Genomic DNA, 72089 nt, shown 5'->3' on the forward strand with positions numbered 1-72089 from the left:
CTATAAAGTGGTGGGGAAATCTACTCGAAATATTTTCCAAATTATCCTTCAGGTGCTCAGCCACAACAGCTGCTGAGCCAGGGGGCCTATAGAGACATCCAATTGCCATGTCTGAGCCTGCTTTAACCGTGACCTTCACCCAAATTATTTCACATTTAGGATCTCCGTCAATTTCCTTCGATACTATTGCACTTCTTATCGCTATAAACACGCCTCCCCCTTCACTGTCCAGCCTGTCTCTGCGGTATACATTCCAATCTGAGTTTAGGATTTCATTACTGTTTACGTCTGGTTTCAGCCAACTTTCTGTCTCTAGTACTATATGGGCGTTGTGACCGTTTATTAATGAGAGCAGTTCTGGGACCTTGCTATAGACGCTCCTGCAGTTTACTATTAGCACATTAATATTGTTATTCCCTGTTGCATTTTGCCTACTCCTACCTTGCCGCGTCTCAGGAGGCGTCTTGTCGGGCCTAGGGAGGGAATTCTCTAACCTAAAAAACCCCCATGTGCACTCCACACGTACTCCGCTACCCTTGTAGCCGCTTCCGGCGTGTAGTGCACGCCTGACCTATTCAGGGGGACCCTACATTTCTCCACCCGATAGCGGAAGTCGAGAAATTTGCACCCCAGATCTCCGCAGAATCGTCTGAGCCTCTGGTTTAAGCCTTCCACTTGGCTCCAAACCAGAGGATCGCGATCGGTTCTGGGAACGATACTACAAATAGTTAGCTCTGATTCCACCCCGCGAGCGAGGCTTTCCGCCTTCACCAATTCCGCCAACCGCCTGTACGAACTGAGGATGACCTCTGAACCCAGACGGTAGGAGTCATTGGTGCCGACATGAGCAACAATTTGCAGTCGGGTGCACCCAGTGCTCTCTATCGCCGCCGGTAGGGCCTCCTCCACATCTCGGATGAGACCCCCCAGCAAGCAGACAGAGTGAACACTGGCCTTCTTCCCCGACCTTTCCGCTATTTCCCTAAGGGGCTCCATCACCCGCCTAACGTTGGAGCTCCCAATAACTAATAAACGCCTCACCCCGTGTGCCTGCTCGGACCTTGCTGAAGGAGCGGCCAAATGTCCACTCACAGGCACAGCGGGCGATGCCACACGGCCAGCCTCCACATTTACCTCGTGCACCGCGAACGCCGCTGAACCCGCCACTCCCCTTGGGGAGAGGGTGGTCCAACCGCGCCCGGTACCCGCGAAGATGTCTCGACAGCAGGGACATTGGGTGAAGCATGTAACACCTGGGGTGTACCATGCGACGCACCAGACTCCCCAATGCCGCTACACTCCGAGGCAGCAGCCTGAAGTCGGCTGACCGCGGCCATCAGCACGTTCAGATGTTCGCGAACAGTGGCCAACTCCTCCTGCGTCCGTGCACAGCAGTCACACTTCCTATCCATCCTAACAATTCAGTTTACTGTAGAGAGTTAATCAACTTTTAACTAGACTGCTAATTCACTGAAAGCGGCTGATTGTTGACTAAACTGTGGTTGCTAGCCACTTCTTGTAGAAAACAATGACAATAGCACTACCTGTCTCTGGACTGTATTCAAAACAAACACTAGCACTACTGGCACTATGGTTGACTACAGGGACTCTCTCTGACTGTATTCAAAACAAACACGAAATCTATGGAACACTATTGCTAGCACTCGACAATTAAAGCTTCCTAAAAGCAAAAACACACGGAAGAAGAAGTGACAAGTAAGAAAAATACAGTTAAAACTTAAATTAACGTAGCTCGCTGCACAGCAGACGTGAAGCAGACGGCAGTTACGATTCATGGTGTCTATTCACTCCAGCGCTACTTCAGGCATTAGTCGAGTCCATGCCACGTCGTGTTACTTCTGCGTCCTGGCGGGGGCCCTACACCCTATTAGGCAGGTGTGCCACTTTCTTTGGTTCTTCAGTGTCGTATTTTCGTGCGCTTTTTATCACATTTCTTGCAGTAACCAATGAATAAATTAAGCAGATGGAAAGGAATGCGGGTACGCTAATTAAATATCATCCTGAAATTTCGCTGAATTACTTCTCGGACATGTACGCAAGGATTAAAATTTTAAAAATGTAGCCTATTACTCCTTGCTGTCGGGTCCCAGGAGTACTTCAGCCAAATTTCAGAAAGATATCTCAATAAGTGTACCCGCAGTCCATTCCGTCGGCTTAATTTATTCACCGGTTATCGCATAAAATGCGATGGAAAACACACGGTAGAACTACATCTTTATTTCAAGCGTCTGCCTTTTTATTACTTTCGCAAATTTGAAAAAACTGTGCTTATACTCCGTGAGCAGTGCGCTTTAGACTAAGAAAATTGTTTGTTTCTTGATTTCAGATAAGATTTGCAAACTGCAGGATTTCCGTCACGTGCTCACCTCATTTTAGACAGAGCAGGTTTAACTCCTCGGATAGGAGGCTTGATGATGAATGGATTTCTTTTTAAAAAAAATCAGAAACTGTTATCCAAGGATCAATAAATAGTGTAGAAAAAGCTTTCTTTTCATTTCTTTATTAATTTTTCCAAAAAAAATCGTAAAAACCGTTTACTTTATAGGTTGACTCCGGATAAAGGAGCCTCATGTCAGTCTGTAGCGCACATTCCTTCACGTGATTTTAAAATCAGTCAGTAGACTGAAGTACCAACCAGAAAACGTGTCCCTAGTTACACTATCCTTTAATGCTCTTCCCACAGCGAAAGACATCATTCTACAATAGAAGACGTAAGATAGTATCAAATCTAGGCACACATTTGCATCAAAGTGTTTTTTGATTTGAGATAAGTTTTCCAAGCTGCAGCACTTCCGTCATAGAAAAGCGGAAAAGCGTAAAGGAGTGAATCGAAACATTTGGTATGTGACGCTACAGAAGAATGCTGAACATTAAGCGGACTGACGGAATAAGAATTGAGGAAGCTCTCCGTAGAATCGGCGAGGTAAGCAGTATGTGGCAAGCATTAACTGAAAGGAGGTACGAGATCAAAGAATAGCTTCCATGGTGTCTGAGAGAGACGTGGACAGCAAGAACAGTAGGTGAAGACAGCGACTGGGATGTATAGTATAACAGCAGACGTTGTTGGAGGTGCCATCGGTTTGTCCTACGGAAAATATTACATGGACGCTGACGACTTGTAGTTCTACCTAAGTGCAAAATCAGTAAACCTGAAGACAGCTATCGAGAGCGTCAATACTATGTGCACCGTCAACATTTGCGCAGGATGTGGCGTCAAAGCTCAGCCTATCCAAAACGCAAGCGCTCCTGGTTGGTCATTCTAGATTCATTAACCAGAAATATCTGGAATCCTTGCTATCTTTAACTGTCAGTGGCACAAATGTTAGCTTCCCTTTTTCGGCAAATATTCTAGGTGTAATATTAGATGAAAAACTAAATTGGACAGAGCACGTAACGGCAATATGCAAGAAGGCACCAGCATCTCTCCAACCCCTTCAAAAATATAAAAAGCTCGTCCCTCTCGACCTTAAGAAGAAAGTTGTACCAACACTTACACTTCCAGTTACTGATTACAGTGAAGTTATCTTGCAAAGCCTTTCTCAGGGAAGCTCACAGTGCCTAAAATCGGTAATGCATGCCTGTGTTCGTTGTATCTGTAATGTTCGACTCTCTGATTACACTTCACCTTCATATGCGCAGCTACCCTGGCTGCGTGCAGACAAGCTCAGAAATTTCCGTACCCTCTGCCTTCTCTACTGTCTTAATCAGCGAACACTGTCCCGCATATCTCTCCTCCACCTTAACTATCTTGTATAAACAACATAGCAGGAAGACTCGTTCCGATCAGAGCAAAATCCTTTCTGCCCCACGCCACCGTTCAGTCGCTTGCTCGAAGCCCTTCTCAACGGAAGGAACGCGCTACTGGAATAACATCCCGGATTACGATACAGAACTGAATAGTATCTCCTGCTTCAGAAGACCGTTAATGACATATCAACTATAACAACAACACGGATTACCATTCTCCCTGCACGCACTCGTTACACTTGCACATCATTCTTTCCAACAAGATCTTTCTCATTTCCCAGTATGCTTAGCTGATGCAGTGTCCTTAAATTTCCTTTCCCCACAACTCCCTGTATCAGACTTGTCTATTTTGTACTCCTATAAACTTATTTTCTATCTGCCATTCTGATTACTGTTATTATCGTCATTATTATTGTCATTACTGTTATCGTCATTATTATTATTACCATTATCCTATTAGACCAGCTTTAGCAGTAGTACAAGTACAAACAGTATTAAATTCATTAGATCACTGTCACTATTATTTACTCAGATTGAAAAATGGACGTCTATGATTCTGCTGTGTGCGTACACAAATCCTGAGTCTGAGATATTATTATCGCTAGTAGTAACGAGCGAGCAGTTGTCGAGAGGGGTCGGAAGTGGTCGGACGCACGGCGCGGTGGAGAGAAGTCGTGCAACATGAGAGGTCGCAGCCCGCCGCGATCGTGTTTGTATCGCCGGAGGAGACTTTGGTATTAATTAAGAATTTTTGATAGTTTGCCTTTCCGCTGCACGTTGGTTAATTCCGCACTGGAGGGATTTAGTCAGATTTACGTACGCATACACTCAGAGTCATATTCATATCTTTATTGTGGCCAGAACGTATTTATTGAGTTCAGACATTGTGGAATAATTAAAAGTCTGTATAAAGTTTGTCAGCAGTTAAATCGTAAATATTCTAAATATAGTAAATTAAAGATTTTTTTTCGATTTCTTTCATTTTTCTTTACACTGTTTAAGGTTAATTGATCAAACGCCTCCTTACCTTTCAATTTCTATGTATAAAAGTATAGCAGTAATTGTTGCAATTAGTCCATGCATTGTACTCAGCATGGATCGCAGGATTGCGTTTTGAAATATTTTAGCATGTTACTGATCACGCAGCTGCAGCGGCAAGACGAGGTAAGCATTGCACAACAGATGTTAGGAGACGTAAGAGGATATTTTAAAACTCGCTGTCAGGTAGTTGAGAAATCATTTCTTTATAAATCGTGTGAGGAGTAGTTATTTTTTACTCAATCAGAATTCCATTATTGTCAGAGACGGACGCACACATCTCGCTACATGACTAAATATTTACCAACCCGTTTCAACATTGCCACATCAGGCACTCAAATCATTTTAATATTACTTGTTTTTGTGGTCTTCAGTCCTAAGACTGGTTTGATGCAGCTCTCCATGCTACTCTATCCTGTGCAAGCTTCTTCATCTTCCAGTACCTACTGCAACCTACACCCTTCTGAATCTGCTTAGTGTATTCATCTCTTGGTCTGCCTCTACGATTTTTACCCTCCACGCTGCCCTCCAATACTATATTGGTGATCCCTTGATGCCTCAGAACATGTCCTACCAACCGCTCCCTTCTTCTGGTCAAGTTGTGCCAGAAACTTCTCTTCTCCCCAATCCTATTCAATACTTCCTCATTACTTATGTGATCTACCCATCTAATATTATTTATCATATTAAAATTATACTTCTTAGGTAACTACGTCGTAGTAAAGGTATCGCATGTATCAAACCCTGGTCGAAGGCCCTAATCAGATCAGTTCAAGCCGGCGGCAGTGGCCAAGCGGTTCTAGGCACTACAGTTTGGAACCGCGCGACCGCTACAGTCGCAGGTTCGAATCCTGCCTCGGGCATGGACGTGTGTGATATCCTTAGGTTAGTTAGGTTTAATTAGTTCTAAGTTCTAGGGGACTGATGACCTCAGAAGTTAAGTCCCATAGTGCTCAGAGCCATTTCAACAGATCAGTTCAAATAAATAAACACTCTGAGGTGAAGACATTGGCGCAAGTGAGTGAATCGTTCCGGGTCACATGAAATTTCTGGGAAGACTGAGGACAAAAAGTATCTCTCCGCAAATAGAACATCAGTTTCAGCGAGGACATTATGTGAAATTGTATAAAATTCCCCGAAACTGAAGTTCTGTCTGTGTCATAGACTTACAATACCCCTTTGTTCCGAAAAGCCATCTAGGTGTACAAGCATGGAAACAACTTTTCCAAAGAAGAGGAAACCCTCAACTAAGTGGATATAGCATTTGTGTCTTACAAAGAACGATGATTGCATGGTTGGTTGGTTGGTTGTTTCGGGGAAGGAGACAAGACAGCGAGGTCATCGGTCTCCTCGGATTAGGGAAGGACGGGGAAGGAAGTCGGCCGTGCCCTTTGAAAGGAACCATCCCGGCATTTGCCTGGAGCGATTTAGGGAAATCACGGAAAACCTAAATCGAGATGGCCGGACGCGGGATTGAACCGTCGTCCTCCCGAATGCGAGTCCAGTGTCTAACCACTGCGCCACCTCGCTCGGTACGACTGCATGTAGCAACGGGAAAGGCAGCTAGCAGCGAAGCCCCCGCGAGTACACACTGTGCCACCTCGGACGGCAGCTCATGACGATCAGTGGAGGTCAGTTCTGTGAAAACGCCGACCACTCGTACCGACGAAATGTCAGATAATCCGTCAGACGGACGTCGTCCGAAGAACCCAAAACAGACGCCTCCGGACAACACGCTTTGCTGTCTGTTACACGTGTATTCGGATAGAAATCCTTGCCCACGTTTTCCAGATCGTCTTCTGAATAACTGAACAGAATAAAGTAATCTCCAAATAAAACAGCATTAGGTACTTTAAAAGTGTTCACTTAATTACTGTACAGCGTGTTAACGCACGATAGGCTAATCTTAAGGATTATCCCGAGCCGGTGCAAGTTAAGGCGTAACTCCGCCCCCTGCAGTGAGCATTTTTAACGGCAGTGTTTGCTGTTACCGCGCGCAATACTCTCTTGCTTGACTTCGTCCTAGCTGCATTGTGACCACACTTCGCAAAAGTTATACTCATGCTGCGCCGTTCGAATATCTTATCTATATAAACAAAAATGTAAATGTTCGTTTGTTCAAAATCGTATATCTCCAGAACTTCACCGATTTGTTTGAAACTTTGCCGTATCGTCGTATTCGAATACACACGTGTTTTTATTCAGTGTGAATATTAACAAAACCAACAAACTGTAGGAATGGATTTCTGACTGGAAATGGAGAAAAAAGGTTCTATGAACATGTTTCCGGAAATGCATCGTTGCCATGGTAGATGACGCTGGCGAATGAAAGTTCCTCTGACTACGTGCTGAGTGTTCCTTGTGAGTTGCAGGCTGTGTGATTGACGTAGCATATTGTAAGCAGGTAAGCAGCAGAATGGCCAGGTATTCTTGTTGAGAACTTGCAGAGATGGTGTCTGTAAACGGCCAATCAGATGGAAGTGGTCGAAAGGTAGCACGGCTATAACAAAACAAGTACACTCACTGAAACCAACCACAACACACAACATTCCAAGCCCTTTTTGGACGTTCGTGTGATCATTGATCCCAGTGGTCGGTGCTTGGGCCACTTCTGTTCCTCATTTATGTAAATGATATACCCTCTAATATTACAGGTGATTCTAAAATGTTTCTGTTTGCTGCTGACAATGGCTTGGCAGTAAAGGCACTTGCCCGCGAAAGGCAAGGGTCCCGAGTTCGAGTCTCAGTCCGGCACGCAGCTTTAATTTCACAGAATTTATATTTGATGAGTGAAACTGAACATTTCAAATTTTTAGGTGTTCAGATACATAGTAAACTGTCTTGGAAATCCCACGTTCAGTATCTTGTTCAAAGACTTAATGCTATTTTGGGATAATTCTTCCCGTTCTCAAAGGATATTTTTAGTCCAGAAGCAGGCGGTTCTTGCAATAAGGGGTGTAAGTTCGTGAACCTCTTGTCGACCCCTGTTCATTAGTCTGGGTATTCTGACATTAGCCTGTCAATATATAAATCCTTCGCTGTCGTTGAGCTTATTCTCAAGAATTTGCACCTTTCACTCAGTTAGTACTAGATAGAAATCCAGTCTGCATTTGGATCGCTCTTCTCTGACTCTTGTGCAGAAAGGTGTGCACCAATTTTCAGTAAGCTACCACAAGAATTCAAAAATCTTAGCAACAATCCACGCTCTTTCATATCGAAACTGAAGAGTTTCCTCGTGAGTCACTCCTATTATGTCACGGAGTTCCTTGAAAAATTAAGCTGATTCCTGTGTTACATTATTGATTGCGCTTACATGAATATGTGGCTTGTATTTTTTTTGGATTCATAAACATTGTATTTTATTTGTTATTAGCTTTATGTTGTAATTTCATGTACTGACACATTCCATGACCTTGGAGATTTGTTCCTCAATTTGGTCCTATGGAGCTAGACGTGTAAAATAAAAAATTTATACGAAATCGCACCTGAGACCATAACTCCAGCTGTAAATCCAAAGTGTCAAGATAAGCCTGTTGCAGGTCCTCAACTGGCCTCCCTCTAACCAACACACGGCCGTCGCTGGCACAGAGGCAGAACCAGCTATCATCAGAAAACACAAGAGACCTCCACCCTGTCCTCCAATGAGCTCTCGTTTGGCACCACTGACGTCGCAAATGGCGGTGGTTTGGCGTCAGTGGAATTCACAGGGCAGGGCATCTGGCTCGGAGCTGTCCTTGAAGTGACCGATTTGTAACAATTCATTGTGTCACTGTGGTGCCAAGTGTTGCTCAACTTGCTGCCGCAGATGCTGTATCCGTGGTCTAGGGATAAGTGAGTCAAGGTGCCTTCCAGGGAGTCCGCTATCTGTGTCGTAATCCGTGCTATTTCTGGAATCCTCCTAGCGGTCCGTAGCCGCTTCATTGGGTGGCTGGTTGTCGCTGGGAGAAAGATTTATCGTTCGCGCGTATATCGATGACGTTACTGCTATATCCGCGAGTAAACGGATACCGGTGCACACGTCAGAAAACCAGAGAGAAATTGTGACGACGCAAGGTGGGAACACCGCCTGCGGACGGGAATCAAACCCACGCCGAGTCGAGCATCTACACTGACCGAACCGTGGACCCAACAACACAAGGGCAAGTTGACTGTCGGTTGACTTGGAGGAGGGGAGCAAACAGCAAGGTCATCGGTCCCATCGTATTAGGGAAGGAAGTCGGACATGCCCTTTCAAAGGAACCCCGTAATTTCCCTGATGCGATTTAGGAAAATCGCGGTAAACCTAAATTAGGATGGCCAGAAGCGGGTTTGAACCGTCGTCCTCCCGAATGTGAGTCCAGTGTGCTAACCACTGCACCACCTCGCTCGGTCAAGACAAGTCAATAGCGACCTAAGCAATAACGAACTGCAACGAACCTTCGACATAACGCTGTCAACAGGTCAAGTACGAGCCAGAACCCAAATTGAGACCAAAAAGGGAAACCGACACCAAAGCGAAGTCGTCGAGCAGTAGTCAGTAGTACGGTGGCGAGGGTCGCTATTGGCCGGTGTATTCACGTGGCGAGAAAGTGGAGCACTCACCAGGCAGGTGCAGCGCTGCGGCGACACTGCCCTCTGTCAACCATCGAGGTCCATTTGGTCCCGAGGGCGTTCAACTTCCGGGCAGCCCAGCACCAGAGTTACGGTATTTCTTCGTGCCCATGACGACGTACCAGAGCCAAAGGACGTTTTGGATGTATTTTGTCTTCTTATAGTATCGTAGATTAACGACCGGAAGTGTCGGTCACTCAGTTTTCGGGGATTTGACGAGGTTGAGGTCCCATGGGCTGTGGGTATGGCGCGCCATCGATCGTTGGTTTATTATTACTGACCGTTCACCGATGGAGAGAGTTGCGTTAAATTGGATGTGCGCTACTAACAGCATTTAAGGAGCGATCGTTGAACACGAGCGTCACTCCCTCTCGTTACTTCACAAGATTTGGATCTAGGAACCTTATGTCTTGAGTAAAAACTCAAATTTTTCCCCTTTCTGGTGTGATGTCCCGAAACGTAGGACGATTATCAGGCAAGTTTGCCTGGCGAAACTCTATTTTTCGGGTACGTTGTGAGGTTATCGCGAGACCCCAGCTGATGGGAGGTTTGGGCCACTCTGATGTTCGGGCCAAGGCTTCTGCTTTGTTTCCATGAAGCAATGTTTTCAGGCGGCATTCTGACCAGGCCTCAGGATTCGATCCCTGCCCACCTTGTCTCCACACAGCCTGAAGCTGACTGTGTCCGTTTTTCCCTACTGGTAGGGTTGCTTCCTCGTCCCAGGTTCGACTCCTTGCCACTCCTTAAATTTTGAATAAAAATCGTCAAAAGACTCCAGGCATCAGAAGTCATTCTTATTCTGCCAATGGCCGTGTCAAAGAGGGCAGAGAAGGGGACAGAGGTTCAGGGCACTATCTTGCCTTTGGGGTGGGAAAATGCCCCTAAGAGGATACACAAGGCAATGGAAACCACTGCATTAAATACACGTAACATGCTTCCACAGGACATTTTGTTTCTAACTGAAGAAGTGTTATAATGATCCCACTGGCACGGATTTTGGAGTAGTCCCCCACTCAGATCTCTGTAATGGGGCTATCAAAATGTAGGTGACCATGAGAAAATTATTGAATAACCAAAGAAAAGTTAACTTTCTAAGACTTTTAACATGATAAGGAAGCTAGAAAATCTGAAAAGAAAATGCTAAGGTTCAGTAGAGATATAGTGGATATCAGTGAAGTGAAACGGAAAGGAGATAAGGATTTCTGGTCGTTATGTATAGGAGGCAGGACAAATAATGAGTTACCGTGAACGGTTCAGTGATAGGTTTGTTCTCATTAGAATCGACCAAACCAATACCCACAATATTAGTTCAGCTATACAAGCCGACGTCTCAAGCAGAAGATGAAAAGATAGAGGAAGTATATGAGGATACTGAACGCGTAGCTCAGTACGTAAAGAAAGATGATAGTCATGGGAGACTGGAATGCAGTTGTGGGAGAAGTAGTAAAAGAAAAGGTTATTTTTTTTGAGTTATCAGTCTCCCTCCCTTGTGCCAACGTCTTTATCTCAGAGTAGCACTTCCAACCTATGTCCCCAATTATTTGCTGGATATCTTCCAATCTCTGTCTTCTTTTACAGCTTTTGCCCCCTACAGCTCCCTCTGGTACCATAGAAATCATTCCCTGATGTCTTAACGGATGTCCTACATCCTTCTCCTTGTCAGCGTTTCCCACATCTACCTTTCCTCTCCGATTCTGCGCAGAACCTCCTTATTCCTTACCTTATCAGTCTACCAAATTTTCAACATTCGTCTGTAGCTCCACGTCTCAAATGTTTCGATTCTCTCCTGTTCCGATTTTCCCACAGTCCATGTTTCACTCCCATACAATGCTGCCCTTCAAACGTACATTCTCAAAAATTTGTTCCTCAAATTGATGCCTATGTTTGATATTAGTAGACTTCTTTTGGCCAGGAATGCCCTTTTTGTCAGTCCTAGTCTACTTTTTATGTCCTCTTTGCTCCGTCCGTCATTGGTTATTTTGCTGCCAAGGTAGCAGAATTCGTTAACTTCATCTACTTCGTGACCACCAAACCTGATGTTAAGTTTCTCGTTGTTCTCATTTCTCCTACTTCTCATCACATTCGTCTTTCTTCGATATGCTCTCAGTCCATATTCGGTATTTATTTGGCTGTTCATTCCATTCAGTAGCTCATGTAATTCTTCTTCACTTTCACTGAGGACAGCAATGCCACCAGCGAATCATAGAAATTGATATCCTTTCACCTCGAATTTTAATTCCGCTGCTGAAACTTCCTTTTATTTTCATCATTCCTTCTTCGATGTACAGATTGAACAGTAGGGGCGAAAGACCACATCCCTGTCTTACACCATTTTTAATCCGAACACTTCTTTGTCGTTCACTCTTGGCTCTAGTATATATTGTATGTTACTCGTCTCTCCCTATAACTTACCCCTATTTTTTTCAGAATTTCAAACTCTTGCACCACTTAACATTGTCGAAGGCATTTTCTCTGTCGACAAATTCTATGAAGGTGTCTTGATTTTTCTTGAGTCTTGCTTCCATTATCAACCGCCTCTCTAGTGCTTTTACCTTTCCTAAATCCAAACTGATCGTCATGCATCACATCCTCAGTTTTCTTTTCCATTCTTTTTTATATTATTATGAGCTGTTAAGCTGATTGTGAGAAGATTCCCGCACTTGTCAGCTCTTGCAGTCTTCGGAATAGTTGTATGATATTTTTCCGAAAGTCAGATGATACGTCGCCAGACTCATACATTCTACACACCAACGTGAATAGTCGTTTTGCTGCCACTTCCCGCAATGATTTTAGAAATTCTGACGGAACATTGTCTTTCCCTTCTGACTTATTTGATTTTAAGTCCTCCAAAGCTCTCTTAAATTCTGATTCTAATACTGGATCTTCTATCTATTCTAAATCGACTCCTGTTTCTTCTTCTATCGTGTCAGACAAATTTTCCCCCTCAGAGAGGCTTTCATTGCGTTCTTTCCGCCTATCCACTATCTCCTCTGCATTTAACAGTGGAATTCCCGTTGCACTGCGAATGGTACCACCCTTACTTTTAATTTCACTGAAGATTATTTTGACTTTCTTATATGCTGAGTCAGTCCTTCCGATAATAATTTCTTTTTCGATTTTTTCCATTTTTCATGCAGCCATTTCGTCTTACCTTTCCTGAACTTCCTATTTATTACATTCCTCAGCGACTTGTATTTCCGTACCGCTGAATTTCTCTGAACATTTTAGTACTTTCTTCTTTCATCGCTCAACTGAAGTTTTTCTTCTGTCACCGATGGTTTCTTCGGCGTTATCTTCGTTCTATCTGTGTTTTTCTTTCCAGCTTCTGTGATTGCCCTTTTTGGACATGTCCATTACTCTTCAACTGTACTTACTGTTGAGATATTACTTATTGCTGTATCTATAATCTTAGTGAACTTCAAGCGTATCTCGTCACTCCTTAGTATTTCCACTTCTTTGCGTATTGGTTCTTCCTGACTAATTTCTTAAACTTCAGCGTAAGCTTCATCGCTACTACATTGTGATCTGAGTCTATATCTGTTGCTGGGTACGACTGACAATCCAGTATCTGATTTCGGAATCTTTGCCTGACCATGATGTACTCTAACTGAAATCTTCTCGTATCACCTTGTCTTTTCCAAGTACACGTCTTCCTCTTGTTATTCTTGAACAGAGTATTCGCTATTACTAACTGAAAACTATTATAGAACTCAATTAGCCCTTCTCCTCTCTCAGTCCTTGTCCTTAGCCCATATTCTCCTGTAAACTTTTCTTCTACTCCTTCTCAGCAACTTCATTCCAGTCATCCATGACTATTAAATTTTCATCTTTCTCTACGTACTGTATTACCGTTTTAATATCCTCGTATACGTTCTCTGTCTCTTCACCAGCTTGAAAAGTCCCCTGCTGACATGCAGGATCCTTTGTTTCATGACGTTGCTCCATTCCTGTACAAACCCATCCACTCGATGCAGTTTGAGACGAGACTCGTCCGATCAGGCAACATGTTTACAGTTATCAACAGCCCAAAGTCGGTGATGGCGGGCCGAGGCGAGGCGTAATGCTTTGTGTCGTGCAGTCATCGAGGATACACGAGTGGGCCTTCGGCTCTGGAAGCCCATGCCGATGATGTTTCGCTGAATGGTTCGCATGCTGATACTTGTTGATGACCCAGCATTGAAATCTGTAGCAATTTGCGGAAAGGTTGCACTTCTGTCACGTTGAATGATTCTCTTCAGTCGTCGTTGAACCCGTACTTGCAAGATCTTCTTCCGGCCGCAGCTATGTCGGAGATTTGATGTTTTACCGGCTTTCTGATATTCACAGTACACTCGTGAAATGGTCGTACGGGAAAATACCCACTTCATCGCTACCTCGGAGATGCTGTGTCCCATCGCTCTTGCGCCGACTATAACACCACCTTGAAACGCACTTAAATCTTGATAACTTGCCATCGTAGAAGCAATAACAGATCTAACAGCTGCGCCAGACACTTGTTGTCTTGTATAGGTGTTGCCGACCGCAGCGCCGTATTCTGCCTTTTGTGCATTTGAATACGCAAGCCTAAGCCAGTTTCGTTGGCGCTTCAGTATGTCTTTCATTCAAAATGATAAAATGCAGTAACCTGTCGTCGTTTTAGTTCCAGCTTCATTAAAGCATATGCAGATTTTGGCTACTAACTAGCCATTATCAATGATAAAAATGCAGAAGTGCACAATCAGAGTGTAACATACGAAAATTACAACTCATAATACAATCTATACCGCTTGTACGTTGAATTGCGTACCCGTATTTTGGAGTTGTTATATGTGCCCTAACATATCTACGCCTGTTGTTGAGGTTCTTCTCACAATTCATTGAAGAGCATTGTGTCATGAAAGTAGGCTTTGGAGAGAACGCGTCAGTTGGATGCGTGGCACCCTCTATATGAACTGATGGCTCTCGATCTTCCACAGACATGAGGTAGCAGGTATGGGGTAGCCAAGGACGTGGAAACGTGGGTTCCACTGTGCCAAGACTGCTTGGTAGCTACAACAGGAAAACGCAATTAATTAGCGGGAGTACAAAATAAGAAAGTATTTATTACTTAACTTTGTTGTAGTTCATGATCTGTTGGTTAACAATTATAGAAGACGCGACTAGACTAAGCGTCTGTAGAATGACGTAATTTACATGTCACAAATCTTGCAGTGGCGAGTTAATCTCTCGTAATCTTGAATGTCGAATCCAGTGAATTTGGAGGCTAACTTGGAACTGGGCTACAAAGACTTGATGGCAGCAATGAGTGAGCTGCAGACGATGACTGACTAACATCGGCGCTGGCTGACCACTGAGCGCGGCTGCGAACTGTAGACTGGCACGACTGCACTACACTCCTGCTGCACGTGAAGTGGCCCAGCGGCGCCTCGCGGCGAGCGTAAGTACTGCGACTGGCTGTGTAGTCTTTGCATGGAGGTAAGAATAGAGGGAGACGCCGTGACGTCGCAGCTGTGAAGCTATGTGAAGCCGAGGGTAGCCATCTCAATCCGACCAAAACATTGCTGCTGTAAGCTTGTGTGCATAGGCTTGTCGCTCGCTTTTGGAAGGATTTTGCGCTATTATGGTGACTTGCGTGGTGTTCGAATGTACGAATCGTTCTGATTGTGATGCGAAATCGAAGGGAATAACATTTCGTGTGTAAGTTGTCTCGTTAAGTGTGATTTTACAACTTCATTGTGAATGAACGTGCGCTACATCGGTACTTGTACTATAGCGTGTTTTTCTCGTGTATGATTTTAGATTTCCTAAAAATGAAAGTCGGAAAGCTCTGTGGGAGAATGCCGTGAGGAGGAAGAATTGGCGTGGGTCTAAATGGAGCACTATATGTTCTCAGCATTTCCGAGAAGAGGACATAGACTGAACTTCCCTTTCAACAGTAAGGCTCCGAGAAAATGCTGTACCATCAGTTTTCCCCACACACCCAAAACATTTGCAAAAGGTATGTTAATTCAAAGAATTAAATTCTTAGTTTTCAAGTTCACGTTTCAGTATAATACGTACGTATCGTCTATAATCGAAGTGTTGGTAACTCACTTTGTCTTCATCATGTACCAAATTAAAAGATAACACTACATTAACTGGCGCATAGTATAGGCCTAAACAGGACACTGTGTAGATTTGCCATTCTATGTACCGTATTTCAGTAAATATTGGTGGTAATGAACAGTGTTTCCCAGTAGTGTAACGTAACTGAAATGTCCCAGTACGTATTACAAACAAGATGTATTTATGGGGCTTTGGAGGGAGGGTATAGCTAACTTAGTTTTCAGTTTATATTATTTATTTTGTGATACACGTTTATTACTGAATTCAAAAAATGGTTCAAATGGCTCTGAGCACTATGGGACTTAACATCTGAGGTCATCAGTCCCCTAGAACTTACAACTACTTAAACCTAACTAACCTAAAGATATCACACACATCCATGCCCGAGGCAGGATTCGAACCTGCGACCGTAGCAGTCGCGCGGTTCCGGACTGAAGTGCCTAGAACCGCTTGGCCACAGTGGCCGGCTATTACTGAATTAACAAAATTGTATCGTTTACATTGAAGGCTAGCTATTCGTAATATTACATTAAAAACTATTTTTAATCAGAAGAAACGCGGAATTTCGCCTTAACGAGATTTTATTTTAAACAAAAACTTTTAAACAACCAATCTGATGACGTTACATGCGTATATGGTGCAATTAGCGACTGTAATACACGCAGCGCTATAGCACACTGGCAATGTTTTGGTCAGAGTGTCATGGCAGCGAGCCACGCCCCCATGGCTTCAAAACGTAGTGCGGCTGGGATACGTAGCGCCATCTCCCCTTATTCTTACCTCCATGACTCTTTGGCTAACACAGCCGTTCTTCTGTTCCGTTTATCGAGGGAATCGCATCCGGCGGATCGATCTCTCAGGCCGCGGTGTGGTCGTGTGACTGACGACATCACATGAACTACACAATACGTAACCTTCATAGTACAGCAATTAGGGTGTCCAATGAAATTTAAAATTTGCACAGGAATAGAATAAAATAAAATAAAGTACAACTAAAATTATTGATGATATTTAACAGTTAACATTAGCAGATATTAAAAAATACCAGATCGACTACTTGTGAGCCATTATCTGCTTAGTATTTAAAAGCATGGCTAAAATCACTTTCGTAAAATTTACAGGCAGGTAGTAGGCACATGATGTAAACTGAGACAATGGAATTGCTTTGAATACCTTTCTTTTTATAATTTTATAATCGTCATTAGGAGGCATGCGGTTACTAATACTTATTGAATAGTTCGTAGCCAACTGATATGCACTATGAACTATGCACAGCCTACCTTCATCACACAGTAGTGCATAACGAACTATGGCAACGGCCTTGCCTCAGTGATAACACCGGTTTCCGTCAGATCGTCGGAGTTAAGTGCTGTCGGGCTCGGCTGGCACTCGCTTGGACCACTGCAAGATACCTCGTGTGGGAGGGAGAAAGAGGTGTGAACTTTTATTTAAACTCTATAAATGAAGGAGGGCTGTTCAACATGTAAGTGGTTTATTCAGTGAAACTGCATTAAACTGCATATGCAATAATTATTGAAATTTTACCAAATTCCCGGCCGAAGTGGCCGAACGGTTCTAGGCGCTACAGTTGGGAACTGCGGGACCGCTACGGTCGCAGGTTCGAATCCTGCCTCGGGCATGCATGAGCGTGATGTCCTTAGGTTAGTTAGGTTTAAGTAGTTCTACGTTCTAGGGGACTGATGACCAAACAAGTTAAGTCCCATAGTGCTCAGAGCGATTTACTAAATTCATTTAACAATCACTCACAAATTATTCAAATAATGATAAGCAAAAATAAAAAAAATGGGTCGCCGGGTACTGTAGAAAGTTTTAATATCTTTTGTGTGGGATCTAAAATTTAAAAACCTCTCTCACACCGGCCTGATTTAGCTTCACTGATCAGGATAGTAAAAACATGCGTATATTAAGGGAATTTTCATTGACGAAGCAGGCTTGTCACATTCACACAGTTCAATACTGTTCTATCCTGATTAAATTGAGCTTAACTTAAATTCCATAAGGCAGTGAAGCAATTTCGAAGTCTCAGTGCGACGTAAATTGTCCGTCGATCTCCTGGAAACATTTGTAATAATTATTAATTTTCGGTGATCACATGGGGAAGACCGGAGATCTGCTGGTAAGACCGTGTTAGCCTATTTATTTGAAGTAACTGGATATCTTGAGCATACAAAACGGCAGGTTCGTCCAGTGTAAATCAGACGTTCCCCACTGATCCCGTGCAACACAGCGTAGTAAGCAGACACTGTCAATAATAATCAGTTAAATAATACGCGAACACACTTACTTTAGTTTAGTTCATGTATTAAATTCCTTCTCATACAGAATCTCATCAAGATGGCGACTAGCTCAACAATACAAACATATACATCCTTCTTTCACGACTAAACGGCAAGAAGTCTCCTATTCTTTTCCTAAGAGAAAACATAGATAGCAGAGAAGCTATTCCATGGAGTAAATGAACGCTCCAAGGAATAATTGGGCTTGAAACTACTTTGCATTGATAATCGGTAAGATAAGAAGAGATATTTCGAGATATGTACTGAGTTATATAATTTATAAAATTTCTGAAAATATCGCGGAGAGACCGCTGCAAGAGACATTACAAAGTATAAAAACAACAACAACAAACAGAATCGAATTGGCACCAAGAGCTCACAACAAGTGAATTATATAAGGTGGCTGCCCTGGTATTTGCCTTTTAACATGAGCATTGTATGACTTCATTATAATTTAATATATAAATAAATTACACGAGACGAGTTGACCTGGTGTAATAAATGAGAAAGGAATTAAAAAAAAAAACAGCTGAACAGATGACTCTCTTAATGGGCAAACAGTGATTACTGTGCCTTGCGTCTTTATGAGCATCTAACACATTGCAAAGAAATTGAAGAAAGCGAAAGAAGAATGCGCAGCTAGGAAGGCGGGCGTTTCCTGCATTACCATGTTCATAGCGTGGTCGGCGTGGCGGTGGAGTCGGCTGATTGCGTGTGGCTGCATCAAGACTCTGCTGGCGACGTAGTTGATAGCGTCTCACGTGCCCTACGCTGAAAATAGTGACCGAAATCTGTTACTGGAAGTTATCATTACTGGGCGACGGTATGCGTCCATCTGCAAGTGGAAACCTACGTGAAACTGCATTAAACAAAGCACAAAACTGTTCCAACAGTACTACCGTCATCGGACATGTAGTGAATCAAAATATGATCCTGAGTTAAGCTCTTGATAATGCGCACAGTCAGTGAAGCTTGTTGGGTTGGCAGAAGAGCCAACACCGTGTTACTAGAGGAGGCCGAAATGCACGCGTTTTAGCTCACGCAGGCTGGCGTGTGGAGGGAAGAACCGCTGACGTGAGGTCTGGAACGTGACAAGGAATTAGAATTCAGAAAGCGGACGTAGCTAGTATGATACTTAACTTTAATCCATTGATGATGAACATCGCTCTTGATGGTACATGATTCACAATATTGTCTGTTCAGAATACATTCTTGAAGAATGTGGCGCCTTGCTAGGTCGTAGCAAATGACGTAGCTGAAGGCTATGCTATACTGTCGTCTCTACAAATGAGAGCGTATTTACTCAGTGAACCATCGCTAGCAAAGTCGGCTGTACAACTGGGGCGAGTGCTAGGGAGTCTCTCTAGACTAGACCTGCCGTGTGGCGGCGCTCGGTCTGCAATCACTGATAGTGGCGACACGCGGGTCCGACGTATACTAACGGACCGCGGCCGATGTAAAGGCTACCACCTAGCAAGGGTGGTGTCTGGTGGTGACACCACAAAGCTCGCGTACTTGGAACTAACAAACTTTACTCTCTACGCTGTTTGCGAGGAATGCAAAATGCATCGTCTCATGACAAGCGATAAGAGAATCCTTGCGACTTATCGAAAGCAGCCAAGAGTGAACTCCCGCTTCCTCACAAGGGAACCTCCCCATCGCACCCCCCTCAGATTTAGTTATAAGTGGCTCAGTGGATAGGCCATGAACACAGATCAATCGAGAAAATAGGAAGACGTTGTGTGGAACAGTGAAAAAAATTAGTAAAATATACAAACTGAGTAGTCCATGCACAAGATAGGCTACATCAAGGATAACGTGAGCTCAGGAGCGCCGTGGTCCCGTGGTTAGCGTGAGTAGCTGCAGAACGAGAGGCCCGTAGTTCAAGTCTTCCCTGGACTGAAAATTTTACTTTATTTATTTTCCCAAAGTTATGATCTGTCCTTTCGTTCACTGACGTCTCTGTTCACTGCAATAAGTTTAGTGTCTATGTTTTGCGACCGCACCGCAAAACCGTGCGATTAGTAGACGAAAGGACGTGCCTCTCCAATGGGAACCGAAAACATTTGATCGCAAGGTCATAGGTCAACCGATTCCTCCACGGGAAAACACGTCTGATATATTCTATACGATTCTGGTGACGGCATGTGCGTCACATGACAGGAATATGTTGTCGACCCACCTAACTTGTACACTTGGGGAATGGGTAAAAAGATTCTTCTACCTTGCCCGATTTAGGTTTTCTTGTGGATGTGATAATCAGTCCCAAAAAAGTGATGAAAACATAAGAGTTTGTCACATAAACTGAAAATAAAAAATTAAATTTTTCACGCGAGGGAAGACTTGAACCTAGGACCTCTCGTTCTGTAGCTACTCTCGCTAACCACGGGACCACGGCGCTCCTGGACTCTTCAGTCTTCTTGATGTTGCCTATCTTCGCATGGACTACTCAGTTTGTATATTTTACTAATTTTTTTCATAGTTCCACACAACTTCTTCCTGTTTTCTCGATTGATCTGTGTTCAGTTTTTCAAGGCCTACCCACTGTGCCAACTTACAACTAAATCTGAGGGGGGTGCGATGGGGAGGTTCCCTTGTCAGAAGCAATATTCGGAATCCAATACTAGTGCGCTCCTCGCACCTGGAGAGAGAGAGCCGCTCCCCTCCAGCGTCTTGTCTCCGCCCTTCCGCAAATTACGTAGCTCGTACTATTTTTCAAAGCGAACATTAAATTCTTGCCAATGAAGATGTCCCTTTCAAAATTTTCTCCCTCCTTGCCGTCGAATTCCGCGAGGAAAAGAGAGCGATACTCTATGTGAGACAGAGTATACAAATAAACCAAGACTTCTCCCTTTGAGTATTGCCGCTACGTTCGCAGGTGTTCTGCTCGCGGGAAACGGCCAAAACTCCCCGGGTTACTTGAGATTCTTGGACACCCAAGTCGTGCTGTTGCTATTCAACTCGCCGCTCTGACCGTGTTACCTAGAATCGTGGCAAAGCTGTTTTTCGCTCTAAGTTTGTAGTTTCCGCTGCCTCGGGCACACGTGCGAATGTCCACGACTTCCCTTGGCAGCATGTTGATGAATGCAGCGTCTTCGCCTGTCGCTAATCCTCTGTGAAGCGTGCCGACATGGGGGCGCGACCGCCGCTCGCCCGTGGGCGCACTACCTGTGTCCACCTGGTCGCCGGGCTTCCCAGCTAGGAACGAGTGAGAAGAATTCCCTTCATGCACAAAGTGTACCAAGTTTGCAAACAGAAGAATCATAGCCCTTTACCGATGCTTAATGACACAATAATTCACCTCCATAACACTTCATATATTGCAATAAACTAATGACTGATTTTAAAAGCAATTATCTCCTTTAATTATAAACATGAAAAGCTTCGACGCTTTTCACATCTCAGGTCTGCCGGGTGCTGTGGCAAGCGCGGTGCACTCAGACCTCTTGAGGCCAGTTGAGAAGCTATCTGTCTGAGAGGTAGCGGCTCCGGTCACATAAACTGACAACGGCTCGGAGAGCGGTGTACGGACCACACGCCCTTCCGTATCCGGTCAGTACCACTGGGCCTTCGAGGGCTGTTCGGACAGTGTTTGTTTTCTATAATCAGCCGTACCAAGAGCCTAAGCAACAGGTGTAGACGTGTAAGTAGGCTGTTTATGTTTTCTTATTGGCAACGTTACGTAGCGCTCTGTATGAAAATCACTGGCTGTGCTGTGTGCAGTCTGTGGCCAGTTTGCATTGTTGTCAGCCATTGTAGTGTTGAGCAGCTGGATGTGAACAGCGCGTAGCGTTGGGCAGTTGGAGGTGAGCCGCCAGTAGTGGTGGATGTGGGGAGAGAAATGGCGGAGTTTTGAAATTTGTAAAAATGGATGTCATGAGCTGCTGTATATATTATGACTTTTGATGACTATTAAGGTAAATACATTGTTTGTTCTCTATTAAAATCTTTCATTTGCTAACTATACCTATCAGTAGTTAGTGCCTTCAGTAGTTTGAATCTTTTATTTAGCTGGCAGTAGTGCCGCTCGCTGTATTGCAGTAGTTCGAGTAACGAAGATTTTTGGTGAGGTAAGTGATTTGAGAAAGGTACAGGTTAATGTTAGTCAGGGCCATTCCTTTGTAGGGATTTCTGAAAGTCAGATTGCGTTGCGCTAAAAAATATTGTGTGTCAGTTTAAGCACAGTCGTATATAATTTTTCAAAGGGGACGTTTCAGACGTACGAGGGTACTTATAACAACTCCGAAATACCGGTATGTAATTTAATGTACAAGCAATATAGGTTACGCCATTGGTATGTTCTGCTAATGTACTTCCTGTATTTTTAGCATTGTTAATGGCTAGTTACTAGCAGAAATATGTATCTGCTCTAATAAAGCTTTTTATCATTTCAAAATTTATATCACAGTCGTGGAACGCATTGCATTTTCCTAATGGAAGGCAATTTGATGACTATCAAATATGGAATTTTCTAGAACGACAATATCCCCTACATACGTAATAAGTCATTTCAGTAGTATCGATTTTAATTAATGATTTTTCTCTGCTCGCATAACATTTTCGGAATATTCTCGATCGAACTATTCTTTTTCCACATTCATCATCGCAAGAGCCAATCATTTATAGAAAGCTACAGAGCTGAGCGACTGCATGTATTTATTGGTGATTTCCATCGAATGACAGCGTCCTTACGACATCGGCACACTCAAACGTATTAAAGCAAGTCCACTTACTTCTTACTAAGATTGACGTTCAGCGTTTTAAAGCATTTTAATGGCATCTAGCAACGATATGCCACTACCACCCTGATTCTAAATCAGACGACGGATAACACGCTTTTATTTTCTTTCCCTACAGAGGTTGACCTACAACAAGCACCGAATTGTCCGGTTGTCTCTGTACCGCAATTGTGCAGGTCATGTAAAACGCGAAATGCAACGGGTGGGTACTGACTGCGGAAATGCAATGGCGCCGGCAAACAAACTGCGGAAAACAAACGACCCGAATCGCATGTGGCCCCAAAATACAATGAGCCAGCATTAAAGCTTAGCTGTGAGCACAACGGAGGGATTAGAGTGGTAAAGTAGCTACACAAAAGCGTGACGGAGACAATACAAAACAAAAGGCTTCTACGTTTTCTGATATGTGGACAGGATGGGAAGACAGAAGACAGAAGAAAAATACGGAAACCTATTTTATCAGAAACTGAAGTAAAGGTGTGTGCAGGTTAACATACATCGGGTTTCTCAGGTCTGGAGAGCTTTAGAAAATACAGTGACGCAAATGGATTAATGAGAATCACTGCATTTTATAGAAGCAACCCTTCTAGTGTCGACTACTTCTGCTTCGAAGCTTATTTAATTGACTTACAGAAATGTAGTTCATATCACCGTATCTGACACCATCAAATATGCGTAACATGACGTTTCTTAACATTGAAGTTCTTATGGTCGTCAGTCCACAGACTGGTTTGATGCAGCTCTCCAGGCTGTGCAAACATCCTTTGGAAATCGCATATTGTAGTGAAGTATTCGTCCCCCCCCCCCCCCCCAGCTACAATTTTCGGCCACCAGTACGTTCCCACCCCCTCCCTCTATTACCAAACTGACTAATCCTTGGTGCTTCGGTATGTGTCCTATCAACTGACTGTTAACTTTTACGACTACGTGTCGAATCGTCATCAATCTTTTGTTGCGCTACATTTAAAAGTTCCTGTTTTCTTATTGTCTGAACTATAGCGCACGACAAAAAAAGTAAACCTTCCAGAAAAGGAGGAGGAAACGAAATGAAGCTTCACTGGCCGAGAGGATGTGTAGTGTTATTTCAGTGATTAAAAAACCGAGTCAAAATTACAAAGAGTTTGTCACTATAAGTCCACTTACCAGTATGACGTTGCACCCCATCTGACACCGATGCATACATCAATTCGACTGGGTGTCACAAAACCATTGCATCCTGAGGAAAGGTAGAGCCCACAACAGTTGTAGCTGGTCCTTGGCAGCCCAGATATTGACGCTGGGAAGGGGTGGACTCCCGAAGAGCACCCACTCGTGTTCTATTGAGGACAAATCTGGGGACTTGTTGGCCACAGAAGTACCTCAACTCCAGGTAGACATTTCTCAATGATACGTGCTATGTGTGAACGAGCATTGTCCTGTTGAAAACCTGCACCAGAACACTGTGGCATAAGAGATTGTGACGTCAAGGTTCCCTCAGTCACTACCAGTCGCGACACGAAACCCTTCCTCTATTTCCATCCGTGCTATGGACGGGCCATGGGACTTCGGCTGTTCGCTTACGTAGTAAAATGAAACACCCGCAGCCGTCGTCTACATATTACACTCCTGGAAATGGAAAAAAGAACACATTGACACCGGTGTGTCAGACCCACCATACTTGCTCCGGACACTGCGAGAGGGCTGTACAAGCACGCACGGCACAGCGGACACACCAGGAACCGCGGTGTTGGCCGTCGAATGGCGCTAGCTGCGCAGCATTTGTGCACCGCCGCCGTCAGTGTCAGCCAGTTTGCCGTGGCATACGGAGCTCCATCGCAGTCTTTAACACTGGTAGCATGCCGCGACAGCGTGGACGTGAACCGTATGTGCAGTTGACGGACTTTGAGCGAGGGCGTATAGTGGGCATGCGGGACGCCGGGTGGACGTACCGCCGAATTGCTCAACACGTGGGGCGTGAGGTCTCCACAGTACATCGATGTTGTCGCCAGTGGTCGGCGGAAGGTGCACGTGCCCGTCGACCTGGGACCAGACCGCAGCGACGCACGGATGTACGCCAAGACCATAGGATCCTACGCAGTGCCGTAGGGGACCGCACCGCCACTTCCCAGCAAATTAGGGACACTGTTGCTCCTGGGGTGTTTGGCGCCGTGCAGGTTAGCGCCACAATCAGGACTGCATACGACCGAAGCACACAGGGCCAACACCCGGCATCATGGTGTGGGGAGCGATCTCCTACACTGGCCGTACACCACTGGTGATCGTCGAGGGGACACTGAATAGTGCACGGTACATCCAAACCGTCATCGAACCCATCGTTCTACCATTCCTAGACCGGCAAGGGAACTTGCTGTTCCAACAGGACAATGCACGTCCGCATGTATCCCGTGCCACCCAACGTGCTCTAGAAGGTGTAAGTCAACTACCCTGGCCAGCAAGATCTCCGGATCTGTCCCCCATTGAGCATGTTTGGGACTGGATGAAGCGTCGTCTCACGCGGTCTGCACGTCCAGCACGAACGCTGGTCCAACTGAGGCGACAGGTGGAAATGGCATGGCAAGCCGTTCCACAGGACTACATCCAGCATCTCTACGATCGTCTCCATGAGAGAATAGCAGCCTGCATTGCTGCGAAAGGTGGATATACACTGTACTAGTGCCGACATTGTGCATGCTCTGTTGCCTGTGTCTATGTGCCTGTGGTTCTGTCAGTGTGATCATGTGATGTACTTGACCCCAGGAATGTGTCAATAAAGTTTCCCCTTCCTGGGACAATGAATTCACGGTGTTCTTATTTCAATTTCCAGGAGTGTATTTTACAACATGGCAACCAGTTTCTGTGACTCAATACACTACGCAGTTGTAGTTCGTAGTTGACGTTTTCAGACACGACATCGCTGTTACAGTATTCTACGGAAGCCAGTTCATAGATGTTGGCCACTGATGAGATCGTCTATACGATCGGAGTTCACCCCCTCAGCATCAGCTGAGGCCTGGATATGGTGTGATGAGTCACCGAAACATGTTGCCATTTAAGCTTATCCACTACGAATATTTTAGAACCGCGATTGTTAACTAAATGCAAAAAACAACTGCAACCAGTCACTTTTTTTGAATAGTTACTTATTAATCCATGAACTGGTTTCCAAACCTTTTCAGGTTCATCTTCAATAGTTTTCTGGAAGTTACATACCTATTTGTAGCATAATGCTGGGTGCTGACCTGTGACAAGAAGATGGAACATGCTTTAATAGCATAACTTTTACACATATTGCCTCTAGCTGAAATAAACAGAATTTGCCTTAACTAAAATTCAAGATCACATTAATGTAAGAACAGAAAGTCAACAGTTCAATTTGAACTTTTGTTCTTGGTTTTAAATATAAAGTTCATCACAAATAGATAACGTTTATACAATACAGGCCATTAAAATTGCTACACCACGAAGATGACGTGCTACAGACACGAAATTTAACCGACAGGAAGAAGATGCTGTGATATGCAAATGATTAGCTTTTCAGAGCATTCAAACAAGGTTGGTGCCGGTGGCGACACCTACAACATGCTTACATGAGGAAAGTTTCCAACTGATTTCTCATACACAAACAGCAGTTGACCCGCGTTGCCCGGTGAAATGTTATTGTGATGCCTCGTGTAAGGAGGAGAAATGCGTACCATCACGTTTCCGACTTTGATAAAGGTCGGATTGTAGCGTACCGCGATTGCGGTTTATCGTATCGCGACATTGCTCCTCGCGTTGGTCGAGATCCAATGACTGTTAGCAGAATATGGAATCGGTGGGCTCAGGAGGGTAATACGGAATGCCGTGCTGGATCCCAACGGCCTCGTATCACTAGCAGTCGAGATGACAGGCATCTTATCCACATGGCTGTAAAGAATCGTGCAGCCACGTCTCTATCCCTGAGTCAACAGATGGGTACGTTTGCAAGACAACAACAATCTCCACGAACAGTTCGACGACGTTTGCAGCAGCATGGACTGTCAGCTCGGAGACCATGTCTGCGGTTACCATTGACGCTGCATCACTGACAGGAGCGCCTGCGATGGTGTACTCAACGACGAACCTGGGTGCACGATTGGCAAAACGTCATTTTTTCGGATGAATCCAGGTTCTGTTTTAGCATCGTGACGGTCGCATCAGTGTTTGGCGACTTCGCGGAGAACGTACATTGGAAGCGTGTATTCGTCATCGCCATACTGGCGTATCACCCGGCGTGATGGTATGGGGTGCCATTGGTTACACGTCTCGGTCACCTCTTGTTCGTATTGACGGCACTTTGAACAGTGGACGCTACATTTCAGATGTGTTACGACCCGTGGATCTACCCTTCATTCCCTGCGAAACCCTACATTTCAGCAGGATAATGCATGACCGCGTGTTGCAGGTCCCGTACGGGCCTTTCTGGATACAGAAAATGTTTGACTGCTGCCCTGTCCAGCACATTCTCCAGATTTCTCACCGATTGAAAATGTCTGGTCAATGGTGGCCGAGTAACTGGCTCATCACAATACGCCAGTCACTACTCTTAATGATCTGTGGTATTTGTGTTGAAGCTGCATGGGCAGCTGTACCTGTACACGGCATCCAAGCTCTGTTTGACTCAATTCCCAGGCGTATCAAGGCCGTTATTACAGCCAGAGGAGGTTGTTCTGGGTACTGATTTCTCAGGATCTATGCACCTAAATTGCGTGAAAATGTAATCACATGTCAGTTCTAGTATAAACTATTTGTCCAATGAATACCCTTTTATCATTGCATTTCTTCTTGGTGTAGCAGTTTTAATGGCCAGTAGTGTACATATTACCTCTTGCTAAAATAATCAGAATCACCCTTATTAATATTCCACCAAGTGTGCTGGTGTAAGCTGTCGCCGGCAAATATGTAACTCAAAGATCGATAGCTAGCTATGGATCAGACGCGACTGCCTTGAGATGGACACGGCGACAGGCAAGACGCCGCAAACGCCCTCTCAGCACCATGTATTTAGGCTGCCGCCACTGACCATAAGGCCTCACTCAAAACTCACTCGCACTCAGGCTATAATAGCGCACAGCGACAAGATTAGTGACTAAAGTTTGAAATAGCAGCATTTCCTGTAGTGTCTGCAAGACGACTATTACTGATGAGCTTGTACCACGATCATGGATTCTGTTCAAGTCAAGGGGCTCCGGAAAGGCTCAAAATCATGAAAAGTTCAATTTTTACTTTCTTGCGTTTTCTGAATCTTTTAATAGATATATAATTTATTCAATTCCGAAGACTACAACTATTTTAAAATTTTTTTGAAATGTGTTCTACATGGGCGTGACCCACTGTGGCGCTGTTAAACTGCTGTCAAATGGTGTTATTATTAACGTCCGTGTTCATCAGGTACATTTTAGTGATGTGAGATAAAGTATGTGTTGTGGCTAACCTGTGATGGTTCAATATATATCGCTGGTGTGATTGTCGATTGTTTCATGTTTATTTACTCTGTCGTTATCTCGAAAATATTTGTAATTAATTCTGTTTCTTGAGTCTCTGTTTTGTTGAAGTATAATAATCAGTAAAAGTAAAGTTGCTGTTGCGACTTTCAATGATGGCAACATTGTAAGGTGCAAGGTATTTAGAAATATGGGAATGAAGATAGGTTCTAACATGGTACGAGCGATGCTTGCTTTAGACAAGGAACGCCTTCGGGCTGCAGACAGGGCTGTAAAGAGTCTAGAAATACAAGCAAGAGTAAACAGGAGGAGGAACAAGAGGAAGCTGGAGGAGGAGTTTGCAGAGGATGAAGATAATCCATCCTATGGACCTGGAATGCACTAAAAAGTTAATCCAATCTTTGTCGCTCGATTCCCAAAACTTTTATTTTCTCCTACTAATTACATGTTTTCTAAGGATCTTCCAAACATACCTGTATTTGTTTCAAACTTTCAGTAAATGTTACACAGTACCTTCTGCATAATTTAACACAGCCTTTTTCCAAAAAACTGTATATTTTTGAATATATAAATAAAAATTGCAAAAAAATGTTGTGAATTTTCATTACAATCGAAAAAAAATCATCTTTAATAACTGAACTAAAATTTTGTAAAATCCCTGTGTTAAGTTGCAGCCCATATTCCAATAAATAATCTGTAAAAAGTTCAACTTCCTACCTCAAATTCTTTGTGAGGAAAGATGTAATTTATAAGCGTTATTTTAACATTGCAAGTATAGGGCGTTCCGGAGCCCCTTAAATAGCAGCGTCTTGCAAATAACACGATCATGGATACTGTTCAAGTTAAATAGCAGCTTCTTGCAAATAAAGAATCATATTAATCCATGTGTGCATTTGTATTGTTCAAAGTGGATACCGACCACCCATAACAACATCCTCTCCCTCGCTTCCTCACGGTACAAGACTCTACAGTTAAGAACAAAAATAAGTCAGCAGTTCATTTGTAGTTGTTTCAAATTTAAAATTCCTGGTCATACAAAGAGCTGAATTTCACTGCAAATACTATAACTCTGTGTTATTTTATTCCTGGACATTCATGTTAATGCCAATCTTGATTAAACTGTTTGCTCGTAAGCACTCCGTCTTCAGGCCGCAAATGGCCCATCGGGACTATTCGACAGCCGCGTCATCCTCATTTGAGGATGCGGATAGGAGGGGCGTGTGGTCAGCAGACCGCTCTCCCAGCCGTTATGATGGTTTTCTTGGACTGGAGCCGCTACTGTTCAGTCGAGTAGCTCCTCAACAGGCATCACGAGGCTGAGTGCACCTCGTAAAATGGCAGCAGCGCATGGAACCCGGATGGTCACCCATCCAAGTGACGGTCACGTCCGATAGCGCTTAACTTCGGTGATCTGACGCGAACCGGTGTATCCACTACGGCAGGGCCGTTTGTTGGGTCATAAATCTATATTACACATCAATATACGAAAAGCAGTAACACATTATATCAGTTGAAGTTTTTCTTGTAGTAATTTATTTATTTTGTGTTCTCATGTCAACGCCAGTTCTGAATAAAGTATTTGCCCATACATCGACTTTAATACATCCAAACAAAAACAAATAACATCTCTGAGCAAAATAGTCCTATGTCATATCTTTGTATCAAGATCTTTGTAGCACATACAATTGTATATCACATGCTCGATGCTGGCAAAGTTTCGCTATCACACTGTAATTGCATAGATATTGTGTAAAAGTGGGTGAAGTGATGTTCCAAGCAACGCCGAGTGGCCGCTAGGTTTAGGGCGCCCTGTCACGGTTCGCGCGGCCCCTCCCGCCAGAGTTTCGAGTCCTCCCTCGGGCACGTGTGTGTGTGTGTGTGTGTGTGTGTGTGTGTGTGTGTGAGCCGCGGTAAAAGTTGCTGTTTTGAAGAGCGCGCCGCAGCGCGTAGTGTAAAGCAGTCGCCTTCCGTTTCTGGTGGTGGCGCCGCTGTGGCAATCGCTGCTTTGGTGTCTCCCTCTGGTGGGAAAGGGGAACAGTTGTCTGTTCACGTGCATTTAAGGGGCGCTATGAGCTCGGCAGTCGGTCAGTTTGTCAGTGTCGGCGAGTCGAGTCAGTCTGTCAGTCTGGGCGAGTCTGGTCAGTTGGTCAGCCGGGTCGGTGTGGGGCAGTCAGTGTCTGTCTGTCTGTCGTCCGGAGTGCTAGTATGTGTTACGCCCCCAGTCTGCTCGAGTTAGTTTAGGCAATGGGCATTGGCGGTTGGATCGATCGGTTGGTCGGTCGCACACTGGGACACAAGATGACTTGTCCGTCTTGAGCGTTGGCGCATGAGAGATCGCCACGTCAGTCCAGTGGGCCGCGCCGTATAGCGAGGGGTAGTGGCTTCGCGGCCGACACGAGAGCAACAGGAGTCAACCCAGGACATCGGTCTGGCCGGTGCGAGCTGCGACACCGTGAGACGGGAGATCGGCGCGCCTTCCTGCGTCCGTTGAAGCGGCTGGCAGCGGACGGTTCGGGAGAGCTTTTTGAGGGTGCTGCGCCAGGTCTTCGTCAGACATCGCAGTTTATTATAAGTGATTCGTGATATGTTGTTTCATTTACTTATTAAATTCTACGTTTTTCTTGGTCAGTCTCTCGTCCCAGCTTGCTCGTCTGTCTCTCGTCCGCATTTGTTAGGCAGTTAGTGTCTATCTGTCTGTCTGCCGTACGTTAATAGCTGTCATTTTTATAAAGTTGCCACCCTTCCACCGTAAGGGTCCTTTTAAAAACAAATTGCACTTTCGGTGGCAAATAATTTCTTAGTGTGAGTGTTTGTACCATTTCCATCCCTCTTACGGGGTGCATAGTTAATGTGTTTGTGTGAGTTGTTAAAATTTTTAGTTTAAAGTAATCTGGTGTGTTGCAGATTTGCACCAGTCTAGTCTTTCAGAGGTTGTTGTGAGCGGTCGTGACTACGGCTGTGTTGAAAGGGAGCGGCAAGCTTCTCAGCCCGAAGGCTACTACTGTCAATATTGTTCTTTCTGCCTCTAAATAAAATTGTAACTTGATATTTCGAGGGTGCTTTTCTGCTTATAAATTTAAATCTGTTTTTGAAGAGGCTTTTATGAATATAATTCCCATTTGTTAAAGGTAATTTCATTTTCATCAGTTACACCCTGGCAACTACTTCCACGTTTAAATGTGTTAATGTTCTTGATGAATCGCTAGTAAATAAAGTAAATTCCTTAAGAAAAGACTATGAAAACTTATTCACGGTTCATTGTCCTTAACGTAAGTTAATTTAAGCAGTGTGCAAGTTCACGGACCTCAGCAGTTTGGTCCCTTAGGAGTTCACACATATTTCAACATTTTTTGATGTGCCGAATGGCCATCACAATAGAAGCAGACAGATGGACACTAACAGAAAAAAGCCGCCCATACTGTCGCAGTAAGTACAAAACTAAAATTTTGCATCCAACTCGACAGATAAACGATTCTCATGGCGACACGTTATAGCGTGTTCCATCTTTTTGTCACAGAGCCAACACCCAGCATCATGCTAGAAATAGATGTGGAACTTCCGGAAAACCATCTGAAGATTAACCTGAAAAGGTTCGAAAACCGATTCATGGAATAATAAATAACTATTCAAACTACTGACTGGTTGTAGTTTTATGTATTTACGTAAAATAAAATAACATCTAAACCACAGCTACAGGTTGTAACACCATAGCTCTAATGCTCTACTGATTTATTTTGCTTTTGTTTCATTTAATATTACATCGTTAAGCTTCTGTAAATATTGTTTGATTGAACGATAACACAAAACTGTATACTCCTTTCTTTGTTAAAACTTTGATGTCATGATTTGATCCTATGCAATGTAGTATATCTGTCATTTAAATTCTTTCCCATTTGGAGGGAACAAAACTTACTATAAATAATTGTAATTTCTGTGTAAATAATTTTTTGTAGAAATGTCAATATGTGCAAATGTTCTGTTTTATTTAATGTGTTTGGTTGCTGTTATGTAAGCTGCTGATCCTCACTTAGGGTTCTTAGTTATTCTGTATGTAAAAGTTGTTGTGGTTCCACTCGGGAACGGAACTGTGTAGCGTGCGCAAATTGTGGTTGGCCTATGTAGAAAAGGTGGAACAAGAGTCAGTCGAGGACGAGCTACGAGTCGGGGACGAGCTACGAGTTAATGTTGTATATTGTGCTGGTTCCGAGAGAGGTTTTTTCTGCCACTTTCCCATGCCTCGGATGGATGGATAAATAGCTGGAACGATTCTGGAATTGGTATTCATCATCGCCACCAAGAACAAACAGGGTCCAGCAGTTCTGCCTGCAAATCCACCTACCAACATGCAGTTGCCACCACATTGCGCAATCACTGTATCGGAATGCTATAATAATGTACAGTGAAGGATCAGCTCATTGGATGTTTTAGTGTGCACAAATATAAGGTAACTTATAACTGGATTTATGTACCTACCTTGGTTTTTTTCCTTATCATAACACCTCTCAGGTTCCTCTCCGTTTGAACTAAAGTGATTACCGAGTGTCCCTACTGAAAGAACATTAAAGACCAATGTTTTTGCTAATTAATGCCTCTTGAACACAGTAAAAAGAAAGTTAAAGTTAATGTGGCAAGAGAGTGAGTTGAAGTTAATGATTCTTGCTGAAAATAATTTTCCTAGTAAAACTGCTTATTAATGTGTTGTTGCCAACTTCAAATTAAAAGTTCTTAAGACTGAAGCTTATAAAGTTTTGCTTAGTAAATGATCACATTACTGCCTGTTGTAAATCGCAGAAGGTGAGTCAGTATCTTACATATGTGTTAATTTTGTCTCTCAATGTAGTAAAAGTGGAAAACTGCAGTTGTGAAACGTTACATACTCATGTTTGCTAAGTGTTTGTCTCTCTAGTGTATTGGAAGTGCATATTAACAATATAACAGGATCCACAGTTTATCTATTGTGTTAATGCTAGGTAACAAGTAATGGGAAGACCACTAATTATGAAAACCATAATTTCTTTATTCGAATGATAGTGAGAAGCAACCTGTTAGTGGATTCCAATTAACTTTCATTTTAAATAGTAAAATATTTAACTGAGAGAGACTTAACCTATATCCAATTAATGATTCTGCAGTGAATAGTAATAATAACGTTATAAAGACCATTCAGTTTGTATAAGCCCTGAAAGTAATAATGTGTTTCGGTATCTGTTATAATTTTGCAAATAGTTTGTGCTTCTCTAACTGTTAGTTTCAATCTTATCGTAAACATATGTATGTTCACTGCACTCGCGTGTGGCAAAGTATAGGTTGTGTTTATCCATTAAAGTTACTAATAACTATTTTCTTGAACGAGAATGTTAATCATTCTCTTGCCTAGTTAGGCTGCCGACCATTTTCTTTATCAGTTAAACAGTGCAGATAGGCAAAATTTTGTTTGTTACTGTTCAAATATTTACGTGATTGTGACTTTCATTTCCGATAAGCCACCTCCGTTAGGTACAACACGGTCAACATAACAAAATTCCTCTCAGAGGGTAACACTGCTCTGTTGCTTTATACCATAATTGCTTTAACAAGATAGTTTTATTTCACGACCTGCCTACAACTTTAAGGTAGGTTATGGTACAGCAGTAGTAGACAGGAGTGTTATAAGGTGTTTCATTCTATTACGTAAAACCCTTCACGGTGGTTCCCCACATCGTGACGCAGGACTTGCACCACCGTGCCTCTCCAGAGTACTGGAAGACCGGGAACTCTCGCAAGTAGCCGCTGTACACGCCAGCGATGCCCATGGCGTTGCAGGCCTGTGATTCATCAGTGAGCATGATGCTCACCAGCAGTTCATGTTTGCCAGATAGGCCACCACTCCAGACGCAACCGTTTGTGTTCGGGTGGTAATCGAAGTCTACGAGTGGGACAGTAATTCCCTAGTCTGTCCCTAAGGACTGTGATGACACATAATCTTGCAGGTTCTCGGATGGCAAGAGCAGATGTGCAGGACTTACAATGTGCTCGGTGAACAATACGGACATCCTTTCTAGTGGTGGTCACCCAGTTACCACGCAGTCCTACATCGGGACACTGTCACGTCCAAGTGCTCCACAAATCTGGATACTCCACGATTCGACCAGCTCGTGAAATGGAGACTCAAAATGGAGGCCGGCCCTTTCAACCTCTGTTACTTGCTGATAACGCTGTCTCACAGGAGTTTGCAACATTTTCGTGTCCTTCATAGTGATCACTCAACATCTGGCGCCTTATTATACCCTGCCAGGCCTGGTAGTAACATTAAACGCGAGCAACACCAATGTATTCCTGTGGCTGTTCTTCCTGTAGCATGAGAACTGCAACTATAAATGATTTACATGCCCGCCTATAGGGTGTACATGTGCGAAATGACACTGGCATCAGACCATGTCTTCTAACATCCAAACCTCCAGATGTCAGAAACTAAGATCGGTGCCAAACGTTGTATGTCGATAGAGTATCAACCAAAACACCAATTTAGTTCGTGCTGTGTGCTGTCGTCCAGTAGAACATGCGTAAACGGTAATTAAAAGTAACACCACTACTACGAAGCACACGAAAAGCATATCAGCGAATAACAGTTTCACAGATCTCGCACGGGTGAGTTGGTAGAGCATGTCGTCGTCGTACCAATGGTCCCTCCTTCAAATCCCACTGTCGACAGCTGCTTCTAACTGTTTACGTGAGAAACTGTTACATGGTGGAACATCTCCCTGACACATAAAAAGACTTTTCGGAGTTTGTAGCAATGTTCTTTTGGCACTCTCCTTTCGCTTCGTTACTGGAAAGTAGCAAACCTCTAGAGTACATTTGTATAGGTAGGTGTGGTGTTCTCCCGGACATGTGCGACAGAATAGACACCATTCGTGATGATGCAGGTGTGCATTTGTAGTTGCACAGAATTCATCTTCATTTCCTCAGAATGTACAGGTGTATGATTCGTAAAATGTCCGATGCTACTCGAGATTCTTCGGAAGAGATTAGTCTGCAACAATGGAATAAACTTCTTAAGCTACAGTCCCTTACAAACAGTTGTGTTCTCTAATTTCCTATAATTCTCACCGTCACGGGTGGGTAATGGCTAAATCCTTTGATGCACCCAGGCTCTCTGAAACTTCGAGGATGTTCTGTTTCAGACACAAGCTTTTATTTTGCAATCTACAGGATGGATGCGCAAACATGGGATTCATCAAATGTGCTTGGTGTACAAAAGTAATTTGCTTCACACACTTCTTCGTAAGCAACCATTGTTGTGAAGACTTTGTTATTGAATGTAGGTACTGTGTGTGTGTGTTTGTGTGTGTGTGTGATTTATACGCATATTGTTGATCTTATTGTTTTGTTTATTATAACTACTATTAGTTTTATTATGTGTATTATTATTATTATTGTTATTACTATTACTTCCGCACTTGTGACGCAGTTGTTTCTTTATTTTACTGTTCTGACTATATATTCTTTGAAACTACAACTGTACTCTATAGGTTTACTACTTTCAAAGAAACGAAGCTAAAGCAGAGTACCAAGAGAACATTGCTGTAAACTGTAAACAGCCCTTCTACATGTTGTCCCATATAACACTTTCACGCATAATAAAGCAAAAAACAATTGTCGTCATTGGAGTTTAAACGCAGCACCGTTTATACGACGATCTAACGTTATGTCAACTTCCCCACAGAAGGTTGACATGTTATTCACTCACAGTCATGCTTTTCTTCCGTATTTCTGGTGTTACTTTTAATGAACGTTTACGCCCGTTCTGTTGGTCGACAGCACATAATACGAACTGAACCGAAGTTTTGGTTGATACTCTGTCGACACACAACGTTTGGTGCCGATCTCAATGTCTGACATCTGGAGGTTCGGGTGCAAGCGATTTTTTCTTTTTATCTGGTAGCTTAACTATCGCCCACATTTTACTTCGAACAAGACTACACTCCAGACAAATACCTTCAGCGAAGAGTTACTAACGGTTGAGTTTGTAATCGATACTAACACATTTCACATTTTCAGAAATGTTTTGCTTGTTAATGTCAGTCTACGTTTTATATCCTCTCGCCTTTGGCGATCAATTATTTTGCTCTCCATCAATAAGCTCATCTACTACTTTTAGTGTCTCGTTTCCTAATTTCCTCAGTAACGCCTGATTTAATGCGAGTACATTCCATCATCTTTGTTTAACTTTTGTTGATGTTCATCTTACAGCCACTTTTCAAGAGACTGTCTATTCCGTTCAGCTACTCTTACAAGTCCTTTGCTGTCTCTTGGAGAACTACGATGTGTTCGACAAACCTTAAAATTTATATTTCTTCTCCCTGAACTTTAATTCCCTTTCCATTCTTCTTACTATATACTCAATGTACCTATTGAGTAACATGGGGGACAGGCTACAACCGTGCCTCTTTTTCTTTCGTGTACTTCAAATTTGATAACTGCATTCTGGATTCTGTACAAGTTGCTCACAACGGCTCGCTATGTGATACCGCTGTCAACGCAGACGCGTATCTTCAAATTGTCGTCGCGCGGGATTAACCGATCGGTCTCAGGCGCTGCAGTCATAGACTGTGCGGCTGGTCCCGGCGGAGGTTCGAGTCCTCCCTTGGGCATGGGTGTGTTTGTGCTTGTCCTTAGGATAATTTAGATTAAGTAGTGTGTAAGATTAGGGACTGATGACCTTAGCAGTTACGTCCCATAGGATTTCAGACACATTTGAACATTTTCTTCAAATTGTCGAGAACTGTTACTTTTACTTAAAGGGACATGAAAGACAGTACTGCTGTTTCAGCAAGATGGAGTTACGTGCCACGTGTCCCGTCGGTCACTGCCTCGTAAGAATATTTGTGAAGCCTTCACAGAGGAACCTACATTCAGCAACAGTTTGAGCCTGCCTCGTTTATGTGACTTTCCTGCATGCGATTTTTATCTATGGGCGCACTTTAAAGGAAAAGTGTAGGAAAATAATCCTAAAACTGTAGCCAGCAGTAGGAAAACGTATGATGGAGTACTGAAACAATCGGAGTTTCATTTCTATGTGCAGTGAGTTTCATGAGGGTGAAAATACATAGAGGGTCAGCGTGACCATTTTCAACATAATATGTTAGAATTTTAAATTCTTGTAATTTCTTAAAGTAGTTTCTAATTTCAGGTAAAGTAGAAACTATCGTAGCACAACCCGCGCATCATGTAGTTGCTTACTTATGTAAAAATACTTATTAGAAGGGATAGTACGAAAATTTTTAGAATGGCAGCGTTCAGAAAAATAAAACAAAATTTGTTTGCATTTGGACAGATACTTTCCAAACATTCCTGAATTCACTGCAGTCTGGTTTGTTTGAGTTGCTCTAATAGTTTGTTAATTATCATCATTTAAAGATATTGCACCCAGCAAACAATGTATATTACTACAGAACTTTTCCGGACTTCTGTTTTGTACAATTTTAAATCGTCACTACCACATAAACAAGGTAAAAATCAGTTTAGACAAGTTACAATTGGTACAGCGATTTCTAAAGAGATCGGTTTGCACTAAGTGATGAATTTCGAGAAGAACGCGCAAGAACTGCTGTTACTGATGAAAATATTGCCGCTGTTCGAGCAGTGCTTAGAGAAGATCGACGGACATCTGGCGAATTCATTTGTGCGACACTGGGCATTGATGTGCGTTAAATGCAAGATATTTTACATCTACAGTCAGACGTGAGAAAACTTGTTTCGATGGACTCCACAAAAACTGTAAGTAAAACGAAAATAACAACCCACTGGTCGGTGCAGAAAAACTCTGAAAAATTGCCAAGGTAGCGCTTAAATTTGGTTTAGAATATCGTTACTGGTGTTGAATCTTGGATTGATTGTTATTATCCTGAAAATAAAAGTGTCACTAAGCGCAACGGGTCTTCCGAACGGAGCCTGAGCCCATAAAAGTCCGACGAATTCGCAGTGCTGGTAAGAAGGTGATTGCTAGCCTTTTTTCTAAAATGGGCTATATTTGCTATTATAGCATTAAAAGATAGACCTACCATTACTGCAGATTGGTACACAAATGTTTTTTATCGCAAACTTGAGAAAACTTCGTTAAAACGGCCCAAAAAGAAAACTAATATTACATCACTTCAGTGCATCGTCGAATGCAGCAAAACTATCAGCCGAGTATCTGGAAGCCCTAAATGTCAGCACCATGGACCCTCCACTGTACAGCCCTGACCTAGCAGCTTGCCGTTCCTTGTTCTCTGCGAACATTGAGGATAAAATGCGAGGAATAACTTTTCTGTAACCAGATGAACCAGTGGAATATTGTGAAAACCTGTTTTCTTAAGTGTCTCCGGCAGTGACAAAATTGCTTTAAGGACTGGTTTCACTGAACGCAAAAATGTGTTCATGTTAAAGGAAGTATTTTAAGAAACAATAAAATTACTTGCATCTTTTAAAATTAATCCTTGTTCGTTTTTTATAAAATTCTTCAGTGTCACCTTCACGCCGCCAGTGAGTGCTACAACTGCGAGGGACCCCCTCTACCAAGGGGGCATAAAATACACTACTGGCCATTAAAATTGCTACACCACGAAGATGACGTGCGACAGACGCGAAATTTAACTCACAGGAAGAAGATGCTGTTACTTTTACTTAAAGGGACATGAATGACAGTACTGCTGTTTCAGCAAGATGGAGTTACGTGCCACGTGTCTCGTCGGTCACTGCCTCGTAAGAATATTTGTGAAGCCTTCACAGAGGATGATTAGCTTTTCAGAGCATTCACACAAGGTTGGCGCCGGTGGCGACACTTACAACGTGCTGACGTGAGGAAAGTTTCCAACCGATTTCTCATACACAAACAGCAGTTGACCGGCGATGCCTGGTGAAATGTTATTGTGATACCTCGTGTAAGGAGGAGAAATGCGTACCATCCCATTTCCGACTTTGACAAAGGTCGGATTGTAACCTATCACGATTGCGGATTATCGTATCGCGATATTGCTCCTCGCGTTGGTCGAGTTCCAATGACTCTAAGCAGAATATGGGATCGGTGGGTTCAGGAGGGTAATACCGAACGCCGTGCTGGATCCCAACTACCTCGTATCACTAGCAGTCTTGGTGACAGGCATCTTATCCGCATGGCTGTAACGGATCGTGCAGCCACGTCTCGATCCCTGAGTCAACAGATGGGTACGTTTGCAAGACAACAATCATCTCCACGAACAGTTCGACGACGTTCGCAGCAGCATGGAGTATCAGCTCGGAGACCACGGCTGCGGTTACCCTTGACGCTGCATCACAGACAGGAGCGCTGCAGTCATGGACTGTACGGCTGGTCCCGGCGGAGGTTCGAGTCCTCCCTCGGGCATGGGTGTGTGTGTTTGTCCTTAGGATAATTTAGGTTAAGTAGTGTGTAAGCTTAGGGACTGATGACCTTAGCAGTTAAGTCCCATAAGATTTCACACACACACACAGACAGGAGCGCCTGCGATGGTGTATTCAAGGACGAACCTGGGTGCACGAATGGCAAAACGTCATTTTTTCGGATGAATCCAAGTTCTGTTTACAGCATCATGAAGGTCGCATCAGTGTTTGGCGACATTGCGGTGAACGCACATTGGAAGCGTGAATTGGTCATCGCCATACTGGCATATCACCCAGCGCGATGGTATGGGGTGATGGTGTGGAGTGCCATTGGTTACACGTCTCGGTCACCTCTTGTTCGCATTGACGGCACTTTGAACAGTGAACGTTACATTTCAGATGTGTTACGACCCGTGGCTCTACCCTTCATTAACCCTGAGGACCCCTACATTTCAGCAGGATAATGCACGACCGCATGTTGCAGTTCCTGTACGGGCCTTTCTGGATACAGAAAATGTTCGAATGCTGCCCTGGCCAGCACATTCTTCAGATCTGTCCCCAATTGAAAACGTCTGGTCAATGGTGGCCGAACAACTGGCTCGTCACAATACGCCAGTCACTACTCTTTATGAACTGTGGTATCGTGTTGAAGCTGCATGGGAAGCTGTACCTGTACACGCCATCCAAGCTGTGTTTGACTCAATGCCTAGGCGTATCAAGGCCGTTATTACGGCCAGAGGTGGTTGTTCTGGGTACTGATTTCTCAGGATCTATGTACCCAAATTGCGTGAAAATGTAATTGCATGTCAGTTCTAGTATAATATATTTGTCCATTGAATACCCGTTTATCATCTGCATTTCTTCTTGGTGTAGCAATGGCCAGTAGTGTAGTTTGTCCCTCAGCTGGACAGGCGGCGCATTAGGGGTGAGGACAGCGGTAAGAATTGTTGGTGCCGGGGAGGGGGGGGGGGGGGGGGGGAAGCTCCGGTGCGGGCAGCCACTGCACTTTAGAGGAGACGCCATCAAACAACTAAATGCTACTGACAAGTAGAATTCCTGAGCCAAAGCTAGCGGCTCTACAACAGATTATGTCAATAAGATCAATAACAAACACGTCAGTAATCCCTGACTAGAGTATGGAAAAAGAAAATCGGCGCATGAACAACTAAGGTGGCCACTTCTAACGCGCGAAGCACTCACAAGGGAAGGGTCTGATATGTATATCACCGATTGTGATCAAGTTTTACAAAGACTTTGTATACTGAAAATAAAGAGACATGTGTTTGAGCTTTTCCCTAGGCACTCCGTAGTTTTTTAAAAACTCGAGGTCAAAGTTGATGACAAAAAATCCTATTTGCTACACAGTGTGATTACAAATGATTGAAGCGATTTCACCGCTCTACAATAACTTAATTATTTGAGATATTTTCACAATGCTTTGCACACACATACAAAAACTCAAAAAGTTTTTTTAGGCATTCACAAATGTTCGATATGTGCCCCTTTAGTGATTCGGCAGACATCAAGCCGATAATCAAGTTCCTCCCTCACTCGGCGCAGCATGTCCCCATCAATGAGTTCGAAAGCATCGTTGATGCGAGCTCGCAGTTCTGGCACGTTTCTTGGTAGAGGAGGTTTAAACACTGAATCTTTCACATAACCCCACAGAAAGAAATCGCATAGGGTTAAGTCGGGTGAGGGTGGAGGCCATGACATGAATTGCTGATCATGATCTCCACCACGACCGATCCATCGGTTTTCCAATCTCCTGTTTAAGAAATGCCGAACATCATGATGGAAGTGCGGTGGAGCACCATCCTGTTGAAGGATGAAGTCGGCGCTGTCGGTCTCCAGTTGTGGCATGAGCCAATTTTCCAGCATGTTCAGATACACGCGTGAAACTTGCCCGCACGCGTTCAACCGTTTCTTCGCTCACTGCAGGCCGACCCGTTGATTTCCCCTACAGAGGCATCCAGAAGCTTTAAACTGCGCATACCGTCGCCGAATGGAGTTAGCAGTTGGTGGATCTTTGTTGAACTTCGTCCTGAAGTGTCGCTGCACTGTTATGACTGACTGATGTGAGTGCATTTCAAGCACGACATACACTTTCTCGGCTCCTGTCGCCATTTTGTCTCACTGCGTTCTCGAGCGCTCTGGCGGCAGAAACCTGAAGTGCGGCTTCAGCCGAACAAAACTTTATGAGTTTTTCTACGTAGCTGTAGTGTGTCGTGACCATATGTCAATGAATGGAGCTACAGTGAATTTATGAAATCGCTTCAATCATTTGTAATAGCCCTGTACATGCTATACTTCGAGAGAGCGTTTAAAACCAAATATTTTTGTTAATATCATTTTCGGTCCAAAGTTAAAATGTTCGAGCTATTAACGATTTTGTGTTTTACATGCTGTAGCTTAGGCATCTGTCTTTCTACGTTTCCAACAGAGTGAGATCGACAATCGTCCGGTCAGGGCACTAGACTGTCAATCTGCTGGTCCGTGTTCGATTCTTGGTCGAGGCTTTTTTTTCGTTCAATATTTTTTTCGGTGTGTATGATGATACTATGCTAATCGCTGTATCTGTCTTTCCTTTTTTTAAAAAAAAGTAAAACATCGGGAGTTGTGATTAATTATCAAACAAGTGTAAATAATGTACTGACAGTTATTTTTATCGGGATATATATAGTACAAGAATACGGCTAAAGTATATTGTTGCATAATTTTAACTCATCTTCTATTCGTGAGCGTTATCATAGAAACAGGCAAAACGTAAGTATTTATCGCGCAACACGCAGCACACGAACTAAATCTCGCCGCACTGACATGTTTTCCGGTACACTGTTCGTGGAAAACATATCCGATTCACATTGCTAAAAACAGAGATGTCAGATATCAATTTGGATGCGTGCCAACCGTATAAAAGCACACCTTTGGAGGCAGGTACGGAGTGCTGGGCACGGAGCAAAGCGTGAATTTTGACAGCGCAGGCCCTCTCTTGTAATTCTCTGCTCTTCTTGTGACGCGGCATGGTTCTCAAGTCGTGCGATCAAATTCCTTCCCTGCCGGAAGAAGTAAACGTCACACTTTCACGGTGTAGGTCGGTTGAGCATCACCATCTACAAATTCCCATCGTAGACATGCACTGAAAAAACATGGAATGAAAAAAAAGAGACACAACCAAAAATCTAACACAGAACAGCGGTTCGGTAGGCTAGCACCTTGACTGCTCGACCGTCGACAAGATTCTGCTCGACATCAAGAATGAACAAACCAAAACGGTAACTAGAACATTGTTAACGATGGACCCAAAATTATATTAATAAAAAATGTTTGTTTTTAGACGATTGTAACATTAAAAATACGATTTTCTGTCACCACCTTTGACTCGATTTTTTTTAAAGTATGGAGTGGCTCGTGAAAAGCTGAAACACGTCTCTTTATTTACAGTATGGAACGTCCTTGCAAAACGTGATCAAAAGCGGGGAATCTCATGTCATAGCCTCTTCTCGTCAGCTCCGTAGGAGACTTAAAAATCAGCGTCTCATGCCAATTGCGAGATAGCAATTCCATAACCAAGTATACAGAGAGTGCTATTAAAAGTCTGAAAATGAAACCATGTCAGTCACAGTTGCTCCAAGCTATTGTACATGGTGGCAAAAGTTTTCCGAAAAGTTTTGCACCTGTATGCGGCACATAATGGAAGACGACGATTTCACCCACATGCTGATTTTCAGCGATGAGGCTACATTTCACCTGAACAGTACAGTAAATCCTCACAACGTGCGGACAGGGGGAACTGCAAATCCCCACACTGTTGTCGGACATGGCCGTCGATCCCCAAAGGTTGGGATACTTTCTACTTTGTCAAGTCAAAAAGTTTTTTGCAGAGGCGATGATCAATGAAGATTCTTACCTGTACATTCTTCAGCTGTGGCTCGTGTCACAGTAAAAATTTCATTTTTCAACAGAATGGTGCTACAGCACGCTTCCACGACGATGTTCGTGAGTTCTTTGGTACTGTGCTATCACGACGATGGGTCGGTCGTGCACCAGTCAGCAGTCTGCAGTTGCTGGCTTGGCTGCCCGTTCACCTGACCTGACACCGTGTGGGGCTGCATCAAGAGCACTGTTTTGTCTCCTCACCTGTTTCCCCGTAACATCGCTGAAATACAAAGATATAAAAGGCCAGCTGTCACTGACGTCCACGTGGACGCTTTGGGGCGAGTGTGACCCCAGTTTAGACTACAGATTACACCTGTTCCGTATGACTAACGATTCACACACTGTCCATTTGTGAACAATAAATAAAAAACTTCTTGCGTTCCTGATCCCATATATATAAAAATTTAAACCTTCTTGAGGTTGAAGCTCTTCTGTCAGTGTCTGCTTACAAATAGATTTATTTTCGGAGACGGTCCACCTTGAGCAAGACATGCTTTCTTATCCTTTCTTTTATGCCAAGACATGTTTCACTGACATTACAGCGTCATCAGTGGGCTTTTGTTATCTTTCTATTAAACAGACAAAAATGCTCATTACTACTTGCACATATACAAATTTGAGTTTTTAAGACGGTATTTACAAATATGAAAAACGGACAAAGTTTTGTATATATACTTTACTAACACATGCTAAGGTTTACCTGGATTTTTATATTTTTATTGAAGTTGTTTTCTCTCGCGGTTTTCCATCTGCAACCATATAGAATTTAATACAGAATAGTTACTCACTTCGAAATTTTACGACTGGTAATGTTATGGTTTTGGCTAGCATAACAATGAAGATAATGGGAAAACATGTTGCAATTACACACACGCGCGCACACACACACACACACGCACACACACACACACACACACTCACACACACACACGCACACACACACACTCTCTCACACACACACACACACACACACACAGAATTAGCTAATGCCATCCCCAGTCGTAAAATTTCGAAAATTTGGATGATGTAAATATCTGTTCCACATTGCAGATGAAGAACTTCGAAACAAAACATAAAAATCCAGGAAAAACACATCATGTGTTAACAACATACACACAAAAAACATTGTCTGCTTTTCAAATTTGTAAATAATGTCTTAAAAACGCAAATTTGTATGTGCACAAGTAGTAATGAGCATTTTTTGTTTAATAGAAAGATAATAAAGGCCCACTGATGAGCTAAAACTTCAGCTAAATATATCTGGGAAATAAAAGGAAAGATAAAAAAAATCGTTTTTTGCTCAAGGCAGACCCACTCCTTGTCTTAGTGCAGACACTTTTTACCATCATTTGAAAGTGTCTAGACCATTCTGCACCAGCTATAGGTGTGAAACCGACGCCATCACAGAAACCAGCTGTAGTAAGTGCACCGGCCGAAGTGGCCGAGCGGTTCTAGGCGCTACAGTTTGGAACCGCGCGACCGCTACGGTCGCAGGTTCGAATCCTGCCTCGGGCATGGATGTGTGTGATGTCCTTAGGTTAGTTAGGTTTAAGTAGTTCTAAGTTCTACGGGACTGATGACCTCAGAAGTTTAGTGCTCAGAGCCATTCGAACCATATTTTTTTTTTCTAGTAAGTGCTGTATGCACACAGCGGCTTCATATGTGACATTCCCGCTGAGATAGGTGCAGTGCCGGAGGCTCTCGCCTAATAGATAGGCAACCCTTCGGTCAACTCCATCACGCGTGCTGCCATCCAGCCCCTGCACATCTCAACATCGCAAGTACGACGAGACGACGCCGAGGCCGGGCGGCAGAAGGCGAATCGGGCGCCTGCAGGAGGCGCCCCCAGCGAGAAACCTACTCGCGTCCGCGCACCACGTGACAGAGAAATAGTTCCAACAGTATTCCGCAGCAGGCAGCAGGCAGCTGTATAAGACGGCGCCATGCCAGCACGAGTCAGTGATGTTCCGAGAACCTCTCATAGATAGGACATCGGGTGCTGCTCACCCAATCGCGCAGGACTGCTCTCCAAGTCCATCGTTAGGGACGAAGGGCCCTGTCAGAAGTCATCTTCGTTTCTTCGTCCGGACTCTCACTCCTCCTGATATTCAAAAACGTCTCTTTCTGCAGCAGCATAGCGTCATTAGTAACGTTATTCTGACTAGAGCATCACGGCTTTCGACCCAAACTCTAAATGCTATCTGATCGAACCTGACCCAGAACAGTCGTCAACTTCGGACAGGCCTCGAACTTAGCATGTAGGCAGCGATCATTGCCAAATTTAGCGTCCACCAACTGCTCATTCCTAATTTGACGCCAGACACTGTTTAGTTCCGGACGGAGCATTCTGCCAGTGTTTTCGCTGCGAACTTAGTCACCGACAAGTGACGCTTAGTGCGAGTGTGACGGTATTGTGATCCGCAGTCTTTTTAGGTATCTGTGACAATACATATTGTATTACCCTTGTTATTGTGTTCTTGGCCTTTGCTGCCATACAAATTGAGGCAGACGTTTTTGTACAGTAAACTTGTTACATCCTCGACACGTCTTTCTTGTGTAGCGGAACGCACCACTACAGTAACTCTACAGCGGCAGCGATACAGCCTGCGGCTAAAGTGATGGTCAGATTAACCGTAAACCGCGGAGGCGACTCGCAGCCTTCCACCTGAGACGTCGTTTCCGCCGTGACAGCCGGCAGATCTCCCACTTAATTGGTTCTGAGGGCAAACCGCGTAGGCGCGCTGGACTTGCCTGCGCTGCGTGACTCCCGCTCCGGAAAATCCTCCCTTATTGGATTGCTGTGCAGTTTGTAATGTACCAAGGTAGGCGCACTTCAAAGGAACACGCGGGAATTAGGCGGCGGCATCGGTTCCCGGCCTGCGGCAGTTTTAGCTGCCTCTCCGAAACGACGTAACGCCCGGTTTTACCCGAGAAAGCAATTACACCGCGATATGAGGCAAGTTTCCGGAGTTCTTCGACGCGGTCTGCTTGCATATGTACAGTAGCGATGTTTGCTCGCCGCCTGTGAGGCGTAACACACATACACGAGGCGAAGTTTAATCCGGTAGGTAAACTGTTTAGCTCACCAACCAGATGCAACACGTATTTCCGACAGGAAAACTCTCTACGTTACGTCTATACAGCGGTATGCAGGTCTCTTGCGATGCTGGATGGTAGCCGACATCTTCTGTCTCGACTGAGACGATACAGTGAATCACCAGTTCACATCGTGGGACATGAATATGTTTTGGGTAGACAGCTTCGATAAAACTCTTATATAACTGTCGCTGAAGTCTTTGCCACCCACAAGTTAAGTGCGTGATCTGAACTGCAGAACAGCACGAGAATGTGCTTAGAATATAAATCGCTCGTCGCAAAAATATAGTATGGGGTATTCGCGTGCATAATTGCGTGGCTTACCACGAGAGATGTTTGAATGATCATCTATTGAAGGTCTTGAAACGTCCCCTTAGAAAAATTGATGAATTATTGTGCTGGGAAACCTCTTACGTTATTTGATTTTCAAACAGCTGAGCAAAACTGAATGTACTCAGACATTTGTCTCTTATTTTGATCAACAGTAAACCCGACACACAATATTTTTAGCGCAATGCAATCTGAATTTCAATAATCCCTACAAAAGAATGTCCCTGACTAACAATAACTTATACCTTTCATAAATCACTTACCTCACAAAAATCTTCGTTACTCGAACTACTGCAATACAGCGAGCGCCAATACTGCCAGCTAAATAAAAGATTCTAACTACTTAAGGCACTAACTACTGATAGACATAGTTAGCAAATGAAAGATTTTGATAAAGAACAAACAATGTATTTACCTTAATAGTGTTCGATCCAGTCTTACAAATTTCCTTTTTCTGACGGACACACGTGCAGATCGTCCGCTCTCAAAATTCTGCCCTCTCTCTCCCCCCACATCCACCACTGCTGGCGGCTCACCTCCAACTGCGCAACGCTACGCGCTGTTCACATCCAACTGCCCAACACTACAATAGCAAATATTCCGAGAATGCAAATCAACCACAGACTGCACACAGCACAGTCAGTGATTTTCATACAGAGCGCTACGTGGCGTTACCAACATAAAAACTTATTAGCCTACTTACAGGCTAAGAGCAGAATTTTGGATAGATGAAGAAACAAAATATCGATGAAATGAAATATTAATGTGGGATTCTTGGCCGGGAGGCCCCGACCTGTAAGGTGACGCCCTACTGGGCGACTTGCGCTTCGGTGATGATGAGAAGATGACGAGGACAGCACACACACCACCCAACGGACGGGCGGGAATCGAACGCTGGCTGGCTGCATGGGAGGCAAACACGTTACCACCCAGCTAACCAGGCGCGCAAAATATCGATATAACATGACAAAAAAAAACATATTTCAGTGTCATTACTTTTGCTGTTTATCCCTCTGCTTAAAATAATTACTCTACTTGAACAATCTTTCTTTAATGCACTGATTAAGTTGCACGACTACTCGGTCTTTAAAGGGCAGATGTGGTATGTTAGTCAAATTGTCAAAGTGGCACAAAACAATGCTCACATTTTACTTAAGCCACTTTTCACATTCAAGGTTGCTTCTGCGCTCAAGCCGTCCAACATCGATCTCCACACTAATTATATTTTCAAACGATGCTTTTGGTATATCAGTGTTATAAATTTAACACCGGTTCCCGTCAGATCACCGAAGCGCTATTGGGCTGGGCTCGCACTTAGATGGGTGACCATCCAGTCTGCCAAGCGCTGTTGGCAAGCGGGCTACACTCTGTCCCTGTAAGGCAAACTGAGGAGGTACGTGATTGGAAACTAGCGGCTCCGGTCTCGTAAACAGACATACGGGTTGGAGAGTGGTGTGCTGACCACGTGCCCCTCCATATCCGCATCCAGTGACTCCTGTGGGCTGAGGACGACACGGCGGTCAGTCGGTACCGTTGGGCCTTCATGGCCTATTCAGATGGATTTAAGTTTTTTTCCCAGTGTTATAACCTGCCTTTTGCCAAGCACGTTGTTACATAGGCTCGTACATTGGTGCAGGAAGTTGACGCAGGTCTAATAATTAAATGACGAAAGCGTAACTTTACTTGTGGTTTTTCGTATTTTAGTCCAATGGAATCAACGTCCTTTCTTAAGCAGAGCTTTATTGCCTAAAGAGGTACACATCAAGAAGTTGGCAATATTTTGTTGTCCTCGTTATGTTTTTGGTCGTATTATACCGAGATTTTGTTTCTTAGCGTTATCAAAGTTCCTCTCTTAGTTCCTGAATATATAATCACAACGGGGCTCGTGCGAAATTTTCGCACTTTCAAAAATGAACAGAGAGAACTATCTAAATGATCAAGACAGTGTCTCCTAAGGCGATGACAGCTTTCACATCGAGCAGGGGACTGTTCAAGTTGGTGGAGGCTCCGTAAAGGTGTGGACCGTGTGCATCTGGAGTGATATTGGACTCCTGATATGTCTAGATACGACTGACAGGTGACACGTGCTTAAGCATCGTGTGTGATCAGCTGCATGCATCCATGTCCATTGTGCACTCCGACGGACTTGGGCAATTCCAGCAGTACAATGCGACACCCCACACGTCCGGAATCGCTGCAGAGTGTCTCCAGGAACACTATTCTGAATTTAAGCACTTCCGCTGGCCACCAAACTCCCCAGACATGAACATTACTGAGCATATCTGGGATTCCTTGCAACATGCTGTTCAGAAGACATGTCCATCCCCTCGTACTCTTACGGATTTATTGAGAGCCCTGGAGGATTCATGGTGTCAGTTCCCTCCAGCACTACTCCAGACATTATTCGAGTCCTTGCCACGTCGTGTTGCGACACATCTGCTGCTCGCGAGGGCCCTACACGAAATTAGTCTGGTGTTCCAATTTCTTTGGCTCTTCAGTGTATTTCTAGCATGTTGGTTATCACACAATTGTAGCAGCAAGATGAGGTAAGTTGTCCGTTTGGTAGAGAAGCATTGCAGAATGTTGTTAGCAGTTGTGAGTGAATATTCAAAAACTCGCAGTCAGAGAATTGATTTCTTTATGATTTTTAGGAAGAGTAATTAATTTCTGTGCCCTTTTGCTCTCAATCAGTATACTATTATTGTCAGACACGCAATGTCACATATTTTCATATGTCATTCAGCAGAACAAATAATAATAACTTAAAATAATATACGAGCACGTTTCAACAATCATAGAGAACTGCGTAATGCTCGGTGCCAACTCCAGTGCAGCTTGCGTTCAACTCGCTGTCTTTAGGCTGTGCGGTTCCCTAAATACTCACCGACTGGGTGGAAGCTATCACGCTAATTTAGAGCGTAGGAATGGCGCTGCAGAGTGGCGGGGTTGGCGCCCTGTGTGTGTCTGGCCGCAACTATCGCATGCTGTGGTTACACTACTTACGTCTGCCGGGCAGGCAACCCGCCCAACATGACTGTATCGGGGGAGCTGGCAATGCCCCTTAGATACAGCAAAGGACATGCGTGCGATGGTGGTTCTGAAGGTCCCTAACTCCAGGGGTGACTTTTCAGTAACGTATGCTTCGAAATTGATGCCGCAAATCATTCGAAATTTTAGTTTAAGTTACATAACAAGTATTTTTACAATTATTTAAGTGTTGTCTAAATTTGTTGATGTCGTTACATTAAACAATGCCTACGGTATGAAACTTCCTGGCAGATTAAAACTGTGTGCCCGATCGAAATTCGAACTCGGGACCTTTGCCTTTCGCGGGCAAGTGCTCTACCATCCGAGATACCGAAGCACGTCTCACTCCCGGTCTTCACAGCTTTACTTCTGCCAGTATCCTTTCTTTCAGGAGTGCTAGTTCTGAAAGGTTCGCAGGAGAGCTTCTGTAAAGTTTCGAAGGTAGGAGACGAGATACTGGCAGAAGTAAAGCTGTGAGGACCGGGCGTGAGTCGCGCTTCGGTAGCTCAGATGGTAGAGCACTTGCCCGCGAAAGGCAAAGGTCCCGGGTTCGAGTCTCGCTCGGGCACACAGTTTTAATCTGCCAGGAAGTTTCATATCAGCGCACACTCCGCTGCAGAGTGAAAATCTCATTCTGGAAACATCCCCCAGGCTGTGGCTAAGACGAGATTTCATCACACTGAGAATCGCTGAAACTGACATGTTCCTGGGAACACAATTTGTGGTACACTGAAGAAAACAGGTACGTAGTTCACGAGAAACGATCTAGGAGATCCCAACGCATTTCAGTAACACGTTTCAAAAGCAAACAAAGAATGCGATAATGCACCCGATATCGAAACATTATGTGATTGGTGGTTCAAGGAGGGAGTTACGAAGAATTCCGCCAGAACTGACGTTTGAGAGCGAGCTCGAAAATTTTCGGGGGTTAAGGATTAGCTGTCTCTTTCTTCCAACTCAGGGATCTCAAAATTAATGGCAGTTATTATTACATGCCAGTCGTCTTTTACCTACGTTACAAATTCTGGTTCCCGGAGCAGACTTTTCTGATTGAGCCATCTGAGAGAAGCCATTGGACCAGTACTACGTCTTAGTCTTCCATCAGTTGGCACCAGCACTTCCCATACCTGCTTTTCTGTGATACTATAGAACAATGCCATCTGAACATTAAAGTAATTGGATACATAATGTTAGCACAGGTGCGTAAGGAGGGAAAATGGTATTGCTAAGTAATCTACAAAATACATCTGAAATGGTTACGAAAACTTTGACAAACTTGGTTCATTATGGTCGTACAGGCATTTGTACCCCAATTACCTGGAATTCAAGTCCACTACGTTGAGGTACCTTGCCGTATTCCTCCTATTGTCGAGGTAGGACATAGGAACACCTACTGCCAGTATACCTGACGGGCTGTCGTGCTGAAATGGGCAAGGACCGTTTAAGCATTCATCCCCATCCAAAAGCTTCTACCGTTGTCGGTACTTGGCACCTTACGAAAAATTTTTCAACTTGCGTAGTTACCGATTCGTTCGTTCAGTTGAATAACTAACGCTACGACAAACGAGCAGGCATCTTCTTACGTTACTTAATCTGTATGAGGTTAGGAAAGTTAAAATTGAAGAAATAGCAGAAAATTGCAAATTGAAGAGATGGCATCTGGATAAATTAAAATAAGCATTGGTTGTAGTGAGTTTCCATGGAAGCATATTAGGCAATAACTGACTACACAACTAAAAGGCTTGCAGTAGAAGACGCATGCGTAGCTTCGAGAGATGATATAATGAAGATATAAGAGTACCAATAGGCAAAACGACAAGGCCTAATAAAAATCATTGGATAGCACACGACTTACTGAATCCAACTGACGAAAGCAGAAAATATACAAATGCAGCTGCTAGCGAATACAACTGTCTAAAAAAATGTGATTGACGGTAAGTGCGAAAGGTCAAACCAGGAACAGATAGGAAAGGTTGTAGAAGCGTGCATGCACCTACAAGAACATTAATGGAAGCTGTGGAAGAAAAAGAATAGAAGCAGCTGTGTGACAATTAATAGCTCAGGTAGCAAGCCACAAGGGAGGGCTGAAAGGTTGAAGGACCATGTGAAAGAAATATAAAAAGAAAACGAACTGAAAGACAATATAATGGAAAAGGAAGACGAAATGTATGAAAGCGAAATGTGTGATATGATATTGCGAGAAAAGCTTGACAGAACACTAAAAGAGATAATTCGATATAAGCCACCTGGTTTAGACAACATATCATGACGAAACAAGTCCACATGGCATGGAACATACGTCACAGAAAAATACGCTCAGGGTTCAAGGAGTGTGTTATATTCCCTATTCCGAACAAAGTATGAGCTGAAAAAGTGAATGGTACCAAACGTTCAGTTTAATAACTCATGTTGCAAAATGCTGACACGAATTATTTACAGAAGAACGCGCTGACTGACGGAAGCTGACCTCGGGCAATATCAACTTTATAGAAACACTAGCGAGCCAGGCCGCGTTCGCACGGATAGCATTAAGCATCTGCGGCCAGACGGCTTGACTGGCGTAGCGCATTTGGTTGCGGGCAACGAGTAAAATACAGAGGACAACGTTAAGAGATCGCATATCATCGCTTTCACATAACTTACGCAATGTAAGCAGCGAACACCAGGAAAGCTACGTACAGACATGAATGTTATGTGTTCCACGTAGAACTGGTATTTGGAGTGACATCTCGTGGCAATGACGGGAGCACATCGTGATGCAAGTGGAATGTTTATAATCATTGTAAGTGATGTATGAGAATTATAGATGTTTGTGTGTGAAAAGAGTCAATGTGTATCAGAGACTGGGTTAGACTGGCTGAGATTGCACGAATAAAAGAAAATAGAAAAGAAAAAAAATAAGTATGATGTGCATGTTAAGGAAATGTCACAGCACACTTTTTTTTGTAGGTTAGTACAAATTGTGTTGCGTTGTTGACACTCATTGCCGAAGTTGTTTGTGATGTAATCTTTACGGCAGACTTCTTCCCCAAGTCACGCAAAGAGTCGTGTTCACATGTATGTCTGATTTCAGGAAAGATGAAAGTTGAAAGTTGTTTCATCTGCAGCCCTGCTAAGAAAACGTACTGTATGTGAACGAAGCAAAGCTGCTGAAGTTGCTGAAGCACTTTTTCGTAAAATGTTTTTCTTGATGTATAGAAAAAATTAAAAACCACATCTTTTGTATTCGCACGTTTTTTAGCTACGCAACTGTTCTCAAACGATTGCAAGTAAACTATTTGTTAAGATGTTTGATTATTTCAATTTGTAAGTCTCACATCAGATGATGAGACGGTTATCTTTTTGTTGTTGGTCATATTTATTAGAATATTTCAAATGGCTCTAAGCACTATGGGACATAACTTCTGAGGTCATCAGTCCCCTAGAACTTACAACTACTTAAACCTAACTAACTTAATGACATCACACACATCCATACCCGATCGAGTGTGCGACCGTAGCAACAGCGCGATTCCGTACTGAAGCGCTGAGAACCGTTCGGCCACAGCGGCCGGGATATTTCAAATTTCAATAACTCACTGCCCGTTGTTCCAAGAATTTGCAGTGAATTAAGAGTTCGAATTGCTATTGCAGTAGGGAAGCAGAAATCGGCAGAGTTAAATTGTCGTCATATTTGTAAATGAGCCCCTCATCCATCTGCAGATGTATTTCGAAATCTTCTGTCTTCATCCGCAAGAAATTTCTGAATCTCACTCAAGAAGGATGTGCCCATATCTTAATCATCTTTTAACAACCTAAATTTCTTTCTCACTAAAGGAAATTCATATAACAGCCCTCTGTACAACTTTAAATTGTCCAAACAAATAATATCTTTCACACCACCACGCACAGAATCATGTTCGCATGTATGTTGGTCTCAAGAAAAGCAGGAAGCTGAACGTTAAGTCATGTGCTGCGCTGGTGTTAAACGTTCTTCGCATAAACGAAGCAGAGCTGCAGACCATGCTGCGTTTTGCTTTATCCATAAAGAATTAAAACCCACAAACTTCTCGATTCGGAGGGTGTTTCTTTTTTTTTCGTCATGCAGTTCCGAAACGATAGCAGTCTATTGGATATCACTTAGGCGACTTGCATGTCCCTAACGAGTTATGCATCCGGAATAGGAAAGCTATAGTGTAACGTGGAATCCGAGTCCTGTTTCGCTTCTGCCGAATCTCCAGATCATGGAGAGGGATTTGATCCATACAACCTTTCGTTTTCTAGCATGATGCTTTAGCACTAGACCACCTGACCACACGTATTTTGAAAGTTACTTAAATAAACAAAAATATGAACTGAAGCCATTGCTGGGTTAATAAATGAACTTTCGTAAGGAAATTTGTACTGTCGTAGTGTGAAAGACAAGCTGCACTGTAAAAGAAATTTTTTTTTTGGTCATCAGTCTACTGACTGGTTTGATGCGGCCCGCCACGAATTCCTTTCCTGTGCTAACCTCTTCATCTCAGAGTAGCACTTGCAACCTACGTCCTCAATTATTTGCTTGACGTATTCCAATCTCTGTCTTCCTCTACAGTTTTTGCCCTCTACAGCTCCCTCTAGTACCATGGAAGTCATTCCCTCATGTCTTAGCAGATGTCCTATCATCCTGTCCCTTCTCCTTATCAGTGTTTTCCACATATTCCTTTCCTATCCGATTCTGCGTAGAACCTCCTCATTCCTTACCTTATCAGTCCACCTAATTTTCAACATTTGTCTATAGCACCACATCTCAAATGCTTCGATTCTCTTCTGTTCCGGTTTCCCCACAGTCCATGTTTCACTACCATACAATGCTGTACTCCAGACGTACATCCTCAGAAATTTCTTCCTCAAATTAAGGCCGGTATTTGATATTAGTAGACTTCTCTTGGCCAGAAATTCCTTTTTTGCCATAGCGAGTCTGCTTTTGATGTCCTCCTTGCTCCGTCCGTCATTGGTTATTTTACTGCATAGGTGCCAGAATTCCTTAACTTCATTGACTTCGTGACCATCAGTCCTGATGTTAAGTTTCCCGCTGTTCTCATTTCTACTACTTCTCATTACCTTCGTCTTTCTCCGATTTACTCTCAAACCATACTGTGTACTCATTAGAGTGTTCATTCTGTTCACCAGATCATTTAATTCTTCTTCACTTTCACTCAGGATAGCAATGTCATCAGCGAATCGTATCATTGATATCCTCTCACCTTGTATTTTAATTCCACTCCTGAACCTTTCTTTTATTTCCATCATTGCTTCCTCGATGTACAGATTGAAGAGTAGGGCCGAAAGGCTACAGCCTTGTCTTACACCCTTCTTAATACGAGCTCTTCGTTCTTGATTGTCCACTCTTATTATTCCCTCTTGGTTGTTGTACATATTGTATATGACCCGCCTCTCCCTATAGCTTACTTTTATCAGAATCTCGAACAGCTTGCACCATTTTATATTGTAGAACGCTTTTTCCAGGTCGACAAATCCTATGAAAGTGTATTGATTTTTCTTTAGCCTTGCTTCCACTATTAGCCGCAACGTCAGAATTGCCTCTCTCGTCCCTTTACTTTCCCTAAAGCCAAACTGATCGTCACCTAGCGCATTCTCAATTTTCTTTTCCAATCTTCTGTATATTATTCTTGTAAGCAGCTTCGATGCATGAGCTGTTAAGCTGATTGTGCGATAATTCTCGCACTTGTCAGCTCTTGCCGTCTTCGGACTTACGTGGACGACGCTTTTCCTAAAGTCAGATGATATATCGCCAGACTCATATATTCTACACACCAACGTGAATAGTCGTTTTGTTGCCACTTCCCCCAATGATTTTAGAAATTCTGATGGAATGTTATCTATCCCTTCTGCCTTATTTGACCGTAAGTACTCCAAAGCTCTTTTAAATTCCTATTCTAATACTGGATCCCCTATCTCTTCTAAATCGACTCCTGCTTCTTCTTCTATCACATCAGACAAATCTTCACCCTCATAGAGGCTTTCAATATATTCTTTCCATCTATCTGACGTCTCCTCTGCATTTAACAGTGGATTTCCCGTTGCACTCTTAATGTTACCCCCGTTGATTTTAATGTCACCAAAGGTTGTTTTGACTTTCCTGTATGCTGAGTCTGTCCTTCCGACAATCATATCTTTTTCGATGTCTTCACATTTTTCCTGCAGCCATTTCGTCTTAGCTTCCCTGCACTTCCTATTTATTTCATTCCTCAGCGACTTGTATTTCTGTATTCCTGATTTTCCCGGAACATGTTTGTACTTCATCCTTTCAACAATCAACTGAAGTATTTCTTCTGTTACCCATGGTTTCTTCGCAGCTACCTTCTTTGTACCTATGTTTTCCTTCTTCAACTGTACTGCCTACTGCGCTATTCCTTATTGCTGTATCTATAGCGTTAGAGAACTTCAAACGTATCTCGTCATTCCTTAGTACTTCCGTATCCCACTTCTTTGCGTATTGATTCTTCCTGACTAATGTCTTGAACTTCAGCCTACTCTTCATCACTATTATATTGTGATCTGAGTCTATATCTGCTCCTGGGTACGCCTTACAATCCAGTATCTGATTTCGGAATCTCTGTCTGACCATGATGTAATCTAATTGAAATCTTCCCGTATCTCCCGGCCTTTTCCAAGTATACCTCCTGCTCTTGTGATTCTTGAACAGGGTATTCGCTATTACTAGCTGAAACTTGTTACAGAACACAATTAATCCTTCTCCTCTTTCATTCCTTGTCCCAAGCCCATATTCTCCTGTATCCTTTTCTTCTACTCTTTCCCCTACAACTGCATTCCAGTCGCCCATGACTATTAGATTTTCGCCCCCCTTTACATACTGCATTACCCTTTCAATATCCTCATACACTTTCTCTATCTGTTCATATTCAGCTTGCGACGTCGGCATGTATACCTGAACTATCGTTGTCGGTGTTGGTCTGCTGTCGATTCTGGTAAGAACAACCCGTTCACTGAACTGTTCACAGTAACACACCCTCTGCCCTACGTTCCTATTCATAACGAATCCTACACCTGTTATACCATTTTCTGCTACTGTTGATATTACCCGATACTCATCTGACCAGAAATCCTTGTCTTCCTTCCACTTCACTTCACTGACCCCTACTATATCTAGATTGAGCCTTTGCATTTCCCTTTTCAGATTTTCTAGTTTCCCTACCACGTTCAAGCTTCTGACATTCCACGCCCCCACTAGTAGAACGTTATCCTTTCGCTGATTATTCAATCTTTTTCTCATGGTAACGTCCCCCTTGGCAGTCCCCTCCCGGAGATCCGAATGGGGGACTATTCCGTAATCTTTTGCCAATGGAGAGATCATCATGACACTTCTTCAATTACAGGCCACATGTCCTGTGGATACACGTTACGTGTCTTTAATGCAGTGGTTTCCATTGCTTTCTGCATCCTCATGTCGTTGATCATTGCTGATTCTTCCGCCTTTAGGGGCAATTTCCCACCCCCCTGAACCTCTATCCGCTCCTCCGCCCTCTTTGACAAGGCCGTTGGCAGAATGAGGCTGACTTCTTATGCCGGAAGTCTTCGTCCACCAATGCTGATTATTTATCAAAATTTAGGCAGTGGCGAGTATCGAACCCGGGACCGAAGACGTTTCGATAATGAATCAAAGACGCTACCCCTAGACCACGGGTAGTAACCCAAAAATAATTAATTGTCATAATTAAAGGGGAAGTCTTTAATACTGCAAAAGTTAGCAATCTGACTGCAAGAATTTTGAACAGTATAAACTACCTGAATAATTAACGTGGACATGAAACCTAGAGTAATTGGCTTTGCAAAAATGGCTCATATGGCTCTAAGCACTGTGGGTCTTAACATCTGACGTCATCAGTCCCCTAGACTTAGAACTACTTAAACCTAACTAACCTAAAGACATCACACACATCCAAGCCCGAGGCAGGATTCGAACTTGCGACTGTAGCAGCAGCGTGGTTCCGGACTGAAGAGCCTAGAACCGCTCGGCCACAGCGGCCTGCTATTGGCTTTGCAAAATTTGATCACAAAAACTGCCTCTGAATAACATAAGTTGGCCATGATTGAGTAAATAAAAAAAATCATAATATTTTCTCCTCAGCTCTGTTCTGCGCAAATCTCTATAACGCGTTGCAGTACTGCTCCGTCTTGCGCGTCTATGCTAGAGCTGCAGATTACTGTATCTGCAGAGACACACTCGAGAAGTGCAATGAGTTCTCTGTTAATTGCAAATCGAACAGTTCATTGAACATACTTGATTGGATGATCCGTTAAAAGGAATTGTAAGAGAAGAGTTGGTAAGAAAATGAAATATGCGTATAAATAACAACACTATGTTTTTTCTATATTGAGAAAAAGTGGTCAAGGCGGATTTTAAATTTAATGAACTTCTCAACATCCAACCAATACACTTTCCGATTTCTCAAATCTAACAACCTGCAGTACTATAACCAAGATAATTCGATGGCGCAGCAATAGTGAAAAAAAAGTAACATCGTTATTGTCTTTAACTGACATTCCATTAGATTACTTCCTTCACAAATCAGTTTCATAATCATGTCGATTGAACAAAATGATTAATTGAGACATTAAATTTGAATCATAATATAGCCATAGCTCCCGCACTTGCCTAACTCTAACACAGCTGAACTTCGACTCTGTCTCTACTAAAGACAACATTGTCTGCTCCACTGCGCCCTCGCGCAGCTCAAAGATACTCACTCACCTTCTGCGATACAGCTTACAACATCGCTGCTTGCACACAATCTATTCAGATAACAAAAATTCCTATACCAAAATTATATATGACACCGGTCAATATCATGTTGCGATTTCGGTTCTCTTAAGGCGATGCTTCTCTGTCGAGTTACGCCGGCTGTTTGCTGTTTGGAAATGCCGACGTTTTCGCAACTTTAATTCATCGTAATTCAGATAATTTGTAAGAAGTATTTATAAATTATTTACAAAACTTTCCTCGTGAACCAGTGTATCTGTTAGTCAAAACTGGGTTAAAATCTCTGTACCAGTTCCTGTGATTAGTCTGCATATGCAGGGGGACGCGCGGAGAAGGCTTCAGTTTATATATACAGAGATGTGAGGTAATACTGACTCTACAGCTTACCTTAGAACAGAGGTTGAAGAAAGGATAACCTATATTTATAGCATTTGTAGATGTAGGGAAAGCTTTTAATCGTGTTAACTGGAACACACGCTCTGAAATTCTGAAGGTAGTACTCATAAAATACTGGGAAAGAAGAATTTTCCACTAAATTTGCAGAAACCAGACTGAGAGTCGAAGGACATGAAACGTTACCATGATTGAGAAAGGAGTGAGACAGAGTTGTATGATATCCCAGATGTTCAGTCTGCACATTGAGCAAGCTATAAAGGAAATCGAGGGTGAATTTGGAAAGCAAATTAAAATTCAGGGAGAAGAAATAAAAACTTTTAAGTTTTCCAAAGACACTGTAATTCTGCCAGTGACAGCAAATAAGTTGGAAGATGAGTTGAACAGAATGGACAGTATCTTGAGAACAGGTTATAAAATGAAAATCAACGAAACAGAGGTAATGGAATGCAGTCAAATCAAGTCCAGAGCTGTAGAGGGAATAATTAGATCAGGAAACGAGACAGTAAGATTAGTAGATCAGTTTTGTTGTTTGTACAGCAAAAATAGTGACGATGGCTTAAATAAAGAGGACATAAAATGCAGACTGGCAATAGCAATAAAAACATTTTGTGAAAAAGAGAAATTTGCTATCATCGTACGTAATTTTCAAATGTTAGAAAGTCTTGTCTGAAAGTGTTTATCTGGATCATAGCCTTGAACGGAAGCGAAACCTGAACGATAAACCGTTCGGACGATAAGAGGATAGAAGCTTCTGAAATCTAGTGCTACAAATTAGTGCTGAAGATTACACATACAAGTCATAATGAAGAGGTATTGATTCGAATTGGTGCAGTACTTACAAGTCTTCCCAGTCAGTACAAACTTTTATTTTATTAATGTATTATATACCTAATATGTTCTAGAACAATTTAATTCTGAAGACAACGCTCATAGTAGCGCCGAAACCTGGTCAATTTTGACTTAATATTTGTCACCGAGGGCTTATTTGTTCTAATATAATATATTAATTTCCTCTAGTAGATATGCATCATCAAATGGTTCAAATGGCTCTAAGCACTATGGGACTTAACATCTGAGGTCGTCAGCCCCCTAGACTTAGAACTACTTAAACCTAACTAACCAAAGGACATCACACACATCCATGCCCGAGGCAGGATTCGAGCCTGCGGCGGTAGCAGCAGCTCTGTTCCGGACTGAAGCGCCTAGAACAGCGCAGTCACAGCGGCTGGCTATGTATCATCCACGAGTGGTATTTTTGCACAGTACCTCGAGGATTTTGCAAGCTCTTTCGGCTGTAGACGAGCTTTACCGCTTCCACATTATACATCCTCCGTGGGCGATGTTTTTATGTCTGGGTAGTAGGGAGTTTTCAATCAGCAGAAGTTGATCGACAAGAGGAGGCGAGAAGACGGCGCGCTGCCTTTGATCAACATATTGGGCGCCAGCACCCCGCGTCAGCACCGAAAGCTTTCTGCCCGGTGTTTCAGAGGGTAGGGTAAGTTGCGGCGGTCCATTCGTCGATGAGATTGTTGAGCCTAGCGATCCACGTGTTGTTTGTGAAGATGAGTAAGCCATGGCTACATCAGCACTCACTTCAGTGATCAGGATCATCTTTGTCGACACAGGTTAACGCACTACACGCGAAATAATACTTGTAATGGCCTTAGGCTTATTCCATTTACATCCCTCACTTACGTTATTTCGTGTCTTAATTTTAATCTTAAATTAGAATTTCTAGCATGACTTAATGTAATCACAATATCACAATAGCTAGAAAACATTTCTTCCTGAAGCTGTATTGCCGCGGCGATACCTTCTATTTTGGAACGTTAGCGTGTTTAATTATTTGATGGTATATGTGTTACGTATCGCCGAGTCGACACTGAATTGCGCTGCTTGGTACCAAGAAATAAATTTTGCAATAAGTCTGTGCATGTGCAATACCAATGTTCACGTAACATAAAGCTACGATTTTAAGTCCTGGATTCAGCAGGGGCTCATTCTAATCGGTAAACCTCATCAGTTTTCACGGGTGTGCAAATTATAGACATGTTTTTTCATAAACTGCAAATTTATAGTTAGTAAACTCAGCTCGTCATAAGGTAGGGAACCAAGGATAATCCCTAACAGCGTTGTGTTAGTCAGCACACATTGATAAAGGAAAAAATTTATGTAGATAACTGCATTTTTTTAAATTTAAATTTAATCCCGTAAAATCACTGTATAGGAAATCCACCTTCGTCATTCTCACTCTCAAAAACTGACTTGTGTCTGTTCTTTCTAGCTGCAAAACCCTAGTTGAGAATGACTTACAAGTTCGTGGTGTCCTCCATCGGTAACGCTGGAATTCAGTATGGCGTTGGAAAACCCTTAGCCTTGATGACAGCTTCCACTCTCGCAGGCATACGGTCAATCAGGTGCTGGAAGGTTTCTTGAGGAATGACAGCCCATTCTTCACGGAGTGCTGCACTGAGGGGAGGTATCGATGTCGGTCAGTGAGGCCTGGCACGAAGTTGGCGTTCCAAAACATCCCAAAGGTGTTATGTAGGATTCAGGCCAGGACTCTGTGCTGGTCAGTCCATTACAGGGATGTTATTGTCGTTAAGCAGTCCCCCACAGGCCGTACATTATGAAAAGGTGCTCGATCGTGTTGAAAGATGCAACCGGCATCACCGAATTGCTCTTCAACAATGGGAAGCAAGAAAGTGCTTAAAACTTCAACGTAGGCCTGTGCCGTGATAATGTCATGCAAAACAACAAGCGCTGCAAGCCCCCTCAATGAAAAACACGACCACACCGTAACACCACCGCCTGCGAATTTTACTGTTGGCACTACACACGCTGGCAGATGATGTTCACCAGGTATTCGCCATACCCACACCCTGCCATCGGATCGCCACATTGTGCACCGTTTATACACTGTTCAATCGTCCAATGTTTACACTCCTTACACCAAGCGAGGCGTCGTTTGGCATTTACCGGCGTGATGTGTGGCTTATGGGCAGTCGTCAGACCATGAAATCCAAGTTTTCTCACCTCCCGCCTAACTGCCATAGCACTTGCAGTGGATCCTGATGCAGTTTGGAATTGGTGTGTGATTGTCTGAATACATTACGATCCTCTTCAGCTGTTGGCCTCTGTCAGTCATCAGACGAGGTTGGCCTGTACGCTTTTCTGCTGTACGTGTCCCTTCACTTTTCCACTTCACTATCACGTCGGAAACAGTGGACCTAGGGATGTTTAGGAGTGTGGAAATCTCGCGTACAGACGTATGACACAAGTGATACCCAATCAACTGACCACGTTCCAAGTCCGTGAGTTCCGCGGAACGCCCCAGTCTTCTCTCTCACGATGTCCAATGAGCACTGAGGTCGCTGATACGGAATGTACCTAATATGAAAAACGTATGTTTTTGGGGGTGTCCGGATACTTTTAATCACATAGTATAGCAATTCTTGACTTTATATGCTTCATGAATATTAAGAATGCTTTGGCATATGACTCTCAAAGTGCTTCCAAAAGCAACTTGGCACAAAATAGCTTCATTGAGACGTTTTAAGGGGCTCCGGAAACGCTCAAAATCATGAAAAGTTCAATTTTTACGTTTTTGCGTTTTCTGAATCTACAGACTATTACCTTTTAATAGATATATAATTTATTCAATTCCGAAGACTACAACTATTTTTAAATTTTTTTAAAATGTGTTCTACATGGGCGTGACCCACTGTGGCGCTGTTAAACTGCTGTCAAATGGTGTTATTATTAACGTCCGTGTTCATCAGGTACATTTTAGTGATCTGAGATAAAGCATGTGTTGTGGCTAACCTGTGATGGTTAAATATATATCGCTGGTGTGATTGTCGATTGTTTCATGTTTATTTACTCTGTCGTTATCTCGAAAATATACGTAATTAATTCTGTTTCTTGAGTCTCTGGCTCTGAGCACTATGGGACTCAACTGCTGTGGTCATAAGTCCCCTAGAACTTAGAACTACTTAAACCTAACTAACCTAAGGACACCACACAACACCCAGCCATCACGAGGCAGAGAAAATCGCTGACCCCGCCGGGAATCGAACCCGGGAACCCGGGCGTGGGAAGCGAGAACGCTACCGCATCTTGAGTCTCTGTTTTGTTGAAGTACACTCCTGGAAATTGAAATAAGAACACCGTGAATTCATTGTCCCAGGAAGGGGAAACTTTATTGACACATTCCTGGGGTCAGATACATCACATGATCACACTGACAGAACCACAGGCACATAGACACAGGCAACAGAGCATGCACAATGTCGGCACTAGTACAGTGTATATCCACCTTTCGCAGCAATGCAGGCTGCTATTCTCCCATGGAGACGATCGTAGAGATGCTGGATGTAGTCCTGTGGAACGGCTTGCCATGCCATTTCCACCTGGCGCCTCAGTTGGACCAACGTTCGTGCTGGACGTGCAGACCGCGTGAGACGACGCTTCATCCAGTCCCAAACATGCTCAATGGGGGACAGATCCGGAGATCTTGCTGGCCAGGGTAGTTGACTTACACCTTCTAGAGCACGTTGGGTGGCACGGGATACATGCGGACGTGCATTGTCCTGTTGGAACAGCAAGTTCCCTTGCCGGTCTAGGAATGGTAGAACGATGGGTTCGATGACGGTTTGGATGTACCGTGCACTATTCAGTGTCCCCTCGACGATCACCAGTGGTGTACCGCCAGTGTAGGAGATCGCTCCCCACACCATGATGCCGGGTGTTGGCCCTGTGTGCCTCGGTCGTATGCAGTCCTGATTGTGGCGCTCACCTGCACGGCGCCAAACACGCATACGACCATCATTGGCACCAAGGCAGAAGCGACTCTCATCGCTGAAGACGACACGTCTCCATTCGTCCCTCCATTCACGCCTGTCGCGACACCACTGGAGGCGGGCTGCACGATGTTGGGGCGTGAGCGGAAGACGGCCTAACGGTGTGCGGGACCGTAGCCCAGCTTCATGGAGACGGTTGCGAATGGTCCTCGCTGATACCCCAGGAGCAACAGTGTCCCTAATTTGCTGGGAAGTGGCGGTGCGGTCCCCTACGGCACTGCGTAGGATCCTACGGTCTTGGCGTGCATCCGTGCGTCGCTGCAGTCCGGTTCCAGGTCGACGGGCACGTGCACCTTCCGCCGACCACTGGCGACAACATCGATGTACTGTGGAGACCTCACGCCCCACGTGTTGAGCAATTCGGCGGTACGTCCACCCGGCCTCCCGCATGCCCACTATACGCCCTCGCTCAAAGTCCGTCAACTGCACATACGGTTCACGTCCACGCTGTCGCGGCATGCTACCAGTGTTAAAGACTGCGATGGAGCTCCGTATGCCACGGCAAACTGGCTGACACTGACGGCGGCGGTGCACAAATGCTGCGCAGCTAGCGCCATTCGACGGCCAACACCGCGGCTCCTGGTGTGTCCGCTGTGCCGTGCGTGTGATCATTGCTTGTACAGCCCTCTCGCAGTGTCCGGAGCAAGTATGGTGGGTCTGACACACCGGTGTCAATGTGTTCTTTTTTCCATTTCCAGGAGTGTATAATAATGAGTAAAAGTAAAGTTGCTGTTGCGAATTTCAGTGATGGCAACATTGTAAGGTGCAAGGTATTTAGAAATATGGGAATGAAGATAGGTTCTAACATGGTACGAGCGATGCTTGCTTTAGACAAGGAACGCCTTCGGGCTGCATACAGGGCTGTAAAGAGTCTAGAAATACAAGCAAGAATAAACAGGAGGAGGAACAAGAGGAAGCTGGAGGAGGAGTTTGGAGAGGATGAAGATAATCCATCCTATGGACCTGGAATGCACTAAAAAGTTAATCCAATCTTTGTCGCTCGATTCCCAAAACTTTTATTTTCTCATACTAATTACATGTTTTCTAAGGATCTTCCAAACATATTTGTTTAAAACTTTCAGTAAATGTTACACAGTACCTTCTGCATAATTTAACACAGCCTTTTTCCAAAAAACTGTGTATTTTTGAATATATAAAAAAAATTGCAAAAAAATGTTGTGAATTTTCATTACAATTGAAAAAAAATCATCTTTAATAACTGAACTAAAATTTTGTAAAATCGCTGTGTTAAGTTGTAGCCCATATTCCAATAAATAATCTGTAAAAAGTTCAACTTCCTACCTCAAATACTTTGTGAGGAAAGATGTAATTTATAAGCGTTATTTTAACATTGCAAGTATAGGGCGTTCCGGAGCCCCTTAATTCGCTTAAACACTTTCTGCAGTTTTATTACTAAGGATATCATACATTTTTTGACGTGTAAGACTGGAAGTCAATTATCTGGTATATTTAACAACTTGTGGCTATCACAGATACAGATCGATACAAAGCTCATTCAGTATTGTATATACGCTGTTTCATACAACGTTTTTCCACAAGTTTACGTTAATAGAAATACTGAACACAGCTTCCGGTAGCTTATTCTGTCCCGCGGCCGCCACCGCGTTGAAGACCATGCCCGGTGACGACAGCATCTCGTATGCGGGTGAAGATGATCTTCGGCTGTCACTTAGTTGCTGTGCCGCTTATGAAACAGACACACACATGTTGTAGTTTTCAATCGATTTTGAATGTTACGTAAAGAATAGTTTCATACACCAGATGGCTGGCTCTGAGCACTATGGGACTTAACTTCTGAGGTCATCAGTCCCCTAGAACTTAGAACTACTTAAACCTAACTAATCTAAGGACATCACACACATCCATGCCCGATGCAGGATTCGAACCTGCGACCGTAGCGGTCGCTCGGATCCAGACTGAAGCGCCTAGAACCGGTCGGCCACCCCAGCCGGCTTCATATACCACATAATCGTTAAAATGACTAGGCATTTATTGGTACTTACCATATGTCATTTCTGCGATCAGATGCATAATATTACAGCTAATAATAGCTCTAACTAACATACAGTGCAACTCAGTATACTCTTGTGTTATAAAACTACCTGTAAAGTATAACTGGACCGAAACTGTTGAAAGCACGTCACACTAAAGTTCGATGCAGTTACTTCGAAAACGGAAAAGTTAAAACAGCGTTTCCCGTAGGTAAAAAATTTTAATTACCATAGTGTCGCGTGGAAAGCTACATTTGTTAGTCTCAGGGCTACCGTTATTCCGAGGAACCTAATACGGCCGTTTGCGAAGCACATTGACGTTGTAGTAAATGAAAAGCACTATATTGCTCACGTTCTACACGATTAATTTATTGATTAATCGGTTTTCGGATTACAAGAGCATCATCAGACTTTAACTGCTACTGTCGCCAAAGAAGTTACAAATATTTTAAACAACAAATATTTTAAACATCTCGATTGAGGCACAAACACATAGTTAATGACATCTCTGACAGAGCGGTGGTAATGCCATTTAAAAGATAAAAAGTCGAACGGTAAATGAATACGAAGGGAGCAAACAGGAAAAAACATTAATATTAAAATCGACAACCGTGTTTGTAAACCAGTTTACATTAATGAACAAAGCGAGAACAACAAAATAAAATTAGTACTTGACAACACTACTTCAAGAGGTAGCAAACACGAGAAACAACACAGAAATCAATGAAAAGACAGATTTAACAATTCTAACTGAAGAACATGCGGGGCACAGAGACAATTTAAAAATAATTTTAAAAAATCAAGTAATTAAAATGGAGGAATATGAGGGAATGGACAGTGTGGGGAATAGTGGGAGACTGAGAATATTCTGCGAAGTTTAGAAGAGGGCAAGTATTAAGCTATGTTTAGTCATTTAAGATAAGACAAAGACTGTATGCTAGATATTTGTTGATTTCCATGGCTTCCAACAGGTCGAGTTTTTGGCCTTTGTTTGCTAAGAGTAACACATGGGACTGTGGCTGGTAATTTTGGCCCTCATTCAGTGTCAGAACATACTTAGCAAGCTCCAGCTGCCTTCATTTTCAGCCACCCTAGTCACTACACCACTTCCTGACTGACCAATATTAAAATTATCCCAGTCAGGGTAAATAATTATGTGTACCCCACTCCTGGCTAGTAATCAACTCTTATCTTTGCTATTGAAAATACATTTGGTTGTGGTGTTCTTCATATAGTAGGAAATCCTATAGTTGCAGGACTGCAGTGCTTTTGGTACAACCTGTACTAGAACTCTTAGGTACAGTATTCTACATCACTTCGTGCGAACTGTGGAGGGGCATCAGACGGGGCATAAAGGATGTGTATAATTTTTAATTTTTGTTTCCTATGCAAGATGTGGTCAATCAGGACAGCCATTGGTCACGGCAGTAAATTTTATCACACATAATTCTATGTTGAACTCTCATTTGGACATGGCGACAGATATGAGACGGTGTACTAATGAGTGGAAAGCTGCTGGTTAGTGTTGTTAGATGAACCATGGATTGTCACCCGTGGAGAGTGAAATAAGACACCAGGGCAGCAGTAGATTTGTTTAATTAACTGCTTTATTCCAGCCTTCAGCTGTAGTACATCAGGAACAGCTTGGTGGAGGCATCCACTTGCGTCTCATGAGAAACAATAGTCGTCCAGACTTCCTGACAGCACAAAGAGCAAGGCCAGTGTGGCGTCACAAGAGTGCTGCGTCAGTGAGGTCTCCAGCTGCAATGACAGCGCGGCAGCGCAGCTGACGATGGCTGAGACCTCCCGCCAGCCAGTGGGCTGTTCGCTCCTCCAGCGGCGGTTCTCTTGTGACACAGGGTAGGTTTCCTTGTCCCGTGGTGAAAAGCGGACGCCACACTGCATTCCAGGACATCGCTCAGGGCGTCACATGCTCATGGCGTAGGCTGTGACACAGACGAGAATGGCTGCCTACTTATACACTCCAGACTATGTTCGTTTATGGCTTAAGGTACAAACTCTGAACATTTCTGTGGTGGAAAGTGAGGAAAAAGTTTTGTCTTTCCACTAGCATATCGCAGCGTCAGCTGTTGCTGTACCATGCCCAGATGTCCCTGCTGCGCAACACCTGTCGGCTAAGTTTTGCTTTGCAATGCAGAACACTCTTGCCTGCCTAGCTGACTGTTGCAACTTACTCCCACTCTTGACCGAACATAGTCGAAACGCTACATTGCCCTCCTTTTTTATCAAGACCTGGTCCCTTGGATCCATCAAATTGGATTATCCTCTACACTAGAGTTCCTAGCGACTGGTCCGTCTGGCCCAGTTTCTCCTCTTAATAATAATCCGAACAACTGGTTTCGTTAAACCTTTGCCGGCCGGTGTGGCCGAGCGATTCTAGGCGCTTCACCCCGGAAGCGCGCTGCTGCTACGGTCGCAGGTTCGAATCCTGCCTCGGGTGTGGATGTGTGGGATGTCCTTAGGTTAGTTAGGTTTAAGTAGTTCTAAATTCTAGGGGACTGATGACCTCAGAAGATAAGTCCCATAGTCCTCAGAGCCATTTGAACCATCCTTAACCCTTTAGCTTAATCTTACACATTTCTACTAGGCCCTTTGCCCTCCTCCTTAACTCAAACGCCATGGAACTTATTTTATTACTAGGCTTCTTGTACAGCAACTTCTAACTCTCTATTCCCAAACTTAAAAACTAAAATGAATCAGTTATCCTTAAAACTACCCCATGTGTGTTCATCTTCCTTCTGCTGCTTTTATTCTCGGGGTATCCAGTCAACAGGAATCTTAACGATGGCTGGGTCCACCTTCTGCTCTCTCTTCTACGTACCGAAACAAGGACTACGCTCGCCAGAACCAGTGCCGCTGCAGTGATTGGTATGACAAGAGTCAATGTTGTGTCTTGCCGGTACTGATTTTCCAGATATAAATGTACATGCTACAATAAGGTTTTCAGGGAGACTCGTCCTCCACGTTTGATTCAGAAGCGTGTTTATAGACTGCGTTAATTCCGGCCCTAGAGTTTGGTTTAAGCTGGTTAGATTTGCTGCAGGTAACACTTCCATGGGTTCCTCAGGCCAATACAAACGAGGCTGTGAAATATTTAGATGAGTCACCTCTGAAATCAAGGCAGGCAGATGGAAAGTACGCCCCATTATCTCGCAGACTGTTCCATTCAATAACAAATCATTCCTGCTCATTTCTAGCCTGCTTGCTGACGTAAGCTTCCCCTGCTAGAAACAACTAGCCCCTACTACCATGTTGTCAAAGGCAGAGTACAGCCAATGTGCTTCAAACTGCTGAAATTTTTCACTACACAGGAACCCTGCCCCTCTTATTACCATATTCAGTCAGACTGTGATTTAGTCCGGTAGCGTTTTTGTAACTCTGCTTCCTCCATTTCTACATATCTCCCCTTGTCTTTCGCAATTAATAATAGTCGCTGCGTTTGTACACTTACAAATTTCTTCAATACCCCCCACTCACAGGGTATGCAAGAACTATGTAGCACTCGCAACGTACTTGCTTCCCTGTTACTGGTATAGAAACGGGAATGTTAGCTTCCGTTCTTCATTTCTCACCGAGACTGTCGCTACCTTAAAATAAAAATGTAAGTCTTTGTGTTCGGATTCTAAAACCAAACCCAACTCTGGCGGTAGTTCCTTTTGTACTTTCGTGAGGCCCTCTAAATATCGCCCTGGCCACTCCAAGTTTACCTCTGCCTGACCTCTTACAGCCTGCTGCATAGCCTCTCTGTAGTTCCGTTACTTTTCCTCGTGCTTCTCAAACACTATCTTCTACGGACTGCAACCAATTTGTGATTACCACTTCCCTATCTAAGACTTCTACTTCGATTTGTAGTTCCCAAATATTCCGATTAACTGCCTCTTCGGCAGCTCTGACATACCGCACTACGTCTCCAGTCAGTTGTCTCAGTAGCCATGTGATACTCAATACGTCCTTCTATAAACTTGCAATCTGTGTAGTGTGCCAATCACTTACGGTTTTATTTCCTTTTGCCCACTGCTTAATCTCTTCTACAGTGTCTTTCACCCTTCGAATGTCTTCCTCATCAGCAGTGCCAAATATTGCTCTCATAATCGGACCTCCAGCGTCGATACAATCCGTGTATGTGGAATAACCCCCAGTACCTGGATCACCTTACTCCTTAATTTCTCGTACGCCCCATGTGCTCACTCACATACCCCGCCACTTCCCCTGAGTATCCAGAGACTTTCTGTTCCCTGACGGAACTTGTTGAATGCTTCTTCCAATATTCTCAAATGGTTCAAATGGCTCTGAGCACTATGGGACTTAACAGCTGTGGTCATCAGTCCCCTAGAACTTAGAACTACTTAAACCTAACTAACCTAAGGACATCACACACATCCATGCCTGAGGCAGGATTCGAACCTGCGACCGTAGCAGTCGCGCGGTTCCGGACTGCGCGCCTAGAACCACGAGACCACCGCGGCCGGCCCAATATTCTCACTTCGTTGTGCATCTCCCATGCGTTGAACACCACCTGTATCACCCAGCGAGACTGGTGATCATTACGGTTTCCTGCTTGGCGAACAGCACTCCCCCTTCCAGGTTCTGGTTTCATAATACTCCCAACCCGACGAAAGACAGTAGTCCCGCTATGAACCGCATCACCTCACCTTCTCTGCAACTCACCTACGGCCAGGAATAGCCATTACTCTCCTCACCCTTAAATTCGTTGCTGCTCCTCAGTTGCTTACAGTAATTACCCTAAACCTATACCTAACCTAAAAAAATATTACATGACTATCTCCTAGAACTTAATCCGTACAGGTCTCTCATTACCGTTTCATTCAGAACCTCTTGTTTGTCTTCTGATACCTTTCGCCTCACTCTTTCTTTTAAGTCCGCATCTCCTATACCTGAAATAACTTCTGGACAAACTTGAAAAGGTTTCATCCACCCTCCATGCACAATTATCGTTCTCGGTGACAACTGAATCTTGAAATTTACTGGCCACGTAATCTCCTCCACTTGAGACGGCGCCTGATACTTTGCAAAAAACTTCTTTGTCTTTCCCTTCAATGTGTGCGAAGCTGATAGCTTCAACCGCAGACAGACATAGTACTGTGGCAGTCTTGCTTTCCTCTTTCTCGTGCTCATGTATTTGGCCTCCGTACTTTATTCCAAATTTCACTAATTACTCTAGTAAATTCCTTTACAGACTCTCCAGTCATCTCTTTCTTCGTTTTAAATACTTCGAACGACCATATGCTACTTCATATGTCGATAGTATGCTGTTTTGAGCTGTAGGCAGAGACGAGGTAATTCGAATAGACATCCCAGTTAGTAAGATCTGAGTCAACGTCGCACCCAAGCATCTTCCCGATTGTACTACGCACTCTTTCAGTTCTTCCATTAACTTGTGGATGGAGAGGATTCGTCTTTAACTTTTTCACATTCAGTAACTTACACAGATCCTGAATAGCTTTGACATGAAGTTTGTTCCCTGGTCTATTGTTTCAGGCACTCCAAACTTCAGTATCCAATGGTTGTGCCACTGTCGCTGCCTTCTGGTTTGGCATCGCGACCAATTCTACGCATTTTGAAAAATGATCTGTATTGTGGGTATGTACTTATTCCCTGCAAGTGTTTCATTGAATGGACCTAAAACATCAATCTCATGAAAGTCGAAAAGTGCTAATGCTTCAGGTAACCTCTGAAAAGGTACTCTTTTTCGACATAAATCCCCTCTCTGTGCGCACTGTGTGCAATTCCGCATTTCATGGTTCACGTCCACCTACCTATTCTTCCAACAATACCTTTCTGCTAGTTGTCCGTTGGAAGATCTCCAACCTCCGTGATCATGACTTCTCGTAGCACTCTATTTCATGGCTTCGCTGGTACCACTACCCCATCCTGCATACAAAACTATGAGTGCTTACATTCGTCATCCGTTCTCTGTGCAGTTTGCCATTTCTTATGCTCATTACTCCCGATACGTACTACTGCTACTTTTCTACTTAAGCCATCCACATTTCCGTGCTTCTTCCCACATTTATGCGTGACTACGAAATCAAATTCACTTAGTCTTACTGCCCATCGCGTCAACCTACTGGAAGGATCCTTTAGCCCCAACAATCTGTTCAGTGCCCCATTATGTGTTATTACTCCAAAGTTTTTGCTGTACATGTAACATTTGAAGTATGAAATTCCATAAATAAGGCTTAACGTCTCTCTCTCCGTTGTGGAGTAATTTCTTTCTGCAGAATTTAGTTGTCTTCATGCCTAAGCTACCGGATGTTCTACGCGTTCAACCTCTTGTGACAACATATAGCCATGTACATGATT

This window comes from Schistocerca cancellata, chromosome 3 (assembly GCF_023864275.1).
Source record: "Schistocerca cancellata isolate TAMUIC-IGC-003103 chromosome 3, iqSchCanc2.1, whole genome shotgun sequence".
In the NCBI taxonomy this organism is placed as follows: Eukaryota; Metazoa; Arthropoda; class Insecta; order Orthoptera; family Acrididae; genus Schistocerca; species Schistocerca cancellata.